General features: G+C 52.0%; 6 protein-coding genes across 6 annotated transcripts in view; 3 read left to right on the top strand and 3 right to left on the bottom strand.

Annotated features, from left to right (window-relative positions):
* The window catches only part of LOC112547170 (mast cell protease 1A-like), a 3,287-nt gene extending 2,326 nt beyond the window's left edge, over window positions 1-961 (bottom strand). The window contains exon 1 of the mRNA XM_075911811.1: window positions 839-961. Coding sequence (XP_075767926.1) covers window positions 839-896 — 58 coding nt within the window. The 5' untranslated portion in view covers window positions 897-961. The remainder of the gene's footprint in view (window positions 1-838) is intronic.
* Window positions 962-9,405: 8,444 nt separating this feature from the next.
* On the top strand, window positions 9,406-13,047 carry LOC102455484 (granzyme H-like). Its single transcript, XM_075911813.1, has 5 exons — window positions 9,406-9,469; window positions 10,700-10,847; window positions 11,244-11,379; window positions 12,075-12,347; window positions 12,851-13,047. Exons 1-5 carry the CDS (start codon window positions 9,412-9,414, stop codon window positions 13,022-13,024), a joined length of 789 nt encoding a protein of 262 aa, XP_075767928.1. The 5' UTR covers window positions 9,406-9,411; the 3' UTR covers window positions 13,025-13,047.
* A 4,256-nt stretch (window positions 13,048-17,303) lies between these two features.
* LOC102450790 (duodenase-1-like) lies at window positions 17,304-27,397 on the bottom strand. The gene is made up of 5 exons (XM_006126700.3): window positions 27,216-27,397; window positions 25,959-26,097; window positions 21,965-22,100; window positions 21,225-21,479; window positions 17,304-18,886 (listed from the first exon to the last, which is right to left on the bottom strand). Exons 1-5 carry the CDS (start codon window positions 27,292-27,294, stop codon window positions 18,740-18,742), a joined length of 756 nt encoding a protein of 251 aa, XP_006126762.2. The 5' UTR covers window positions 27,295-27,397; the 3' UTR covers window positions 17,304-18,739.
* A 12,528-nt stretch (window positions 27,398-39,925) lies between these two features.
* LOC102455240 (duodenase-1-like) lies at window positions 39,926-48,921 on the bottom strand. Its single transcript, XM_075911880.1, has 5 exons — window positions 48,840-48,921; window positions 44,234-44,381; window positions 43,602-43,734; window positions 42,776-43,030; window positions 39,926-40,371 (listed from the first exon to the last, which is right to left on the bottom strand). The coding sequence occupies exons 1-5, from the start codon at window positions 48,919-48,921 to the stop codon at window positions 40,231-40,233; spliced, it is 759 nt and encodes a 252-aa protein (XP_075767995.1). The 3' UTR covers window positions 39,926-40,230.
* Window positions 48,922-51,295: 2,374 nt separating this feature from the next.
* LOC102450564 (duodenase-1-like) lies at window positions 51,296-60,459 on the top strand. Its single transcript, XM_006126699.4, has 5 exons — window positions 51,296-51,482; window positions 53,492-53,636; window positions 55,789-55,924; window positions 56,319-56,573; window positions 58,707-60,459. Exons 1-5 carry the CDS (start codon window positions 51,434-51,436, stop codon window positions 58,851-58,853), a joined length of 732 nt encoding a protein of 243 aa, XP_006126761.2. The 5' UTR covers window positions 51,296-51,433; the 3' UTR covers window positions 58,854-60,459.
* Window positions 60,460-63,587: 3,128 nt separating this feature from the next.
* On the top strand, window positions 63,588-67,158 carry LOC102454985 (mast cell protease 3-like). The gene is made up of 5 exons (XM_075912051.1): window positions 63,588-63,814; window positions 64,733-64,889; window positions 64,997-65,132; window positions 66,056-66,316; window positions 66,957-67,158. Exons 1-5 carry the CDS (start codon window positions 63,760-63,762, stop codon window positions 67,104-67,106), a joined length of 759 nt encoding a protein of 252 aa, XP_075768166.1. The 5' UTR covers window positions 63,588-63,759; the 3' UTR covers window positions 67,107-67,158.
* The last annotated feature ends 811 nt before the right edge of the window (window positions 67,159-67,969 follow it).

Raw genomic sequence — 67,969 nt, 5'->3', positions numbered from 1 at the left:
GGACTGAGCTCCCCATCTCAAAAGGGATTCCCCACAGCCTCCTCCCACCCCCATGATTCTCTCCCCGCGGGATCCCTGTGCCAGGATTGCTGCTCCCTACTCTGCTCTGCCCCACATGGGGCTGGTGGGCAAATCAGAAGATCTCATCTGGCTGGGTGGGGAATTGGTACCAAACGGACCCAGAGTAGGGGCAGTGATTGCTCAGCCTCATGTTCACAGCTCTGTGGGCCAAAGTCACCCCAGTCTAGTCCAGCCCGTCCCCTGCAGGGGCTTCTGTAGCTGCTTCTCCACCCACCCACGGGGACCAGGCGGGGCTGCTCCTCACTGATCTCACCGAAATTCCGGTGCCAGGGGAAGTGGCTTTGACTGAAGGAATCTGACCCCAGGGAGCAATTCTGCCCTTCAGCTTGCCTGGATTTATTTCTTCTGCAACCTGGTTCTTTCCCTCGTGTGTGGGGAATAAGGGAAAATTTTCTGGTTTTGGTGGCTGCGGGGCTTGGTGAACTGAGCCCAGCCACACCCCAGGGTATGAATTCAAGCGATCAGCCTTCTCCAGCCCAGCCCAACGCACAGGGCCCCCTCCCCAGAGCCAAGGCAGCATGGAGAACTGGGGCCCTATGCAGGATCTTGGGGGGCTCACAGTGAACCAGCAGTACCTGCTGGGGCAAAGCTGGCCTGAGAATGGGCTGTAAAAGATGGGGTACAGGAAAAGGAGAGGGCTGGTCAGAGTGACTCAAGGAGCAGGATATGAACATGGGGCTGTTACGGGGTACAGGCCCTGTCATGGGGCATGTCACCCTGTGAGACCAATCCCACAGTTCAGTTTTCCCCCACTCACCAGCCCCAGCCCCGGGGGGCAGGAGAAAAGCCACGAGCAGCAGGATCAGGAGCAGCATGGTCACCGTCTGAGGAAAGCGACAGGGCTGGTGTCTCAGCTCTGGGGGATTTATAGAGCCAGCTGCAAACTGGACATCACGTGGGGAGCTGACACAATGCTGGTTCTCACAGAAACCTCAGTGTCATGTTGCTGTCACTTGCAGGGGGACACAAAAGGGAGAGCTGATGGGTGGAGAACAACCTCTCCCTAGAGGAAGGAGCCCAGGGTAGGTTCCTTTTGTACAGAGCATCCTTCTCCTCCGACCTCTCATTCCTTAGATCCTGCATAACTGGCATCTGGCTCACTTGCAGCTCACCCATCTCCTCCGCTCCAGCAGCACATCTGGTGGAGAACGCGGGCGATGCTGAGTCACCTGCTGGTTTGGCTGGGTTCTCTGCTTCCTCCCCAGTGCCTGTCTCTCAGCAGTGAGCAGAGGACGGGGACTCTTCTGGGAATTCCTGGAGCCCAGCCACAAAGCCCTGATGAAAAATTCTCTCCGTGGGTGGGGAGCACGTAACCCACAATTTGATGCACCTAGGGGAGCACAGATACCATGGTGATGGAAAAAGCTCTAAATAGGGTAGAGCCATGTTCCTCTGAGCCTGCCCCATGGCTGGCAGAGCTAAATACAGAGCAAACATCCCCACGGTACAGGCTGAGTGCTTAGAAACCGGACCCTGGCTGTCCAGATTGTCTCATCGCTCACATAGCTACAATTCTGGCTGCCGTAAAGCCACTTAAAATCACCCCTCGGCCCTGGCCCTATTTCTCCATCCAGTCCCTAGCCCCAGAAATGACTCGGTATTTTTCATAAAGATGCAGTGCTGGGCTCAAGGGACTTTGTGCAAATCTCAGCTTTTCTTGGGGTAAAATGCCATGTTTGGGGCCCCCGAGGCTGTGGGGCAGAAGTTGAAGACCCGAAACCTAAATGCGTAAAGCTCTGTAGCCTTCTCCCTGTCCCATTCCCTTGGGCCGCCCCAGTACCTTGGACAGCAACCACAGAGCATGAGACCCCCCCAACCCCGTCTCTCCCATAGGCTGTGTCTAGACTGACGCGATCTTGCGCCAAAGCGCCCGCTTTTGCACAAAAACATGCTGCCTGTCTACACTGGCCGCGAGGTCTTGCCCAAGAACACTGACGTTCTAATGTGTGAAATCAGTGCTTCTTGAGCAAGAACTATGATGCTCCCGCTCAGGAAGAAGCCCTCTTGCGCAACTGTTCTTGCGCAAGAGGCCGGTGTAGATAGGCAACATGAATTTCTTGCGCAAGAAAGCCTGATAGCTAAAATGGACACCTGAGCTTTCTTGCACAAGAGGTCATCTACACTGGAACAGATGCTCTTGAGCAAAAGCACATCTCTTGCTCAAAGGCACATGCCAGTGTAGACGTGTTCTTGCGCAAATCCTTTAACGCAAGAATTCTTAATTCAAGAGTATTTGAGCAAGATTATGGCAATGTAGATGTAGCCATAGGGTATTCTCCAAGCCCCCTACAAATGGCATCTTCATGTCTCATAGGAGGTGGCCTGGTCCCGGGGGTTGGAGCCCCATCTGTATGGGGACAAGAAACCTCATATAAGTCTGGCATGTATCTTGTCAGTCTTCAGCTTTTAGCAACCATGGAAGAAAACCCCACACTGAACACCTCAGTATTTTCATGTGATGGGTTATTTGTTCCCCTTTCCGGCTCAGCAGTGGGCTGACACTGTTCTGTATCTTTCTCTTGCTCCTAACGCATTTGAAGACCCTCCTCTCGTTTCCTTTTCTGTTCCTTAGTAGGTGAAACTCATGTTGTGCCCTAGTCTGTCTCCCAATGGGAGCGGAGATACCCCATGCCGGTGGAGGCACAAGTAAATAAGGCCATGTTAGCCCCGCCTGCTGGGGCTAACCCTGGCAGACGGAATCCAGCCTACTGCCTGGGATTTCCTCAGCCCTTGGCTAGTGTATCGTAAACATATGTGTCACTGAACATCTACAAAGTACTCATAAATAAGAGACGCTGCTTATTCAGTCTTGTTCTTTGTGGCTCCTTAGGGCATGTTTTTCTTCAGACAGCCGGGGTGTCTGTTTATCTTACAAAAGATGTCTCCTTTTTGTAAATAATCAAGCATGCAGGAGATCTTGGACCTCATCATTGTGTGGGAAGAGCAAACTGTTCTTCCAGAGCTAGAGGGGAGAAGGGGAGGACAAGCATGGAGCGTGCAGGAGATCTTGGACCTCGTCATTGTGTGGGAAGAGGAATCCTTTCTTCCAGAGCTAGAGCTGAGCAAAAGGAATGCCGATCTCTATGCCAAGATAGCGAAGAGCATGGAGGAGAAAGGATATGCCCGGGATGGCGAACAATGCTGCATTAAAACAAATGTGGTGAGGCAGACCTACCGGAAAGCAAAGGAGGCACACGTATGGTCAGGAGCATCATCGCAAATGTGCCACTTCTGTGACCACCTGTGTGGGATCCTAGGGGGGGACCCAATAAGCTTCCAAGGCCAGGCGGCAGATTCTTCCAAGGACTCACTGACAGCCTCGGCAGTCAATAGTCAACCGGGGCAACCTATGTTGCCAAGAGCCAAGAACTTTTCATTCTTCTGAAGACAGTCCTCTCCTCTCAGAATGTCTCTCAGTCGTGCATTTAACCTGGCACAGGCACTTCTGGTGGGCCATGTCTGGACTCTGTCCCCCATCCCACCCACAGGCTCATGCCCCAGCCTGTCCAATAATGTGGCTGCCTAGAAACAAAGTCCAGCTGCTCCCCTGAGAACTCTGGGTTGTTCCTGCTGCATGGTGGTCGCTTAAAAGCATACTGGTAGCTTTGCGCAGAACACATCCCTGTTGTCTGTAGAAAGGCCTTCATTCTCTGTTAGCAGATTCACTTTTACCCACCACGACGTACTTCTTGAAACGTTAGCTCATCACTTTTCAACATAGTGGGAACAGCAGCAAGGTTGACGGGCACTGCCCTGGCTCTGGTTGCTGTCCATCTGGCACAAAACCCACTGGTGACTCTGCCCACTTGAGACTTTCACTGATATGCTTTGTACTCCAGTGTTGCCAGACCACATACTGTTGGCTTGGCATGGCAAGGTGTCGTACGATGGAGGGAGGAGGCAGAAAGGCCTCCCCAGAAACTTTGTGAGAAGGATGAAAGAGTTCCTCTGTGAGAGCTTCATGGAGTTGTGCAGGGAGGATTCTTGCTCCATCTCCAGACACATAAACAAGTAAATTGGGGTCCTCAGCACTGTGGAAGGAAGCATCAAACCCAGTTGATGTCCAGTGTCTGCCCATTGGAGCAATTAGGGAAGAAAGGAACGCATAGCTGGAGGAGACAGTCCCGGAGTCAGGGGACAGGAAAATGATCAGGAACCAGAACTGACGAACCAGGAGATCCTTCCCGGCCAATGGGAGCTGCAAGAGTCCATACCTGCTGCCAGAGTCCACCTCTAGTGCCTGCCTCTGCACTAGCCTAAGCGTTCAACAGGTTTGTAAAGAACAAGCGAGGAGAACATGAAAACTGTCACCACTCAGGAGCTTGCATCTGTGTGTCATTTGAAAAAAATAGCGGTTGGTCTAAAGGGCTGCCAGATTTTACCGAGCAGCATTTAATCATAATGATCTAATTAAAATTAAAGGAGCCACACCTGTTTGCAGATACGTCAGCTCTAAAGGAATCACAGTACTACCCATTAAAAGTTATTTCGTACGGCGTTTCATATAAAATCATTTAAAGGGTTCTTTTACAATTAAGGAGAGAAATTAGATACTAGGTCCTCTTCCCTTTTTTGTTCTTCTACGGAAGGGAAATAGATAAAACTCCCTTCAAACAGTTTGTAAAATAACCAAATAATTAAGAAACAAGATTAACAGCGAATATGACAATACACGTGCTAACCACAAACTGCCTCCTTCCCACGGCAAAACCCTAGCTCTGTTTTTCAACTTTTGCTAAAGGAAAACTTCTGTAGAGCAATTATACGACTTTGATTACCAAAAGCCCCTCTGCTAAGATAAAGCTAAAGACCAACAATCTCAACTTGAACAACACAGACCCTCTAAACTTTGTAAACTGTAAAAGTCCTTTTCCCATCCCTGACAAGTAACATTCACAACAACTTATGGGTATGTCTAGACTACATGCCTCTGGTGAAAGAGGCATGTAGAGTAGGCTACGTGGCATAGGAAAATGAAGCGGCAATTTAAATAATCGCAGCTTCATTTAAATGTAAATGGTTGCTGCGCTGAGCCGATCAGCTGTTTGTTGGCTCAGCACGGTAGTCAGGATGCTCTGTGGTCGACATCAAAGGCATTTGTTGACCTCCCAGGTATGCCTCCTGGGATGAGGAGTTATTTAAATTGCTGCTTCATTTTTCTTTGCCGGGTAGCCTAATCTACATGCCTCTGTCGCCAGAGGCATGTAGCCTAGATGTACCCTATATGAGCATGCTTGTATATTGCATGACACGAAGATGGTGTCTTATTCAACAAATAGCTACTTATTCCAAAAAAATTGAAAGGAAAACATCATAATTTTAAAATAGAAGACATCTGTTCCAAGATGAACACTGCTGTAACACAACAAGTATATTTTGGGGAGCATTTACCAGAAGTTTGAGATAAACATGTTTAAGATACACTCGCCTTAAACAACTGTCCATTAGGAGGAGTAGTCCAGTTTTAAAATTTAGCTGTAAATTGCAATGCCAAATTTTAGTGAACACTCAGAATGTATGAGTAGTATATGCAAGCTGTCAATTGAGGGGAATTTGTATAGGTGTTCCATAAAAAAATATCTGTAATCCTACAGGGCTGCCAAGTTTTACAGAACACACAACAATTTTAATTCAGTGCAGTCACAATTTTACAAGATCAACCCCTGTTCCAGACATGTCAATTGTGAAGAAATAACAGTATTTCCCAGCGTATGTTCACATTTAGTACAAATTTCGTATACAATAAACATTCAATGAGATATTTTACTATAAAAGGGAGAAATTATCTAGCAAGAAATTTACAGACCTAGTAGACAACTGTGCGAAGAAAAAAGATAAAATCAAACCGTTTTGAAGATAAACCCACTTCTTAATTTTTTGGCTAACCATGTACACAAAGACACAGCTGCTAACAACGGACATTGTACTTGCTCAAAAGAGAACTTCTGTAAAGATTTTTTTTTTTTTTAACCAAAGATCCCTCTTTGGAGATAAAGCTATAGCCCAACGAGCCCAGTCCTAAAAACACAACCCTTCTGCAAGGCCGCACACCACAACATGACACTAGCTGTTAACTTTTTCCAGCATGTCCTTTTCCTCATCGTGGACAATAAAAGTTTGAAAGAACCGGCAGGAGCAGTTTTTATATCGGAGGGCATTAAAAATGCAGCTGATACCAAAAATGGGTATTTTTAAAAAAAACATTCAAGGGGAAACTTTATTATTTACAAAACGGAGACACCTCTTCTAAAATAACCCTCCACCCTGATTAGCTGAAGAAACATAGGCCCTGAGGAAGTCATAAAGACCAGTTTTGCATGGGCCGTACGACAACAAAGATTTTTGTTTAGAAATATTTTCTAGAAGTTCAGCGGCATAAATGTTTAGGATATACTAGCCAAGAGCTGAGCAAACATCAGCCCATGGGCTAGATTGGGTCTGGCAGGGTTAGCCCCTGGTGGGTCTCCACATGACCATATTTAACTGTGCCTCTCATTGGTTGCAAATCACCATTCCTGGCCAATGGGAGTTGCAAACCCCCATACCTGCGGAGGTGCAGGGAAATATATTGATAGTGGCCCATCAGGGGAGTACAGAAGCCTAGGGCAAGATCACAGGAACAAAATGAGACCGACGAGGGCACAAAATGAGGCTCATCAACTAAGGGACAGAAAAGGCAATGAGAAGAGGGTCTTGAAATGCGTGAGGAGCAAAAGAAAAGGAAAGTGTCGTCCCACTGCTGACCTGCGAAGGAGAACAAGTAACCCATTGCATGACCATACTGACGTATTTAATGTGGGGTTTGTTTGCATGGTCACCAAAAAGTGAATAATGACCAGATACACTTATATGAGGTTTCTTGCCCCACAAGTAACACCCCTCTACCCCCATCCACCCGGGACCAGATATAAGCCTTATATGAAAAAGGGAATAAGAACAACCCAGGAAACTACAGACCGGTCAGTTTAACGTCTGTCCCAGGGAAGATAATGGAGCAGGTAATTAAGGAAATCATATGCAAACACTTGGAAGGTAATAAAGTGATAGGGAATAGCCAGCATGGGTTTGTGAAGAACAAGTCATGCCAAACTAATCTGATAGCTTTCTTTGATAAGATAACGAGCCTTGTGGATAAGGGAGAAGCGGTGGATGTCATATACCTAGACTTTAGTAAGGCATTTGATACGGTCTCGCATGATATTCTTATTGATAAACTAGGCAAATATAACTTAGATAGGGCCACGATAAGGTGGGTGCATAATTGGCTGGATAACTGTAGTCAGAGAGTTGTTGTTAACGGTGCTAAATCCTGCTGGAAAGGGATAACAAGTGGAGTTCCACAAGGGTCTGTTTTGGGACCCGTACTGTTCAATATCTTCATCAATGATGTAGATATTGGGATAGAGAGTACGCTTATTAAGTTTGCAGATGATACCAAACTGGGTGGGGTTGCAACTTCTTTGGAGGATAGGGACATAATTCAAAATGACCTTAGAAAGTTAGAGAAATGGTCAGAGGTAAACAGGATGAGGTTTAATAAAGAGAAATGCAAAGTGCTCCACTTAGGAAGGAACAATCCGTTCCATACATACAAGATGGGAAGCGACTGTCTAGGAAGGAGCATGGCGGAAAGGGATCTAGGGGTCATAGTGGACCACAAGTTGAATATGAGTCAACAGTGTGATGCTGTTGCCAAAAAAGCAAATATGATTCTAGGTTGTATCAACAGGTGTGTTGTAAGCAAAACTCGTGAAGTCATTCTGCTGCTCTACTCTGCACTAGTTAGGCCTCAGCTGGAGTACTGTGTCCAGTTCTGGGCGCCACATTTCAAGAAAGATGTGGAGAAATTGGAAAGGGTACAGAGAAGAGCGACAAGAATGATTAAAGGTTTAGAGAACATGACCTATGAAGCCAGGCTTCATGAACTGGGCTTGTTTAGTTTGGAAAAAAGAAGATGAAGGGGGGACATGATAGCGGTTTTCAAATATCTAAAAGGGTGTCACAAGGAGGAAGGCGAAAATTTGTTCCTCTTGGTTTCTGAGGACAGGACAAGGAGTAATGGGCTTAAAGTGCAGCAGGGGAGGTTTAGATTGGACATTAGGAAAAAATTCCTAACTGTCAGGGTGGTCAAATATTGGAATAAATTGACAAGGGAGGTGGTGGAATCTCCCTCTCTGGAGATATTTAAGAACAGGTTAGATAGACATCTGTCAGGGATGGTGTAGACGGAGCTTGATCCTGCCTTGAGGGCGGGGGGCTGGACTCGATGACCTCTTGAGGTCCCTTCCAGTCCTATGATTCTATGATTCTATGAGCCATGAAGATGCCACGTGTGGTGGAGTTGGACAATACCCCATGGGAGAGAGTGGAGGTTCTCACGCTCTGTGGTTGCCATTCTAGGGGTACAGAGGCACCCCAAGGGAGTAGGACGGGGGAGGAGAAGGCTATGGTGCTTTATGCAATTAGGCGTCAGATCTTCAACATCTGCCCCACAGCCTGGAGGGAACCAAACACGCTATTTTACCACAAGAAAACCCGAGATTTGCAAGTGACCCCTTGAGTCCTAACACTGCAGATGGATAAAAAACATGCAGCCATGTCAGGGGGCTCAGATCTTGGTGGAGAAATTGGGCCAGGGCTTCACGGTGATTTTAAGCGGTTTTCTGGGGCCCAGAATTGTGGGTATGTGAGAGAGTTGACGATCTGGAGAGGCAGGGTCTGGTTTCCAAGCGCTCAGCCCATTGTGTGTTTGTGCCAGCCATGGGGCAGACGCAGAAGTGCACAGCTCCAGCACTGTCCACATAGGGCCTGCCCCATCACCCAGGCAACTGTGCTCCCCCAGGTGCAGCGCTTTATGGGTGACGTGCTCCCCACCCTCTGGGAGAATTTCTGCCCTGGGCTTCATGGCCGGGATCCAGGAACCCCCAGAAGAGTCCCCGTCCCCTGCTTGCAGCTGTGAGACACGCTCTGGGGAGGAAGTAGGGAGCCCAGCCAAGCCAGCGGGTGACTCAGCATCGCCCGCGTTCTCCACCAGATGTGCTGCTGGAGGAGAGGAGGTGGGTGAGCTGCAGAAGAGTGAATGGGGTCCAGGCAGGCGCCAAGGAATGGAGGATGCTTTGTCCAAAAAGGATCTGCCCTGCTCTACCTCTAGAGAGAGGCTGGTCTCCCGCCTCCAACATGACAGCAAGGCCATGCTGAGCTTTCTAAGAGTCCTTGTGAGGTCTCCCTGCCCAATGTGAGCAGAGCGCACGTGATTTGCGGTTTGCTGCTAGGTCTATAAATCCCCCAGGGCTGAGACACCAGCCCTGTAGCTTTCCACAGACGGTGACGATGCTGCTCCTGATCCTGCTGCCCGTGGCTTTTCTCCTGCCCCCTGGGGTTGGGGCTGGTGAGTGTGGGGGGGGATCAGCGTTTGTGGGGAACAGAGCAAGGAGCTCTCTGGGCTGTCTGCAAATTCTGGCTCCTCCCCAGAGTCAGATGTTTCTGCCAGGGTGATGGGTGGTTCCTGGAATCCAGCTAGGGGAGGGTTTGAAGGTGGGGGTGAGGGAGCCTGGGTGATAGAGCTAGAAACAACGTAGAGCTCCTGAGAGAGAGATGCTGAGAGCAGCAGAGACACACGGAGGATCTCAAGTAGGATTGCGGAAAAGGGTCGGATTCTGAGGGCCCAGGGCTGTTAGATTTTGTGAGGCCCCCTAGGCTCTGGGTGTATCCGGTGCCCACCTCACCCCTCCTTCCGCTCCAGAATGACCAAAAGGAAAACGGTTTTGGTGACCACACATTTTCGGCTGAAAACTGCCCCAAACGAGCACTTTTCAAAATCATTTTCCCAAGCAAAAAGCCAAAACGTGGGAGGTAAAGAGATGCTTTCTGGGAAATGTTTCATGGTGTAGAAAATCCCATTTTCTTTCTTTCTTTCTGGAGTGGGATAGGGCACTTCCCTGGGGAGTGCAGGGTGGTGGATTCAAGTCCCACCAACCCTGGGAGCCAGTGGGACAGCAAGCAGCAGACTGAAGGCAGGCCGCCTTCTACCCTAACCCCTACCCCTGTAAATACCTGGCATACATAGCAGTGGCTCCATGACCTTCCCCACCCCACATCCACAACAGGCCCCAGACCCACCCGCCACACACAGCTCTCCAGTACCGATCAATTGGAGCTGCAGGATCAGTTTCTTTCTTTCGTTCATTAGCTCGAAAAAGTACGGTTGGGTTTGGAGCAGCCCTGATTGTCACTGGGGTTGAAGGAGAAGACAAAAAAACAACAGGGGATGTAATGGTCCCCTTCTGGTGGAAGTTGGTCCCCAAAGATATTAACACAAGTCATTATGATTACTGCCCTGCTCCTGTTGCGTTGGGCACTGATTCTACCCGCAGCCTGGTGAGAGCTGTAAATTTACCCTCTGGCCCCATGTCATGTCCAAGGTGTGGCAGAGCTGATGAGAGAGCAGGTTTCCAGACACAAGTATCCCCCATGGACAGCATTGGAGGGTTAAGGTTATGCTTAAGGATAACAGTTAAGGTGAAGGTTAAGGTTGTACGGACTTTCTTCCAGAATGGGAAACTTGCTCCCATCACAGCAAGAGGATGTGGCTTTTTGTGTGACCCTGGTCTCCCCACAGGTGAGATCATCGGGGGGCATGAAGCCAAACCCCACTCCAGACCTTACATGGCCTATCTGAACATACAACGTGGAATAAAGAACGTGCACTGTGGAGGCTTCCTGGTGACAAGAAACTTCGTGCTGACGGCTGCTCACTGCAAGGGAGAGTAAGTGCCTCTGGGATGGGGATGTGGGGGCAGGTCGGGGGACAGGGAGAACCTGGAGCTCTGGGGCACGGAGCTGGACAGGCTGGGAGAGCAGGGCCAAGGTATCTGATCGGCTTCACGGGTCGATGAGTCTCCAGAGACCTCTGCAAATTACGGCCCAGACTCAGCACTGGGTAAGTCAGTGACCCAACCTGGGGTCTGCCCCATTGTGCAAAGTAAGGTAGGGAGGGGCTCACAGCCCTAGGGCAGCTCTGCAGGGGGTGAGGGGAATGAAGGGATCTGAGTCCCAGACTGCCCTGCCCCCACCCCAACCCCACGATCAGAATGGATGAGCCAAACCAACATGTGTCCAACCCCTGCCCCTAATGCCCCAAGTGCTGCTCTTGGTTTTTACAGCAGCATCACTGTTATCCTGGGAGCCCAGAACGTCAAACAACAAGAATCAAGCCAACAAGTGATCCCCGTGCAATGGCAGATCCGCCACCGGCAACACAATAGTGAGACTGGAAACAATGACATCATGCTGCTGCAGGTACTGCCCCCATCCCATCCCCCGCCCCCAGTGACCTCACACTGCTGCAGGTACCGCCCCATCCCATCCCCCCACCCCCAGTGACCCCTCACTGCTGCAGGTACCGCCCCATCCCATCCCCCACCCCCAGTGACCCCTCACTGCTGCAGGTACCGCCCCCATCCCATCCCCCACCCCCAGTGACCTCACACTGCTGCAGGTACCGCCCCCATCCCATCCCCCCACCCCCAGTGACCCCTCACTGCTGCAGGTACCGCCCCCATCCCATCCCCCCACCCCCAGTGACCCCTCACTGCTGCAGGTACCGCCCCCATCCCATCCCCCCACCCCCAGTGACCTCACACTGCTGCAGGTACCGCCCCATCCCATCCCCCCACCCCCAGTGACCTCACACTGCTGCAGGTACCGCCCCATCCCATCCCCCACCCCCAGTGACCTCACACTGCTGCAGGTACCGCCCCCATCCCATCCCCCCACCCCCAGTGACCTCACACTGCTGCAGGTACCGCCCCCATCCCATCCCCCGCCCCCAGTGACCTCACATGGCTGCAGGTAGCCATAGCCCCATCCCCTCTGATCTCGGACTGCCGCATGGCCGTGCATTAGCTGTAACTTGTCTCTCCTTGGATTCTGTCTCCCGTATTACCTTGAAGCTTCATATTCACTCTGGTGCTTTTGCTCTTGCTTTTCCATAGCTGCAGAAACCCGCACACCTCAACAGCGAAGTCGGACTCCTCCGCTTGCCCCCTGCCAACCAGCAAGTGGAGCCCGGGACCGTGTGCAGCGTCGCTGGCTGGGGCCGGACACGAGCAAATAGAAAAGGGGGCTCAGAGATGCTCCAGGAGGTGAATTTGACGGTGCAGGATGATTCGGAGTGTCAGCGTATTCCTGAAGTGAAAAATCACAAATACAACTCCACCACCATGATGTGTGTGGGGGACCCAAAGAAGCCCCAGGCCTCTTTTAAGGTAAAACTCACCCGCCACCTTGATAGACCCTCACTAGTAATAACAGTGTTTCTGCTGCCATTGGGTCCAAGAGGAAAATCCGGGATCAGTTTCCACTGCGCTAGGTGCTGTACAAATGAATTGACAATAGCTTTCTTCTTGCCAGGGAGGGAGAGACCAGCTGGGGGCTGGCGCACATGACCTACGAGGAGAAGCTGAGGGATCTGGGTTTCCTAGGTGGGGGTGGAATCTCCATCCCTAGAGGTGTTGAAGTCCCTGCTTGACCAAGCCCTGCCTGGAGTAGTTGTTGGGTCCTTCCCCCTCGATGGCCTCCTGAGGTCTCTGCCAACTCTAGGATTGTATGGTTGCATGAAGGGTTGGGATGCTATTGAGACAGACTAGGATGTGGGGGATCCATGTGAAGACAGCAGGGACAGGGGGTGGCATCCCTGAAGTGCTCCTCAGTGCTTGAAGAACACGACTGGCTGATCCATTCTCCATCAGTGGCTTGTTCTGTGTTGCAGGGCGACTCCGGGGGGCCCTTGGTGTGCGATGAAGTAGCCCAGGGCATCGTCTCCTGGGGATCTCGCTCTGGGAAGCCCCCCAGAGTGTACGTCAAAGTCTCCACCTTCATCCCTTGGATTCAGGAAATGATGAGGAGGCTGCAACCCTTAGTCCAATTAGGAATCGCAACCTAGACCCGGAGCTCTGTCTCTTTGGGTACGTCTACACTAGCCCCCTAGCTCGAACTAGAGAGGCTAATGAGGGCGACCGAAATGGCAAACGAAGTGCGGGATTTAAATATCCCATGCTTCAGTCGCATGTTCCCAGGCGGTCGCCATTTTGGAAATTGACTATCCCGGAAGAACTAGGGCAGAGAAGGGCGATTCCGAAATAAATCCCTTACTTGGAATGACCAGTTAAACCTCATTCCATGCGAAGTAAGGGGTTTATTTTGGAATCGCCCTTCTCTGCCACGTGTAGACACGGGCCGTTCTTCCGGGCTAGTCTATTTCCAAAATGGCGACCAGCTGGGAACATGCGAATGAAGCACGGGATATTTAAATCCTGCTCTTCATTTGCAATTTCAGTCACCCTCATTCGCCTCCCTAGTTCAAAGTAGAGGGCTAGTGTAGACGTACCCTTCTGTCCTTAAGTTTGGCCCAGATACATGGACTGCTTTGCAAAGCAGCTGAGGCTACCCCCCCTCCCCAAGCTGAACCCCCCACACTTCAGTGCCCAACCGAGGAGGACAATGCCCGGGAGCCTAGGGGAGTTACGAGCCAGTTTCAATCCCATTACTGTTCGATTCCCTGGCAATCCCATCTCAGACTTTTCCCCAGGGTCAGACATGGGCCCGGGCTGCCAACTCTTCTCACTGGATGGACTGGATGTCATTTGTGGCATCCGGTCCGGGAGAGGAGAACCTCAGTCGAGCCAAACCTTAAGGGGGCCCGGTGGTTTGTAGCTCTCCCCCCATGTCAGCCCGTTGAGCGGTTGTTTAGGGGAAATCCTCGTCATTTCCTGACCTGCTGAGTTGTATGAAACCTTCTGTCTGCCCTGTGCTCACTGGGCCTCTTAGAATCATATCATAGAATCCTAGGACTGGAAGGGACCTCGAGAGGTCATCGAGTCCAGCCCCCCGCCCTCAAGGCAGGACCAAGCTCCGTCTACACCATCCCATCTTCTCCATCTTCATCCCCCCAAGGCAGTCCCGGCCCGGTCTGAACAGAGCCTTGGGAACTAGTTCAAAGGAAGGGAATATAGCAAAGGATCCGCAAGTGATTTCCAATCGAGTAAGTGCTCTGAGGGTCTCCTTCTGCCCTGCCCCGCTGAGCAACCAGCTGCCTGTCGCTCGCTGCTTCAGAGCCAGCAATGAATAAAAACCGAGTTGCCAAACAGCAAATTTGTAGCTTCTTGAACGCTGCCAACCTCGGAACCCCCCCTAGTAAGGAGCTGTAACCAGGAGTGGGTTAGGATCCTGGGGGGAATTCACCCCAGGGCTGGAGCAGTTCACACGGGGTCTGATAAAACCAAAAAGAAACTCATACGTGAGAAGGATAAAACACTTCTGCTCAGCGCTCGTGACTCTGGTTGGCCACTGAGGCGCCCAGCCCACCGCCCTGCCAACAGAACACCCTTTAGGCCAGAAGACTAAAAAGGGGCAAATATAGGTTATGTCTAAACTGTGGGGTTTTCTGGGATCCCAGATGTAGCCCGGAAAAGTCCCCGCCACGTCCAGGAAATGCATTTTCCCTTCTGCTTTTTTTTGCAGAAGAGGAGAGACGCTCTTTCGGGGATCCCTGTCTACCTCGTTCTAGGACGAATAAGGGCTCCTCCAAAAGAGGAGTCTTTTCCATAATTTGGCCCAAATGGTGGGAAAGCCTCTTCCAGAAAAGGAATCAGAAAAAGCGGCTCCAATTGTGGAGAGCAATTGGCGTCGCTTTTTCCAACAAAAGGTTATAGTCTAGACCAAGCCATAAAGACATAAAGCCCATAAAGACAACCCTGGAAGACCATAAGACACAAACGGCCATATTGGGTCAGACTAAAGGTCCAACTTGCCCCCTATAAAGTCCCTCGCCCAACTCTCTGCTTCGCTGCTCCTGTTTGCTAGCTCCTCTGTTTGCTCAGGAGTAGACTTTTTAAAGCCCTCACCTTCCTGAATAGCCCTCTGGTTAAGGCCTGATGGGTGTGAAAATGATGAGATCGCAAAGCCTCCTTAAGAAGCTCTCTGCCGTATGTAGCAGGCTGCTGGCCGGAGCACACGGTCCTCCAAACCCGCTCAGCACACGGTCCTCCAAACCCGCTCAGCACACGGTCCTCCAAACCCGCTCAGCACACGGTCCTCCAAACCCGCTCAGCACACGGACAGCCACAGAAATCCATTTCCACTCCATGCATCTGATGAAGTGGGTCTTTGCCCACGAAAGCTCACGCTCCAATACGTCTGTGAGTCTAGAAGGTGCCACCGGACTCCTCGTTGCTTATGCAGATTCAGATGAACACGGTCTCCCCTCCGTTACTTGTCACACAAATAAACACGCTCAGCGCTCAGCAGCAAGAAAATGGGACCGATGTGGTAAGTCTGAAAGAACTGGGTTTTGTTCGTCTGGAAAGGAGAAGACTGAGAAGGGACAGGAGAGCAGTTTTCAAGTATCTAAAAGGGTGTCACAAGGAGGAGGGAGAAAAATTGTTCTCCTTGGACTCTGAGGGTAGGACAAGAAATAATGGGCTTAAACTGCAGCAAGGGAGGTTGAGGCTGGACGTTTAACACTGGACATTGGACATTAAACACAGTGGTTAAACACTGGAATAAATTACCCAGGGGGATTGTGGACTCTCCATCTCTGGAGATATTTAAGATCAGGTTGGACGGACACCTGTCGGATGGTCTAGATGGTGCTTGGTCCTGCCGTGAGGACAGGAGGCTAGGCTGGATGACCTCTCAAGGTCCGGTCCCGTTCTAGGATCCTAGGATGGGATTCTGGGTCTCTGACAGTCCTGACTAAACACCATGTCTCAGGTGGGACACCCAAACCAGAGTCACTCTGTGACCCAGCTGAAGTTCTCATGAGACCAGCTCCTGGAAGAGTGGAAAATACCGACACCTCTGGGGCTGGTGTGGGGAGCGATCTGGGGTGCTGGGTGAGCTTGGTCCAGCCACACCCTTGCGTGTGAATCCAGCTGATGTAGCCTTCTCCAGCCCAGCCCAACGCATAGCCCCCTCTTCCCCAAACCAGCGTGGTGTCCTAGAGACTTGGGGCCCTACACAGGATATTGTGGAGCTCAGAGTGAAGTAGGCGTCTGCTCACAGTGAGCATGCAGGACTACGATCCCCCCCCCCACACACACACACACACACTTCTGGGGCAAAACTGAGCAGAGGCAGTGCTGTAAAACTAGGGGCACTGGGGCAGGGAGAGGCTGCAGCATTGGTGAACCTGACACCAGCCCTGTAATGGGGGATGCACTGGCTGGAGGCAGGGATGGACATGGGGGTCTTTGCCCTATGAAGGCATCTCTGATCCGGCCCCATGGCAGGGGTCTGCCTGGTTCAGGGATATGGAACGATATGGGGGCCTTTTCCCAGTAGGGCATCTGTGATGTAGTGGGGGTACCTGGCTGGTTTCTATGCTGCTGGCTCTGGGGTAACCCAGCAAAACAGGATGAGTCATTATGCAAAGGGTGTCTCAACCTGTCTGACCAGCCATCCCCCATGGAGAGGAACAAAGGAAGGTGGATGCTGCCCTGGCTGGGGGGCAGGGGTGGAGGAGAGGGAGTTTAGTTTCAGTCTGGAAAGCAGGGGAGAAGGAGCTGGGGAGGGGGCTGGGATTCCCCCATCTCAAGGGGGCACTGAGGCCTCTTAGCCCCAGTTCTTGTAACCTGATGACATCTGTGCTGTGTGGTATGATGGAGAAGCAATCAACTACCTCCATTCTACTGGCTGAGGGAGTCTGTGCCATTTTGGGGGTGCAGGAGACGGGGGACCCCAACACGTCATCACAGCATCTCTGGTCTGTGGTCACTGTCGCTGACACACAGTTGTGGCCTTCCCCAGCTGTTCCTGTCCCCCCAGGGGCATTTGTGTCAGGCCCCTGAAAACCACAGAGGAGAGGAGACAGCAGCTGATGTTAACAAGCAGATTGGGGGGAGGAGCTATGGGGCTGCCTTTCCTGCGACTGCCCTGACCGACGTGCTGTGTGCTGCCGGGGAGCAGTATGGCGTAGTGATGAGCGCCCGGGGCTGCGCCTCCAGCCGGCTAGGTTGTGTTCCCAGCTCTGCGAGTGGGCGACCTTGGAGAAGTTATGGCCCCTCTCTGTGCCTCAGTTTCCCCATTTGAAGCTAATGACCCTACACATGTTGAGATGCCCTAACTGGAGGAGCTAGGGGCTCAGATGCTCATACACATGTAGGCTCGGTCCGGGATCATACACTTCAACAACATCCAATCCAGGAGGGAGACGGTAGAGAGAATTGTTCAAACAAGACAGTTTTTATTAAAAAGTGCTCCCCCCCCCCCCCCCCGTTTCGACTGTTTCTTTTTCGAACAAGTGTCTGTTTTTTCCCCCATAATATTTGGAAACACACAATTCTTTGTTTTGGCCCCAGAATCACTCCGCGATACTTCCAGGGTTCCCATCCTTTGGCTCGGAATCATAAATAATAAAATGACAAGGGGTGATTAGGGATTTGGAGGGTAGAAAACTCCTGAAGAATATAACGGATATAAAAACGGTCAACATTTGTAGAGGGCATATATAATTCAACAGGGAAAATTCCAGTCTAGTTCCATGCCGCTTACAACGTGGCTTTTTGTCCCACAAAAGTTTATGCCCAAATAAATCTGTTAGTCTTTAAGGACCCTAAGGGGACACCCAATGGAATGAAACAAACCAAAGGACGTTTTTCTTCACACAGCACACAGTCAACCTGTGGAACTCCTTGCCAGAGGAGGTTGTGAAGGCCAGGACTTTAAGGGTTCAAGAAAGAACTAGATAAATTCACAGAGGTAAGGTCCATCAATGGCTACTAGCCAGGATGGGTAGGAATGGTGTCCCCAGCCTCTGTTTCTCTGGAGGTGGGTGATAGAGGAGGGATCGCATGAGGATTCCCTCCCTCTGGGTCACCTGGCATTAGTCACTGTCAGCAGACAGGATACTGGGCTAGACGGACCTTTGGTCTGACCCGGTATGGCTGCTCTTATGTTCTTTTGTCCCAGGTCACAGTTGGATACAGTCTCATATGGCTACCCTTTCGATACTTGTCACTCTCGCTCCAGAATCCTCTAGGCTGATGAAAAACCCTGTACCTATGGGGGGAATTCTAATGACTCAGAAGGAAAAGTTGCCACCAAATGTTGTTTTGGGGTAGTGGAGCATGTGGGTCGGGTGCAGGGCGACCTGGGGCTAGAAGAGAGACAGATGCAAAGTAAAAAGCCAGGCCGACCAAGCTGGGACACACAGCACCACGGCCCTGAGAAACAGCTAAGAGCGGTGGCTTTTTGGGCACAGAGTCTTGACGGGAGAGGCGGGCTTCGGACTGTGAACAGAGGCGCTGTCTGCTGCTGTTTGGTTCCAACCGTGGTCAGGGAAACAGGACTTGAGCTATTCCTTGTGAATCAACTGGAGCACAGCAAAGCCAACCCCAGACTCCGTTGTCCAATTCTGCTCCCAACCCGAGTACCCTCATGGTCCCGAATGTTGACCGGTCGCGTGGAAAAACAAGAGAACAGAATAAAGTTTCCGACATTGACGGGGCATTGCTAGGTGCTCAAGGATCTCAGAACTGAGCCCTTTGCTACATTTCTCTCACACTAAAATATAAAATACTGTGATCTAAAGCATCTTGGGTCCCACGTAGACACAAATCCCCCGGGGGCAAAATTTGCCTTGTCAAGGGGAAGGACGCCTTTAACTCAGTTTCTGCAGCATTTCATTGACCCAGGGGATGAAGTGGGAGATTCTCGTGTAGATGCTGGGGGGGTGCCCATTCAGATCGCCACTGGAGACGATGCCACGGACAGTCCCATTGCACACCAGGGGCCCGCCGGAATCACCCTGCCAGGAAGGCGAAAAACATCAGTGATCAACCAACAGAAAAGGCAATTTCTATACAATTGAAATTTTCCATAGAAAACCATCCGTTTTCCCTTTTCCCTTGCAGGAAATCGAAAGGGTGTTTTTTTTCCATTTCAGGATTGTCCCACTCAAATCAGAATGTTTTTCCTAAAAGGACCTAAAGCATTTCATTTGGAATCCGTTCTGCAAAATGTTAAGCTGTTTTTCCCTAGTTGTGCATGGGCCTCCATTGCTGTAGGAGCCACCGACTTTGCCTGGGAGGGTCCTTGGTTCTGCCATCCAGCCTACAGACTACAACTCCCAGGATGCCTTGGGAGAAAAGGAGGGAAACTTTTGCTCTCTCCCAAGCAGTGCAGGGAGAGAGTGGGAGGGGCCATTTCCAGGCCAGGGGCCGGTGGCCATTGTCCCTAGAGGAGAGAGGCCTGCAGAGAAGGTGCTGGAAGTCACCAGGGCTGTTGGCAAAGTGCTTCAGGGTGACTGTGGGGCCGGAGAGTGGCCAAGGGAGCTGCTCAGGGCCCCAGAGCTGCTGGTGTCTGGTGGGGCCTGCTCCAGAGACAGAGGGATTGTGCAGTTGTGTGTGCATCAGTCCAAGCAACACCACCTCCTGCCCAGGGCTGTCTCCTCTCCAGCTGCTGGTCTCCCAGCACATGGATACTAGCCAGTGTTTAGGTGCTGAGATCCAGAGGGATGACAGAATAACTGGGGGCTGGCTTAAATGCCAGGGTGACACATGTTATTTATTCCCGTGCACTTGGTTAATTGACTTAATTCACTTTGGGTATGTCTACACTAGCCACCCTAGTTTGGACTAGGGTAGTTATATAGTCATTTGAACTTGCAAATGAGTCCCGGGATTTAAATATCCCGGGCTTCATTTGCATGTTCCCGGGCGCTGCCATTTTTAAATATCCAGTAGCTTGAACTACCTGCCCGCGGCTACAGGCGGCACAGGCTAGGTAGTTCAAATTAACGTTCTTAATTCGAACTACCGTTACTCCTCATTGCAGAAGGAGTAACGGGAGTTGGAATTAGGAGCTTTAGTTGGAATTATCTAGCCCGTGCTGCATGTAGCCACGGGCAGGTAGTTCGAACTACGGGTCATTTAAAAATGGCGGCACCCGGGAACATGCAAATGAAGCCCTGGATATTTAAATCCCAGGCTTCATTTGCATGTTCGAATGACTACATTAGCCTAGTCGGAACTAGGGTGGCTAGTGTAGACATACCCTTTTAGTCTGTTAAACCCGGTGTCTTTAGGCTGTTAAATGGAGGGAGGTGAATTCTAATGGAATCAATTAGAGGTGTATGATTTATCCTTTATGGAATCACGGAATCATAGGGCAGGCATAGACCTCAGGGGTCACCGAGTCCAGCCCCCTGCCCAAAGCAGGACTGACCCCAACTCAATGATCCCAGCCAGGGCTTAGTCAAGCCAGGACTTTAACACCTTGAGGGATGGAGATTCCACCCCCTCTCTAGGGAACCCATTCCACTGCTTCCCTGCCCATTCCTCCTTTAATTTCTATCTTCATTTCCCTCCGCCGAGTCCTCTCCATTCTGGTGTATTTATAGCCCGATCAGACCCCTCTCAGGATGAATTTTAGGCTAACCTAGCCCAGGTGATTTCTTCCCTCTCCTTAGACCCGTTCTCCAGTCAGTTCCATCCACTCTTCGCCCCTACTACAGCCGAGATCCCTTTTCCTGGAATGGGACTGCCCAGAATTTTACACCAAGTTCCTGCTGAGATCTGTCCAGAGCCTTCTCTCTACTGGAGGCACCTTGCCTGCTCCATCGTAGGAGCACCTCGGCCTTTCTTCTGGGTGTGGACGTGGGCCACAGGTGTCCTGTAGTCATCCTGTGACTCCTTCTCCCCCCGTGGTTACCAACGGATGAGCCCCCAGCTCACATCAGCAACTTTTGCGACATGTTCGTAGGCGCAGGAACCCCACTTAAATTTGAACCCGTTTCCACCCTGAGCAGCTTGGACCTCCTAGGTGCTGGTCTCCCTGGCTGGCTGTATTTCCCATGATGCACCATGGGATGCTTCCTTGGGGAAGTGAATCGTCCCAGGGGCATGGCCACATTGGTTCCCCCCAGCTCTTTTCCCCGGAGAACTTTAGAATCGTAGAACACTAGAACCGGAAGGGACCTCGAGATGTTGAGTCCAGTCCCTTGCCCTCATGGCAGGACCAAATACCGTCTAGACCATCCCTGATAGACATTTCTCTAACCTGCTCTTCAATATGTCCAGTGATGGAGAGTCCACAACCTCCCACAACCTTGCTGCCCCTCCAGTGGTGGGGAGGGGGATATGTACCTGGTATGCTGATTCGTTGGTTTGGGAGTTTCCGGCGCACAGCATTGTGGTGGGGTTGTAATGCCGGTACTGCTTTTGGCACAAATCCCCCAACACCACCTCCTGCTCCGCCTCCTGCAGCCTGTCGGTGCTGGTGTTCACGCCGGTCCGACCCCACCCGGCCACGCTGCACTTGGCGCCTGGGAGGAGGTGGTCGTTGGCCTCCGGCAGGGGAATGGTCCCTACCCATTCGTTCAGATCCGCACCGTGTGTCATCTGCCGGGGACAATAGAGAGTGGACCTGGATCAGGGCAGGTTCCGAAATGCTGTAGGGCAACACCAGCCAGCCGGAGCCTGGCTCTCTGTCCAGGGAATGAGTGTTGGTGGATGGGAGGCAGGGTGAGGGGCTGGGAGCAGTACCCTCGAAGTGGGAGGTCACTCCAGGTGGGGTCATGTGATGAAGGGGGAACCTGCTGTGTGAGGTCACTGGGGGCGGGGGATGGGATGGGGGTGGTACCTGCAGCAGTGTGAGGTCACTGGAGGCAGGAGGATGGGATGGGGGCGGTACCTGCAGCAGTGTGAGGTCACTGGGGGTGGGGGATGGGATGGGGGTGGTACCTGCAGCAGTGTGAGGTCACTGGAGGCAGGAGGATGGGATGGGGGCGGTACCTGCAGCAGTGTGAGGTCACTGGGGTTGGGGGATGGGATGGGATGATGGGATGGGGGTGGTGCCCTAGTAGTGTGAGGTAATGGGGCGGTACCTTCAGCAGCATGATGTCATTGTCATAGTTCTCGTTGTTGAAGTCGGGGTGCTGGACCCAGCGACGAACCCGGATCCGTTGCCAGTCCTGTCCTGGCTTCATAAAGTCTTTAACACCCAGATAGACAAAGATGTGACTGGAAAAGACAAGGGGGAGGGGAACGAAGGGGCATTAGGTCTTGTGGGGAGCAGGATGGGGATGCCACATCCCCTTGTGGAGGGACTCCATCCCTGCTCTTGTCCTGCAGTGTTCCCTCTAAGCTGGTCATTTTATAGCCATTCAGGAGAGAGTGAAATGTTGCCCAGCTGATTAGCAGAGTTCCCACAGCTCCCTTGGTGTTTATCTCGGTGGTGCACATTTACACATGCTTGGGTGCATATATAAAATTATTCCACACATGCATGGAAAAAATAGAGGGAGAACATTGCTGGCTGGTGACAATTTCTACATAAAGCTCTGTGACTGAGTAACACAGAGACCATCTCCTTATGGCTAGACTTTCTCCCTCTCCTTGTTGGCCAAAGAGATGCTAAAAGACTGACCGGTGCCCTGCTCTCCTATTCGGTGTTACCGATCATCCAGCTCTGTTGTCCATGTCTCAAGAAAGTCATTGATATATTGGAGAGAGGTCACTGACGAACCAGGAGTCGGATCGAAAGAGGGAAACCCGCCTTACATGGAGAAACTCAAGCTCAATTCAGTTCAAATTCCAAGGGTCTATCAAGGATTCTGTTTGTTTTCCTTTCTCGATGATTGTTTCATGGTACGAATTTTTAATGGGGACAGTAGCAAACCAGTGGGACAATTTGCCAAAGGTCATGGTGGGTTGTCCATCACTGGCCAGTTTTAATCAAGGTTGGCTTTTTGAAAACATCTGGGCTGTGTCTACACTGGCCACTTATTCCGGAAAATAAGTCGCTTTTCCGGAATAACTTGCCAGCTGTCTACACTGGCCCCTTGAATTTCCGGAAAAGCACTGATGATCCAATGTAAAATCATCAGTGTTTTTCCGGGAAAACTATGCTGCTCCTGTTCGGGCAAAAGTCCTTTTCCGGAAAACTGTTCCGGAAAAGGGCCAGTGTAGACAGCACAGATTGCTTTTCCACAAAAAAGCCCTGATCGTCAACATTGGCATGGACACTTTTCTGGAACACTTTTGCTGTTCTGTTTTAAGCATTTCCGGAAAAGGGTGCCAGTGTAGACGTAGCCCTGGTGTACATCAGTAGGAACTATGAGAAGGAAATTCTCTGGCCTGTTTTGCAGAAGATCATACAACGATCTTGAAATCTAGAAATCTTTGGTTTGATTGCAAGAAAGAAAACCCCTAAGATACTCACTTGAGGGTATCTTTGAAATATTAAATTTTACAATATCAAGTATCTAAAACAGTGCTACAAGGAGGAGGGAGGAAAAATTGCTCTTCTTGGCCTCTGAGGATAGGACAAGAAGCAACGGGCTTCAGTTGCAGCAAGGGACATTTAGGTTGGACATTAGGAAAAACTTCCTACCTGCCAGGGTGGTTCAACACTGGAATAAGTTGCCAAGGGAGGTTGTGGGATCTCCATCCCTGGAAATATTTGAGCTGGTTGGACAGACACCTGTCGGGGATGATTTAGATGGTGCTTGGTCCTTCTATGAGGGCAAGGGACTGGATTTGGTGACTTCTCAAGGACCCTTCTGCTTCTAGTGTTCTGTGGTCCTATGATCATTAAGAGTCAGGGTGAAACCACCTGACAGGTATGAAAAATAGAAGCTGAAGGCTGAGACTCCATCCTTGACTCACTCAGACGTGTCTGCTCTTGGATCAGTGCGAACTGGAAGACAATATGCTTTCGTTGATCTCTGCCGTACCACCATAGCTGGGCCACATATGGAGACATGAGATGAAGATGGTGGATATCCACCGCAAATATCCCGAGAGGCACTGTGCGGAGTTAGTTACAAAGAGGGAGGAGGGTGGAATCCGAGATGACTACGCTGGGCAGAAATATTCAAATAAGAAAAGGCTCAAGGAGTTTTGGTGCACCACTGCCATCTACTGGTGTGCAAGAAAGTAGCAGAAAGTAGCCCTGGCTGAGCCAATGACCCTGGAGGAAAGGTCACGGTGTGGGACAGAAGTGGTTGCTGAGTGCATCACAAAAGATATGGAAGTCCAGAAGGGTCCAGAGAGATTTGGCCCAGCCCCTCTAGATAGACCCTTCCCTCCTCCGGGGTTAGCGGGAGGTGAGAGGAAGTGGTGAAAGTTGACAGCAGAGATTGTATTGTTTTGTCTTCCTTTTATCACGGTCTTGGGTGTTCGCTTCTTAACTCCGTTCTTAGCCTACTGAGACCTGAAAGAACCATACCATGGATTTTTACCTACCCAGGCTCCATGTCTTTTTCTGCTTCCTGTGGCTAAGGATGAGTCTACAACGCGTTATTTTGGAATAATGGACGCTATTCCGAAATAACTGTGCAAGCATCTACACAGCAGTTCCGTTATTTCAAAATAACGTTGAAATAATGGGCGGTTTCCTCCGGATTCTGTGAACCTCATTCCACAAGGAATAACGCCTCTTCTGAAATAGTTATCTCGGAATAGCAGTAGCAGGATCGCTCCACTGCTGTTACTTCAAATAGCTCCTCCCCCAGGCCATTCACAGTAAGTACTCCCCAGAGCTCCCTGGGGTGCTAAATCGAGGTAGTGCGTTCATATTAGACTAATTTCCAGGCTTCCCTGTAGCGTAGACATGCTATTTTGAAATAAGCTATTTCAGAGTATTTCTTCTGGAATAGCTTCTTCCAAAATAAGTGTGTAGTGTAGATGTAACCTAAGGCAATGTCTTCACTACATGCCGGATCAACACAGCAGCAATCGATCCAGGGGTCTAGCATAGATGCAATACATCGGTTGACAATTGCTCTCCTGTTGACTACGTTTCTCCACCTCAACGAAACACAGAAGGGGAGTTTACTGGAGAATATCTCCCATCAGCACACCACAGTGAAGCCCTGTGGGAAAGTAGATTGAAGTCTGTTGGCTTCAGCTATGTTGTCTATGTGGCTGCAGTTGAATAACTTATCAGGGATGATCTAGACAGTGCTTGGTCTTGCCTTGAGGGCAGGGGACTGGACTCGATGACCTCTCGAGGTTCCTTCCAGTTCTAGTGTTCTGATTCTAATTTAGGTCAATCTCCCGTGGTAATGTAGCCCAACCCCATATCGAGGACCCTACGAGAACATCTAATGATAACTCGAGGGGAATGCTCTTGATGGTTGATACCATAGAATCATAGAGCTGGAAGAGACCTCAGGAGACTTTCAAATGAGAACTATCAAGAACCACATTTGTGGAGAACAAGGCAAAGGGTGTCTTTCGTGCTTGGAGAATGAATGACAGGCAGCATGAGAAACGTGCTAGATGCATAAAAGGATAGATGGCTGAGGATCATAAGCGAAGGTAGCAGGAAACCCTGAGGATTGGATCCACCTCTGGTAAAACCATTAAGTTCCATCCCTGATGTATATCAATTGCCTAGAACGTGATTCCGTTTGGAAGATTTCAAATCCCCAAAGTCAACTGGGAGAGTTCTTGATTGGCTAAGAACAACCGAGTGTCGAGAGTTTGAGAAGTAATGGCTGAGGGAAAAGACCTGAGAAGACACTAGGTTGCCACTGAGTGGACTTAGTGACAGGAGTTGTTCTTATACGACTGAAAATAATCATCAGCTGGAATGTTCTCCCGGAAGGGCAGGTAGTGTTTCGTGGGTTTGGGCTCTGACATGGAAAAGGCACCTGGGGAAATTCACAATTTTCATGTTCCATAAATGTCTAGTCTTTGGTCAACATATTGCTCAGGGGATGGAGAATGGGAAACGGGGCTTTCCCCCAGTAGGGGGCGCCATCCCTGATCCGACCCGAGGCTGGGAGTATGATTGGCCCAGCAGGCGGGAAATGGCACTTGGTATGGGTCCTTTTCGGGGGCCACCAGGAGGGGGAAAGGGGCGCGTCTTACCCTAGGTTGCAGTTGCAATGAGCCGCCGTCAACACCACGTCCTCCCGGATCAGGAACCCGCCGCAGCTTCCTGAGGAGCCGATTTGCACGTAGGCCATGTAGGGCCTGGGCGAGGCTTCGTGGCCGCTGATAACTCGAGCTGGGGAGAAACAGGGAGGGGGTCAGAAGAGAGGCTGGACCAGGAGACGAGTGGAACCCAGACCCTCATCCCTCAGTATCTCTGCTGGCTTGGGTCAGCCCCTTGGGCCCACATCCTGGCCTCAACATGGGATCAGCATCTCGGAGTCGTGCTCAGCTTGGACTCCACCAGTCCATTCTGTCTATCCCATCCCCGCTGTAATCTACATGTTTTCGCATGAACCTGTCCATACATGCAGAGCCATCCAGCTATTCGTCGGTCTGTGGGGCCACCCCATGGCCATCTCCCCACCTAATGAACTAGACCAGGGGTTCCCTATCCTCTCCCCAAGCCCGTAGTCCCATCTCCTGGCACCTAATTCTTCTCCACTACCCTGATGTGGGCTGCATCACTCGCGGTCCCCAACTACCCAGGTCTCACCTCTAGAGCGAGGGAAAGGTTTTTAAGCGACTGACAAATTTGCAAAACAATGCAACTTTGGGGCCTCCCCAGATGGGGTTTTTTGGTTGCAAAAATGGGGGGGAACATTTTTTTTTCCTGGGAAAATTCATTAGCTTTTGTTCTGGGCAGTGGGAAACAAAAAAATCACTTTTTAGTTTTGAAACGTTTTGTGTAGAAATGGAGTGAATTATTGCTTGAAAACAAATGTTTACAGCAGTGGTAATAAAGCCTCTAAATCAACCAGGAATCAAATGGAAAAAAAAAACCCTCATTTTGGGGTGGGGATGGAAACAAACCCCGAAAATAAAAATGACAGTTTTTGGGTGATAGATGTAAGCCCCTGAAAGCAAATGAAAATTAAATGAAACGGCCCCGGAACCACATTTTGCATCAAAATAGCTTCAAAATTCAGCTAACGAAGGAAAATAACGGTGACAAAAAACCTGATTGGGACCCCAAATGAAGCCAAAAAGGGGAGAAAAATCAAACTGAAGGATACAATTCAAAAGACACAGGGGAAAAAACGATCAGCGTTGGAACCATGTCTTCTTAGGGTTTTCATGCCAGTGAGAGAGAAATCCATTTGAGGATGAACCTCACTTTGGCCCAAGTTTTTGAACCCACACCTCAACCCCACTAAAGCCCAAGACATGAACCGGTGGCACAGCCGTACTCACCAGTATGAGGTCGTTCAGGCTGGAGAGAGTCCACAGCGAGCGGGAGGACGGCCGTGGAGAAGAGAAGAACCAGCAGCATCCTTGCTTCTAATCCAGACGCCGGGACTGGTGGGTCTGTCCCAGCCTTGGAGTTTATATAGAGCAGGCGGCGGGGAGGGGACCCCGGAAGAGGCGACCTGGGACACGCCAAGTTGCCTCCTCAGCTGCCAAGCAATTCCCAGCAGTGATGTGTCAAGGGGAGGGTTTCCTCTAGAGGAAAACTCTTGCCACATCCCCGCCTGCATCACCGGGTGCTTCCTTCCTGCAGTGGTGTTCTCCTGGCTCTGGTCCAGGATTGGGGCCAGTGCTGAGGCCTCCCAGCTGCAGATGGAGGAATCTGCCCATGTCTCTGTGGATCTTTAGATCCACAGGGGTTCTGGGCCAGCAGGGTACATTCTGCTGATCTGCGTGACCCTGGCTGGAGAGCCTGAAGCCGGTTGCCCAGATGAATCCCTCTCCCTGTCCCACCCAGTGGCCTCCCTTCTCAGTGGATTGGAGGTTCCCCCATGGGGTTTTGCTCGGACTTCCCCTGTGGCACTTCAGAGTCCCCTGCAGCCTCCGCATGACGGCCCTTGCACCCCGAGCTCAGGTGCCTTCCCCGTGTCTTATGGAGAAGCCAAAAACGGCAACCTGCCAGGCGTTTTCTTCAGCCCTCCCGTCATTAACTTGACCCCATCATAGAATATTAGAATCCCAGGGCTGGAAGAGACCTCAGGAGGCACCGAGTCCAGCCCCTGCCCAAAGCAGGACCAACCCAACTCAATCAACCCAGCCAGGGCTTGGTCAAGCAGGGACTTAAAAGCCTCTAGGAATGAAGATTCCACCCCCGCCCTAGGGAACCCAGCCCAGCGCTTCCCCACCTGCCTAGGGAAATCATTTTTCCTAATCTCCAACTGAGATCTCCCCCACTGCTCCTCATTCTGGCACCACTTCGGGTATGTCTACACTTCCAGCCTAGTTCGAACTAGGGTGGTAATGTAGGCAACCGGAGTTGCCAATGAAGCCCGGGATTTGAATTTCCCGGGCTTCATTTGCATAAAGCTGGGCGCTGCTATTTTTAAATTTCCGCTAGTGTTCATTTATGCAAATGAAGCCCGGGAAATTCAAATCCCAGGCTTCATTTGCAACTCCGGTTGCCTACATTACCACCCTAGTTCGAACTCGGGTGGTAGTGTAGACATACCCTGCGACCAGCCTCTCTCCAGCCTCTTGGGAATCCCCTTCAGGGAGTTGAAGGCTGCTCTCAAATCCCCCTCCCTCTTCTCGTCTGCAGACTAAACAAGCTCAAATCCTCCGGCCTCTCCTTGTAGGTCAAGTGCTCCAGCCCCTTTATCATTTTGATTGCCCTCTGCTGGACCCTCTCCAATGCAACCACATCCTTTCTGTTGTGGGGGGCCCAGAACTGGACACAATACTCCAGATGTGGCCTCACCAGTGAAGTAAAATAGGGAATAATCATTTCTCTACATCTGCTGGCAATGCTCCTCCTGATGCACCCTAATATGCCTTTAGCCTTCTTGGCTACAAGGGCACCCTGTTGGCTCATCTCCAGCTTCTCATCCACTGGAATCCCCAGGCCTGTTTATGCTGAACTGCTGTTTAGCCCATCGGTCCCCAGCCTGTACCAGTGCTTGGGATTCTTCCACCCCAAGGACAGGACTCTGCACTTGTCCTTGTTGAACCTCAACAAACCAGAGAAATGGTCTGAAATAAACAGGACACAATGCACTAAGGACAAAGGCAAATCCCTGCCCTTTGGAAGGGGCAGCCTGTTACCCACATATGAAAGAGGAAGTGACTGCCTGGGAAAGAAGACTGCAGATAATTAGTTGGGGATCATAGCCAACAATGTAAGTATGAGCCAACAATATAATTGTGTTGCAAAACCAGCCGACGTCAACCTGGGATGGGTTCCTAGGAGACTTGTCAACAAGGCATGAGAAGAAATTCTTCTGCTTGACTCAGCACTGACTGGGGACTCATCTGGATTGTTGTGTCCAGCTGGGGGCACGACACGACACGCAAGATGTGGAGAAACGGGAGAAAGGCCAGAGGAGAGCAAGAGAAAAGACGAAAGGTCTGGCATGTGTGGTCTGCGAGGAACGTTGGAAAGAACAACTGGGTTTGTTTAGTCTGGAGCAGAGACGGCCGACGGAGAGCAGGGGGGCATGGTAGCCATCTTCAATTCCCAAAAATATTGCTATGAAATATTCTCCTGAATCTCTGAGGCTTTGAGACTGAATCCTTTTCACGCCCATCAAGCCTTAACCAGAGGGCATAGGAATTCAAGAATGCCAGAGCCTTAAAAAGCCTTCTCCTAAGGAAACAGGAGCAGCTACGCAGGAAATTTGACAAGCAAGCTTAGGGGGGGCGAGATGGACCTTTGGTCTGACCCAGTATGGCTGTTGTTATCTTCTGATGGTCTGTACCATCCTAGATTGTCTTTTTCCCCCTTTTTGGGCATTATATTTGCCTTTTTTCCAGTCTTCTGGCCTAAAGTACATTGGCAGGGAGGTAGGCCGGGGGCCAGCTGTGCCAATCCAGAGTCACAGAGCTAACGACAACTGTTTCTTTCTTTCGTGCTTATCATTTTCTTTGGTGTTTTATCAGACCCAGTGGCTGAGTCTAGACTGGCCAGTTTTTCCAGAAAATCAGCCGCTTTTCCGGGAAAACTTGCCAGCTGTCTACACTGGTCGCCTGAATTTCCGCAAAAGCACTGACTTCCTACTGTAAGAAATCAGTGCTTCTTGCGGAAATATTACGCTGCTCCCATTCGGGCAAAAGTCCCTTGGGTGCAAAACTTTTGCGCAAAAGGGCCAGTGTAGACAGCTCAGATTTGTTTTGTGCCAAAAAGCCCCGATCGCAAAAATGGCAATCGGGGCTTTTTTGCACAAACACGCGTCTAGATGGGCCATGGACGCTTTTGCGGAAAAGTGTTCATGCCAATCTAGATGCTCTTTTTCCGAAAATGCTTTTAATGGAAAACTTTTCCGTTAAAAGCATTTCCGAAAAATCATGCCAGTCTAGACGTAGCCAGTGTGAACTACTCCAGCCTTGGCGTGACTTCCCCACGGGACACAAACCAACGCCTGGTTACAACTCCTAGGTACAACAGAGGGCTCGGAGGCTGGTGCTGTTCATTCAGGACCCAAAAAGACACACATTCATCATTTTGCAACTTCATGTTGATTCGTTGCTGGCTCTGAAGCAGCGAGCGACAGGCAGCAGGTCGTGCGGCAGGGCAGGGCAGAAGGAGACCCTCAGAGAGGTCACGGCACCTGAAATAAGTTCTGTGGATCCCCTTGCTCAGTTCTCGTCCTGTGAGCTAACTCCCAGGGCCCCGCTGGGAACAGCTGTGTTTGGAATGGGTACCCGCCCTCGGGAACCAAGAGGTGGAAGAGCCCCAGAGAACACAGGGCGGGGGGCAGGTTTCACACAACTCAGCCATTCAGGAAATGATGAGGATCTCCCCTAAACACCCACATGACTGGCTGACACGAGGGGTGAGTGACCAACCACCAGGCACGCCCTGGGTTTGGCTCATGTAAATTTGCCAACTCTTCCAGACTGCACACCACAAAGGGCGTCCGTTCTATCCTGTCAGGAGAATTGGCAGCCTGAGGCTCATGTCTGTTCCCGGGGGAAACTCTGGCTTGGGATGGCCAAGGAAGCAAACAGGAAAGGGACTTGAAAGTGGCTCCTAACTCCCCTAGGCTCCCTGGTGTAGTGCTTCTCGCATGGGGGCTGAAGCATAAGGGGTTCTGTTTTGTAGAGGGTGGCCTCAGTTGCTTTGCAAAGCAGGCCATATCTCTGGGCCAAACCAAAGGACAGAAGTGATACCGGTCCCGCCTAGGCAGCGATTCTCAGTGGGACTCAAGGCTGCAGCCTCCCCATCGTTTCTTCAAGCCAGGGGATGAAGGTGGAGACTCGGACGAACACTCTGGGTGGGACCCCAGAGGGAGATCCCCAGGAGACGATGCCCTGGGATATTGCCTCGCACACAAAGGGTCCCCCGGAGTCGCCCTGCAACACAGAACAAGCCACCGATGGAGAACGGCTCAGCCAGTCGTGTTCTTCAAACGCTGAGGAGCACTTCTGTGATGTCGTCCCCCAGCCCCTGCTGTGTCTGCTCATCCCCCCAGCACCTAGCCCATCTCAGCAACGCCCCAACCCGACATGGAACCATCGAACCCCAGGGCAAGAAGAGCCCTCAGGAGTCATCAGGTCCAGTCGCTGCCCAAAGAAGGACCAATCCCGGCTCAAGCATCCCAGCCAGGGCTTGGTCAAGCCAGGACTTCAACACCTCTAGGGATGGAGATTCCACCCCGTCCCTAGGGAAACCATCCCAGTGCTTCCCCACCCGCCTAGGGAAATCGTTTTTCCTAGTCTCCAACCTAGACCTCCCCCACTGCAACTTGAGCCCATTGCTCCTTGTTCTGCCCCCTGCCCCCACTGAGAACAGCCTCTCTCCAGCCTCTTTGGAACCCCCCAATAGGAAGTTGAAGGCTGCTCTCAAATCTCCCCTCACTCTTCCCTTCTGCAGAATAAACAAGCCTAAATCCCTCAGCCTCTCCTCGTGGGTCATGTGCGCCAGCCCCCAGCTGGTCTCTGCTAGCCCTGGCAAGAAGAGCATTTATTTTCATTCACCTTAAAAGAGGCTTGATGCTGTTTGGGGTCCCCCACACACATCATGGTGGAGGGGTTACGCTAAAGATGTCTCATACCAGGAATAGTCCGACACACCCAATCATCCTGCACTTTCAGATGCACCTCCTGGAGGATGCTGGAGGTCATGTTAATATTGGCACTTGGCCGGCCCCAGCCAGCGATGCTACACTCGGTCCCGGGTGGCACTTCCTGATGGGCCAGAGGCAAGGGGAGACTGATATTGGCCAACAGGTGTGCGAGCTGCTGCAGCTACAGAAAATGAAGAGCAAAAGTGCCAGGGTCAATTTGAAGCTCAGAGCTGATGGGGGAGACGGAATCTAAAGAGAGACAAGTTGCATGTGGTCATGGGGCCATTCAGGGTGGGAGGAGGGGATGGGGTGGTACCTGCAGCAGTGTGAGGTCACTGGGGGTGGGGGATGGGATGGGGTGGTACCTGCAGCAGTGTGAGGTCACTGGGGGTGGGGGATGGGATGGGGGCGGTACCTGCAGCAGTGTGAGGTCACTGGGGGTGGGGGATGGGATGGGGTGGTACCTGCAGCAGTGTGAGGTCACTGGGGGTGGGCGATGGGATGGGATGGGGCGGTACCTGCAGCAGTGTGAGGTCACTGGGGGTGGGGGATGGGATGGGGGCGGTACCTGCAGCAGTGTGAGGTCACTGGGGGTGGGGGATGGGATGGGGGCGGTACCTGCAGCAGTGTGAAGTCACTGGGGGTGGGGGATGGGATGGGGGCGGTACCTGCAGCAGTGTGAGGTCACTGGGGGTGGGCGATGGGATGGGATGGGGCGGTACCTGCAGCAGTGTGAGGTCACTGGGGGTGGGGGATGGGATGGGGGCGGTACCTGCAGCAGTGTGAAGTCACTGGGGGTGGGCGATGGGATGGGATGGGGCGGTACCTGCAGCAGTGTGAAGTCACTGGGGGCGGGGGATGGGATGGGATGGGGCGGTACCTGCAGCAGTGTGAGGTCACTGGGGGTGGGGGATGGGATGGGGGCGGTACCTGCAGCAGTGTGAGGTCACTGGGGGTGGGCGATGGGATGGGATGGGGCGGTACCTGCAGCAGTGTGAGGTCACTGGGGGTGGGCGATGGGATGGGATGGGGCGGTACCTGCAGCAGTGTGAGGTCACTGGGGGTGGGGGATGGGATGGGGGCGGTACCTGCAGCAGTGTGAAGTCACTGGGGGTGGGGGATGGGATGGGGGCGGTACCTGCAGCAGTGTGAGGTCACTGGGGGTGGGGGATGGGATGGGGGCGGTACCTGCAGCAGTGTGAAGTCACTGGGGGTGGGGGATGGGATGGGGGCGGTACCTGCAGCAGTGTGAGGTCACTGGGGGTGGGGGATGGGATGGGGGCGGTACCTGCAGCAGTGTGAAGTCACTGGGGGTGGGGGATGGGATGGGGTGGTACCTGCAGCAGTGTGAGGTCACTGGGGGTGGGGGATGGGATGGGGGCGGTACCTGCAGCAGTGTGAGGTCACTGGGGGTGGGCGATGGGATGGGATGGGGCGGTACCTGCAGCAGTGTGAGGTCACTGGGGGTGGGGGATGGGATGGGGGCGGTACCTGCAGCAGTGTGAAGTCACTGGGGGTGGGGGATGGGATGGGATGGGGCGGTACCTGCAGCAGTGTGAAGTCACTGGGGGTGGGCGATGGGATGGGATGGGGCGGTACCTGCAGCAGTGTGAAGTCACTGGGGGCGGGGGATGGGATGGGATGGGGCGGTACCTGCAGCAGTGTGAGGTCACTGGGGGCGGGGGATGGGATGGGATGGGGGCGGTACCTGCAGCAGTGTGAGGTCACTGGGGGTGGGCGATGGGATGGGATGGGGCGGTACCTGCAGCAGTGTGAGGTCACTGGGGGTGGGGGATGGGATGGGGGCGGTACCTGCAGCAGTGTGAAGTCACTGGGGGTGGGGGATGGGATGGGGGCGGTACCTGCAGCAGTGTGAAGTCACTGGGGGTGGGGGATGGGATGGGGGCGGTACCTGCAGCAGTGTGAGGTCACTAGGGGTGGGGGATGGGATGGGGGCGGTACCTGCAGCAGTGTGAGGTCACTGGGGATGGGGGATGGGATGGGGGCGGTACCTGCAGCAGTGTGAGGTCACTGGGGGTGGGGGATGGGATGGGGGCGGTACCTGCAGCAGTGTGAGGTCACTGGGGGCGGGGGATGGGATGGGGCGGTACCTGCAGCAGTGTGAGGTCACTGGGGGCGGGGGATGGGATGGGGCGGTACCTGCAGCAGTGTGAGGTCACTGGGGGTGGGGGATGGGATGGGGGCGGTACCTGCAGCAGTGTGAGGTCACTGGGGGTGACCCCTCCAGATTGATCCAGGCCAGAGTCCATGACCAGCCTTCACCCCAGCACCCTGCAGAGCTGCCCCACACTGGGTAGGGGGCCAGACCCCAGCTGGGGTCACTGGCCACTGCCCATCCATTTACCCAGCGCTGGGGCTGGGCCTTGGGTTGAGAGGTCCCTAGAGACTCACTAACGCCCCCTGAGCAGGTCAGACCCCTGGGCTCTTCTCCCCCATCCTGGCCACCCCCTACCCCTTCCTTGCCCCAGAGCTCCTAGCTCCGCACTTGCTCCCGCCCTTCCCCCCTCCCCCCCCATGTCCCAGCCCAGAGGCACTTACTCTCCATCGCAGTGAGCGGCCGTCAGCACAAAGTTTCTCCTCACCAGGAAACCGCCGCAGCCCCATTCATCCTTTCCATGTTGTATTTGCAGACAGGCCATGTAGGGTCTGGAGTGGGGCTGGGCTTCCCTTCGCCTGATGATCTCCCCGGGGGGAAAGTCAGATTCCTAGATCAGACCCTGTTGTTTCCTGGGACCCAGCTCCCCACCCCGAAAGGGGAGCCCTCAGAGACGCATCCCACCCCCGTGATGACACAGGGGTCCCCCATGGAGGTCTGGATCCCTCCCCCTGCTCAGCTCTTCCCCACACTGGACACTGGAGAGTAAATCTGCAGCTGCGACCACGCTGGGTGGAGAGTCGGTGCCAAACACACCGGGAATGGGGCACCAATCACCCTGCCTCATGTTCACAGCTCCGTGGGCCAAAGTCACCCCAGGCTGGTCCAGCCCGTCCCTAGCAGGGTACGGACAGTTCTTCCGTGGCTGCTTCTCCATCCACCCACAGGGAGCAGGCCAGGCTGCTCCTCGCCCGACTCCCCGAAATACCGGTGCCAGGGGATGTGGTTTTTACTGAATGAATCCTACCCCAGGGAGCCCTTTCTGCCCTAGAACAAGGCTGATGTTTCCCCCCTCTGCTCCTGGTTCTTTCCCTCCCATGCTGGGAAATTTTAAGGGACAATTTTCCATTTCTGGGGACTGAAAAATATTAGTTTGGGGGTTGAAGGTGCAATGGGAAAATATCCCAAAGGAAAAAAATGTGTGGGGTGTTCTCCGGAGAAGTCTCCAGGCGGGCGGGCGGGAGTGTAGGAAAATCTCCCCTTTAAGGAATGGCAGTGATTGGCTTTATTGTGGGACCTAGACCCAGGTCATGGACCACTTCCTGTGCTAGTCACTGTGCAGACCCACAATCCCTGTCTCAAACAGTGGCTGGTTCAGACACAGGCAGAAATAAGAGCAAGAGCTGAGGATGCAGCATCTGGGTAGGAGATGCGGTGTGGAAGGGGCTTAGGGCAAGACGTGGGGTGCAGAATGTGGTGGGAGATGGGGTGCAGGAGGGGCTAAGGGTAGGAGGTGAGGTGCAGGGTCTGGGGAGGAGATGGTGCGAGAGGGGGTCATGGCAGGATTTGGAGTGAAGGACCTGAGGGGGAGATGGGGTGTGAGAGGGGCTCACAGCTGGATGTGGGGTGCAGAGTCTGAGTAGAAGACATGGTGTGGGAGAGATTGAGGGCAGGAGTTGGGGTGCAGAGTCTGGGGAGGAGATGGGGTGTGGGAAGGGGTCAGGGCAGGGTGGGTGCAGGGTGGGTGTTTGGGGTGCAGGGTGGGAAGGGGTCAGGGCAGGGTGGGTGCAGGGTGGGTGTTTGGGGTGCAGGGTATCAGGAGAGACAGGGTCTGGGAGGGGCTCAGGGGAGCAGACAGCCCTGGATCCGGGTTCCTCTGCACCTGCCCCGTGGCCAGCATGGCTCAGGAAAGAGCAAACTTCCCCACAGAGCAGCACTGGGTGCTAGGAAACGTCGTCCAGATGTTTGATTCTCTCATGCGCCTACAATTCTGGGCCCCAGAAAGCAGCTTCAAATCTCTTGGTGGCTCCATTTCTCCATCAAGCTCTGAGCACGGGAACCCACCATGTACGGTGCTAGATAGGGAGGGAGGAGATGCTGAACCACATCCTGGACTTTTAAAGCTACCGTTCACACTTCACAGGAGAAGTGGTTTTCGTTTTTCTGGGCAATTTGTTTAGGCAAAAGTTTAAAGAACAAACAAACTAATACTACATTTCAAGAGCCTGCCTAATCATTCAGAAAGCTGCCAGCAGATTTCCCCGGTGTTGCTCAGGCCTTTAAGGCAAGAAATGGGGGGATTTTGTGGTTGTTTTGGAAAATGTGCATCTTGCATGTAAATGATTTGTTGGCTAGAGCCGTTGGGTTGGTCTGCGTTGAGTTTGTCTCCATTCCTTAGTGGCACTTGCATGAGCTATGGAGTGTTGTGTTTTGTCTCTTAGGGTATGTCTAGACTACAGGGTTTTGTCAACAGAAGTTTTGTGGACAGATACTGTCAACAAAGCTTCTGTCAACAAAGAGCGTCTAGACGACATCCAGTTCTGTCGACGAAGCAAGCCGCTTTGTTGACATAACAGTGTGGACGCAAAGGACGGTGCAGATGCAATAATGCCTTCTATCGACAGAACTCTGTCGACAAAAGGCGTTATTCCTCGTAGAATGAGGTTTACATACGTTATGTCAACATAACTCAAAGGCAGTGCGGACGCAGGTATAGTTTTGTCGACAAAGGTCGCTTTTGTCGACAAAACCCTGTAGTCTAGACACACCCTTAGAAGTCGAGATTTTCTGTGTTCCTCACTTTCGTGTGTTTGAGTTGACGTCTTCTATCTCTGCATTTGAAGTTGTCTGTGTTCCTCGGTTTCATTTGATTGTTGTCTTAGGTCTCTATGAAGGTGAGTTTCTCTCTTCGATCTTTATTTTCATGTGTTCGAAGGCTCCCTTGTCTATGTCTCTGGCTTTCCAGGTGACGTTGTCTCTGTGTAGCACTTTCAAGACCCCTTGATTGTGTCCTTCTTTGTGAATGTGATTTATTTGGATCCAAGAGAGATTTTTGTGGAGGCCTTGTGCAAACATTTCTGCAAGTGACTCATACACTGTGTAAGTTGTGTAAGTTCCAGTGGGAACAATACTTATTGTGACAGTTCTGTGGTCTCTCTCTTGTGAAAGGTGTGTTGAAAAGCAATCGTATTGCAGGTGCTTCCTATTGTTGTGGGTCATTGTTATGAACAGGGGGAGTGTTGACCAACACCCGTTGACAGCGGGGTTAACTGAGGTAACTAGCAAAGATGTTGGCCAGTGGGCCGGGAGAAGCAATCGAGATAGAGGGTTGGAATTTGAATTGGAAATAGATTCCCTGCTTGCTTCTTTGTGTGGGAAAGTTACACCAGGAGTTGACACATTTAAATTCGGGCATGACTACCTCTCCTACCCTGTCCACAAACACACATGGAACTCAGAATGGGGGAGCAGACTGAGCAAAGAGAAGATTAGAAGTGAGCATGAGGGAAGTGTGAGTTCAATTGTGTTCAAGGGGATTTTTCTTTCTTTTGTGGTTGGGTGTGAACTCCTGTGTCTGAGTCTCTGCCTCCCCTCCCCATTGACGACCCTCTAAGCTTTGTGCTGAGACTTTTCTCTGCTTTTTTTATTTGTTTTCCCTAGTTGCTCTGTAATATCTCGCCACCCAGTCGGCTCTCTCGAGTGTATCTTTCAGTTCGTAATACAAATCCCTTCTTTTCAGGTGAGGGTTTGATTCCTGTGTCCTGGACGGTGTGTCCCTGGGTATCGGCCGGCATCTGCCTGAGGGGTCAGCTACCAGAGACGGCAGCTTACATAAGAACATAAGAACGGCTGTACTGGGTCAGACCAAAGGTCCATCTAGCCCAGTATCCTGTCTGCCGACAGTGGCCAGCACCAGGTGCCCCAGAGAGGGTGGACCGAAGACAAGGACCAAGCGATTTGTCTCCTGCCATCTCTCTCCAGCCTCTGACAAACAGAGGCCAAGGACACCATTTTATCCCCTGGCTAATAGCCTTTTATGGACCTAACCTCCATGAAATTATTTAGCTTCTCTTTAAACTCTATCATAGTCCTAGCCTTCACAGCCTCCTCTGGCAAGGAGTTCCACAGGTTGACTACGCGCTGTGTGAAGAAGAACTTGCTTTTATTAGTTTTAAACCTGCTCCCCATTCATTTCATTTTGGTGTCCTCTGTTCTAGTTCTAGTTCTAGCTTGTATTTCTCTTTTCTTTGTCAAGCTCTTTTGGGGCAAAAGAGCTTGGGGGACCCCTGGGGGTGGTTTCAAGTGTGCACCCCTGGTTTTTTAGGGATCAAAAAGCACTTGATGGCAGCAGCGATTCCCCAAAATCTGCATATTAGGATTCCTGCAGGGGGGGAATTTTTATAGCCAGTACCTGGAGAGGCAGGGTCTGACGTCTCTTGCAGGCCCTCACCTTCTGCAACTGGGGTGCCAGAATGGGGAACAACCCTGACAGGCATCTGGTACCATCCAAGGGTGAAAGTCAGAGCAGTGTTGGAGAGGCCCTGAGGTAATTCAATTCCCCTCTACCCCGGGGTGTCTATCATGGGTTGTGGAGGTGGGAGGAGAAAGCCATACAGGTAAGAAATATAAGTGTGGGGTCGGGTAAGGGGACGGAGGGAGGGGAGAGCAGAGGGCGGCGGGTGGGTGGAGGACGACTCAGGCCGGGGGTGGCTGGCTGAGGGTGGGGTGCAGGGCTGAGGGTGGGGACGGGGGCTCGGGGCACAAGGTTTGCTGTAGGAGTGGGGGTCAGCGAAGGGAGAGAGCGGTGGGGGGAGTCAGGGGATGAGGGTCGGCTTTAGGAAGTGCAGGGCCTGATTTGAACACTTTCGAGGGGGCCCCAGCAGCCAGGATTTTTTGTTGAGCACCAAAAAAAAAAAAAAAAGCGCCGCACACAAAAAAGTCACCGCCCCTTTAAATCCCCAAATTCCCCCCCACCAGCCATGGCACCAGCACGGGGCCCTCTTAGGCTCAGGGCCCGACACGGGGGAATTGGGTGAATCGGCCTAAAGCCGGGCCTGGTGCAGGGCTGAGGGCAGGGGCACAATGCAGGGGGCACAGCGTGTGGGGGGAGGTGACGGGGGCAAACCAGGGCACTAGGGTGGTGCTGCTGTGCGGTGGCTCCTCCTGGGGGGGGGGGGGCAGGAATTTGCTCTCCTGCCGACGGCTTCTCCCGGTCAGCCAGGTCTGCAGTCCCTGGCTGGTGGCTGTGGGGGGAGCTCGCCCACTCTGGGCTGTTGTGGGGGGGAGGGACGAAGCTCTGGGGACTTGTCCTAGCTTCCAGTGGCACCTCTAGCCTGCTGCCTGCCTGCCTGTCTATCCCCACACTCCCCCCATCTATCTGTCTATCCCCACACGCGCCCTCTGTCTGTCTGTCTGTCTGTCTATCCCCACACGCGCCCTCTGTCTGTCTGTCTATCCCCACACGCGCCCTCTGTCTGTCTCTATTTAGCCATCTTGCCTTCTCGCTCTCCATCTAAATTCTTTCTGTCCATCCAGTCTCTTTCTTCCTCTCTCCCCCAATTGGTTTAGCTGGTTCCATAGGTGCATCTCTGGCATCTTTCAGCACTTGCCTTTTCTGGCTGGATCCAAAGGGGCCGCCTGTGGGTTGAAATGTCGACCGGGGCCAAGGCCTGCCCGCACTGGGGCCTTTCCCCTTCTCCCCACATGTCCCTTTACCTGTTTGTTTCCCCCCTTGTGAGCTCCACACCCAGCCCCTCAATCAAGGGCTGGGTGGGGGGATTGGACAGCCCAGCTGTCACAACCAGCCAGTCTCTCACGAGTCCAGACACCATTTAATGCATCGTGAGCAGGGAACGTTGCACAGTTTCCTCAGCACTGTGCAGGGAGCCCCCAGGACACAAGCAGGAAGGGGAACGGTACATGGGGTTTCTGCTCTAGGGTTTCCGCTCAGGTCCGGCCCCGGGGCAGCGGAGTGGCTGGCTCAGAGGGGTGGGGAATGGGGCCATTGTCACCAACCAATGATGGGTACTGGGCCCAGTTGCAGAGGAAGGTCTGATCCCAGGTGTCGAGGAGCAGGTGGTGTAGCAGGAGCCGGTGGCCGACCATCGGATCTGCGTAGCTAGATTTACGGCAGGTTGGCTTTGATCCAGGGCACAAAGTGGGAAATCCGAGTGAGCCCAACAGGAGGGGCAGTGCTGTTATTGACACCAAAGGAGACGATGCCCTCGGCTACTCCACCGCACACGAGAGGGCCCCCAGAATCGCCCTGTCCCAGAACAAGCCGGGAGAGAAGAGTTAATGCCTCGATCAGACCTGGGTCTCCTGAGCTGTCTGGGCCAGTAAACCCAAAGCATGTGAAAACTGAATTCACACTGAGAAGCCCAAAAGGAAGGACTCGGGGAACTAAGACCAGAAACACCCCTGTCGTGATCTACCCCAACCTCCTATCTGACGCGGTGTACAAAGAAAGATGACTAGCTACACTTAGCTTCAGGGGGTAACCGAGTTAGTCTGCACAGGATCATCATAAAAACCAACTAGTCTTGTAGCACTTTATAGACTAACAGAACATGTCGATGGGCTCATGAGCTGTCGTGTCATCTGAAGTGGGCTCATGATACCCTCTGCGTGTTCTACAAATGCTATCAGACTATTGGTTATTTTTTAAGTTTAGCTGCACGTAGACAGTCCCCATGGTGACACAATGGTAATCAGTCTTACACAAGGCATGTCTTGTACACTATCCTTGGACAGGTGATCATCTCGTAAGTGTCATTGTCCTGTTTAAATCCACGACACGTCGTTGTGTCTGCGGTTGTGAGTATTGGCTGGCTGTGAGCACCTCAACTATGTTTGGCTCTTGAGTGACACCCACAAGGGATTTCCACCTCAAGACTAGCCGACCGTGTCTTGATGGCCAATTAAGGAAAATCCACTCATCAAGGGTCCCTTTCCGAGGTCTCTTGGAAGGCCACATGGACAGTGCAGGCCCAGTGATGTAGCAAGGTGCATAAGGACATGGGACAAACACCTAGGATGTACAATACCACCTTTTTCTAATAATTTTCCATGCACTGGGGCTCAAGTTAATTCGAACTAGGTGTTAGTCCTCGTAGAATGAGGTTTACCTAGTTCAAATTAAGCGCTCCGCTAGTTCAAATTAAGTTTGAACTAGCGGTTTGTATGTGTAGCGCCTATTAAAGTTAATTTGAACTAATGGCTGTTTGTAGTGTAGACATACCCTTAGTCTACAAGGTGCTACAGGACTCCTCATCACAGTTACAGAGAAAGTCTTCAGAACTGGAATTCATCTACCCTCTTACCCTGTGCTTGACTAAAGATATTAACTGACTGGCGAATTACAAAGTCAATTTCTTCTGCCTTTACCATCCATGTTTTCACATTAAATGGTACAAATAGGACCCAGTTAATAAACCTTATTAGGTCCGGCACATCTGATGAAGTGGGTTTTGCCCCCGAAAGCTCACGATTCTCAATATTTGTGTTAGCCCCTCACAAAAATAGGGCGCCACTTGTTATTTTGAAGTGGACAGATGAACAAGGCGCCCTCTGAGACTTGAGAACAGATCAGCTGAAAAAGAAACATCCAGGCTTGATGTAAAAGTCGCCAGTTCACAGTGACTTTCTCATTGCAGCTGATGGAAGAGGGTGACATTTAACAGCTCTGTAGCGCTCTCTGTGGAAGCCCAGACCTTCTGTTCTCCAGGAGTCTCTTTCAATCACACATCGGAGGTGGAGGTTGCATTTGTTAGGCCCTAGAGAATTAGGCCTAGTGCAGTTATGCTAAAGCAAATGTAACAAAGGTTTCTGGGTAGTCCCTGGACAGAACTGGAGACAGGTTCAAGCAGAGATGCACCCTACACGCTTGCTCAAGTTGCAAAATGAGATAAGTAAGAAGCTGCATTTTTGTACCTGCTGTGATGAGGAACAGTTTGTTTTGAGAACTGATAAGGAGACTCCCTGTTTATGTTCTCCTTTGGCCGTAACAAACTGTCTCCTTGCTGCCCAGTACCTGTCTTTTGGGCTGATAAGAAATTGCTGATGTATTAAGAATTGCTTAAGGCCATGATGTATAGTTGGCCAGGTGTGCATGGATACTAAAGTTTCTAACCGATAAAGGAGGGTGGGTTGCTTGGGCGAATAGTCTATGACGCGACGGAACTGTCTATATAAGCCTACCTGTTAATGAAATCGGGGCTGGTTCACTTTGGAGACGGGCCACTCTCTATTGTTGTGTGCACCATTCAATAAAGAGCTTGTGATTGGATCTTGCTGGTGTTGCCTGACTCTTTGCGGTCAGACAACGAACAGAGGCCGTCCGGGTTCAAGTCCCCGACACATTGGAACTTGGGAAGTGGGTGGATATAACCCTCCCAGAGCTAAAAGACCCTTCCCGAGCCTACGGGGTGGATCCACTGAGCCCAGGAACTGAAATGATTACTTGGCATGAATAAATAAAAGGAAACAAAGAGGCAGAGGAAAGGTCCAAGGGCCAAAGCAAGGAACTGGAAGGGGATTCTGAGCAGAGAAACCCCAAAAGCACCCACTGTACCTTGAACATATTGAGAGAGCCAGCAGACGCACACAAAGGAACACTACCTGGATGCACCACCAGACACAGGAAAAGAATAGGCCAGAACATCACTTACCACGTAAAAGGACCCCGGGGAGCCAGGGAGCCCTGCGCACAGCATGCTGGAGGGATAGTAGTAACGGTACCGCTTCTGACAATGGACATCGGCTATCACTGTCAGGTTGACTTCCCGAAGGGTGCGGGTTCCTCTGGTCAAGCTGGTCATACCCCAGCCAGCCACACTGCACACGCTGTTGGGGCTCGCTGTGCCGTTCGCAGTGGTCACGTTGATCAATCCCACCTCCTTGGTCAGTGTTGCGTTGCGACTCAGCTGTCATGCGAAAGGGAACCATGCACCATGTGTGAGGTCGCTAGGGCTGCGGAGATGTGATGGGGCCATACCTGCAGCAGTGTGAGGTCACTGGGGGTGGGGGATGGGATGGGGGTGGTACCTGCAGCAGTGTGAGGTCACTGGGGGTGGGGGATGGGATGGGGGTGGTACCTGCAGCAGTGTGAGGTCACTGGGGGTGGGGGATGGGATGGGGGCGGTACCTGCAGCAGTGTGAGGTCACTGGGGGTGGGGGATGGGATGGGGGCGGTACCTGCAGCAGTGTGAGGTCAATGGGGGTGGGGGGATGGGATGGGGGCGGTACCTGCAGCAGTGTGAGGTCCCTGGGGGCGGGGGATGGGATGGGGGCGGTACCTGCAGCAGTGTGAGGTCCCTGGGGGCGGGGGATGGGATGGGGGCGGTACCTGCAGCAGCGTGAGGTCCCTGGGGGCGGGGGATGGGATGGGGGCGGTACCTGCAGCAGCGTGAGGTCCCTGGGGGTGGGGGATGGGATGGGGGTGGTACCTGCAGCAGTGTGAGGTCCCTGGGGGTGGGGATGGGATGGGGGTGGTACCTGCAGCAGCATGATGTCGTTTTTTGAAGTCTTGCTTTCGTATTGCGGGTGGCGGATCTGCTGTCGTACTCCGATCACTTGCCAGCTCGGTTCCCATTGTCGGATGTTGTGGGCTCCCAGGATCACAGTGATTCTGCTGTTCAATCCGAGCGCAGCACATGGGGTGTTAAAGGCAGGGGACAGACATGTGTCTTTCTGTCTAAATATGTTGTGAGAACAGGGCAGCCTTCGCCTTTCTGGCCATCTCAGACTTGTTTTGACTCCTGAATACTAGCTCCCCTCCAGGCAACTTCCTCCTCCCAGGTGGCTCCAGGCAGGGGTCCATGTCCAGCTGCCCTGGGGCTGGAACCCCTCCCTGCCTTACCCTGGGCAAGAGGCCAGATATGGGATGTGGCTGTGGGTTTCAGAGGCCCATAGATGATTTACCCAGCGCTAGGGCTGGGCTGTGGGTCGCAGAGGCCCCTAGAGACTCATCGACACCCTCTGAGCCAGTCAGACCCCTGGGCTCTGCTCCCCCAGCCTGGCCTGCCCCCTGTCTCTTTCCTGCCCCCCACACCAGCACCAGAGGTCCAGGATCTCCCCTCCCCTACTTACCGCACTTGCCCCCCACCTTCCTGCCCGGCGGCACTTACTCTCCTTTGCAGTGAGCGGCCGTCAGCACGGCATTTGGCTTCACGAGGAACCCTCCACAGATATAAGCCTTGCCTTCATGTTGTCTTAGTAAATAGGCCATGTAGGGTCTGGAGTGGGGCTTGGCTTCCCAGCCCCCGATGATCTCACCTGCGGGGAGACCCAGCCCATACAAAGAATCCCCTCTGTGTCTCTGGGCTGGGATGGCACCAACTTCCCCGTCCTGAAGGGGACCTCATGCCATCCTGTGTAATGCCCTGCCCCTATGCCCGTAACGGTGCTCCTTTTCAACTCTGCCCCACACTGGACACTCATTGGGGCCCGAGCTAAATCTACCGCTCTGATCTTGCTGGGTGGGGAGTTGGCAACAAGCACACCAGGTATGGGACAGTTATTGGCTTTGGGGGCCAAAGTCACCATGACTACCATTGACTCATCCCCTGCTGATGTTTCTCGTTTTTCATCAGCCCGCCGTGACAAGCCAAGGCAGCTCCCAAACTGACCTTCAGCACGGCTTCCCTTCCATCGGGTTTTCAAGACAACTACAGGCTTCCCAGGCAGTGTTTCCTCACCTCCAACACGTCAGCATTTTGCCAGGAAGGCTGATCCTACGTCCCCCCGCCCTCCAGTTTTCTGCATTTTGAGCTGACAATTTGTAGGAGTTTGGTTAAACAATTTGACCTTTGGTCACTCTGGAAACTAAGAAGGAATGGACAGGAATGGATATATAACGTCTCCCGTCTGCTTAGCCCTGCAGACTTTGATACCCTGATGGACTTTTGTCTGGACTACAGGGTTTTGTCAACAAACCTAGACCTGCGTCTAGACGACTGCCGAGTTCTGTCGACAGAACGTCGACAGAACGCAGCAGTTTTGTTGAGGGTGGTAAACCTCATTCTAGGAGGAATAACGACTTTTGTCAACAGAGTTCTGTCGACAGAGGGCGTTATTGCATCTACACTGTCCTTTGCGTCTACACGCTCACGTTGACAAAGTGGCTTGCTTTGTCGACAGAACTGGCTGTCGTCTAGACGCTCTTTGTCGACAGAGGAATTCTGTGATTCTATGATCAGGCATTATGAGCTCTTATGTGCATGTTGCTGTCTAGTTTCTCCTGCTGTCCAAGTGACTTTTAAACAATCCTTAAAGTCACCTGAAAAAAAAAATTCCCTGGGGGGTGGGTTCGACTGAAAATGTTGAAATTTCCCACCGAAAAAAAATAGCTTCACACCAGCTCTGAAAATGACTCGATTTGGGTGAGTGAAAAAGCTCAACAATCGGTGTAAAGGCATCAGTGGGGTCAGACAGGTAATGGACAGCCACGGGGACACATAAGGATTAGCTGGGCAGGGACAGCTGGAGGTGGAAATAGGAAGATCTCTGACCATCAGAGCGATGTTGGACGTTGGGATGGCCAACGTGCTCACTTGGCATTAACCCCGGTGATCCCCCACCAGGAGGCGCCCCAATGGGGGGACCCAACGCTGGTTCTGTGGGGTTCACGGGCCCCTGGGAACAGTCCAGAGCGAGGGGCCAGGTTCCAATCGATATCAGGGCAGCCACGGAGGGAGATGACCCAGCTGAGCTACAGATGTGCTCCAAAATCTGGCTACTTAAAGCCAGACAAGTGGGCACGTGGCTCCCACTGGAGTCTTTCTGGAGATGACTCATGAATATTCATTTGGCATCCTTATCCCAGAGGCTGTTTTCAAAATCTATTGCTGATAGTTGCATATGGGGCACAGACCCCAAGGGTATGTCTAGACTACCAGCCTCTTTTGAAAGAGAGCATCTAGACTGCAACCTCTTCTTTTGAAAAAGTGAGCCGCTTTTTCGCAAGAGAGCGCCCAGGCAGTCGGGATGCCCTCTTTCGGAAAACCCCTGTTTTCCTTTTTTTTCGAAAGAGCACTTTTGAACAAAGGCGTTCTTCCTCGTGAAACGCGGACTCCCGCCGTCAAAAGAAAAGCCGCATTCTTTCGATTTAATTTCGAAAGAACGCGGCTGTCGTCTAGACGCAGGTGAAGTTTTAAAAAAAAAAAAAAAACCCCTGCAGTCTAGACACAGCCCAAGTGAAAAGTGCAACCACCCCCCCCCCCACACACACACACACCCAGACCCTTCCCTGAAGAGCTTCCATTTCCAATAATCACACTGACAAAGGGAGTCCTGGCTCCTCGCACCCTGCCTGCTCTAACCACTAGACCCCACTTCCCAGGTAGGGAGAGACCTCTGGAGGCCTGGCTCTGAACCCCGAATTAAGAGCCCCCTGATCCTCTTTCCTACTGTCAGGGTCTTTATCTCTGTTCCAGCTCTGCAACCCAGGATCTCTCACCCCCACCTCCGAACCTGGACTAGCTGGGTCCTAGGAACCAGCCATCATCCTGGCAGAAGCAGCTGACTCTGGGGAGGAGCTGGGATTTGCAACAAGCCCAGAGAGCTCCCCACAACCCTTGATTTCCCCCCCCCCCACTCACCAGCCCCAGCACCAGGGGGCAGGAGAGAGGCCGTGGACAGCAGGATGAGGATCAGCATCGTCTCCAGCTGGGCAAGGACTTGTACTTCACCCCGGGGGCTTTATAGAGCCAGCAGCAAACGGCCGCTGCCGTGTGCTCAGCTCACATGGGACACTGGCACGAGACAGGTGCCCTCAGAAACCTCAGCATCACGTTGGTGACCCATGGTAGGAGCGGCAGAGGATGGAGGGGGTGGCTAGAAAACAGCCTCTGTCTAGAGGAAGGAGACCAGGGTCAACCCTCTCTGGATAGACCCTCCTCCTCCTCCCACCCCCGTTCCCTGGGGCCTGCCTGGATCCTGCACCCTTGGCTTCTGGCTCATGTTCATCTCCTCCATCTCCTCCGCTCCAGCAGCTCCTCTGGTGGAGAACGCGGGCGATGCTGAGTCACCTGCTGGCTTGGCTGGGCTCCCTACTTCCTCCCCAATGCATGTATCACAGCTGCAAGCAGGGGATGGGGACTCGCCTGGGAGTTGCTGGAGCCCGGCCATGGAGCCCAGGGCAGAAATTCTCCCAGAGGGTGGGGAGCATGTAACCCACGAAGCGGTGCCCGTGGGAGAGCACAGATACCATGGTGATGGGCGACAGAAAAGGCCCTCAGCAGAAAGTGCTGGAGCCATGTTCCTCTGGGCCTGCCCCGTGACTGGCACGGCTAAATACAGAGCAAACAGCCCCACACAACAGGCTGAGTGCTTGGAAACTGGAACTTGGCTGTCCAGATTGACAAATCTCTCCCATACCTACAATTTTGGGCCCCAGAAAGCCACTTAAAATCACCCTGAGGCCCTGGCCTGGTTTCTCCACCAAGACCCGAGCCCTCTGAATTGGCTCCATGTGTTTCATAAAGCTCCAGTGTTGGGAGTCGAGGGACCTCCCTGCAAATCTTGGTAAAATGGCATGTTTGGAGCCCTCGAGGCTGTGGGGCAGAAGTTGAAGACCTGACCTCTACATCCATAAGGCCTTCTCCTCCCCCGTCCCACTCCCTTGGGGTGCCCCAGAACCCCTGAGACATCAGCCACAGAGCATGAGAACCCCCAGTCTCTCCTATTGTGTTTTCTCCAACTCTTCCATGAGTGGCATCTTAATGGCTCATATAAGGAGGCAGCCTGGTCCCAGGGGGGTTCCAGCCCCAGCTGTGTGGGGACAAGGAACCTTATATACATGTGTCATGTATCTGATCAGTATTTACTTTTTGGTGACCATGGAAGTGAATCCCACATCAATCACCTCAGGGCAACTAAAATGATTCGGGGTTTGGAACGGGTCCCATATGAGGAGAGGCTAAAGAGACTGGGACTTTTCAGTTTAGAAAAGAGGAGACTGAGGGGGGACATGATAGAGGTCTATAAAATCATGAGTGGTGTGGAGAGGGCCGATAAAGAAAAGTTATTTATTAGTTCCCATAATAGAAGAACTAGAGGACACGAAATGAAATTAATGTATAGCAGGTTGAAAACTAATAAAAGGAAGTTCTTCTTCACACAGCGTGTAGTCAACCTGTGGAACTCCTTGCCAGAGGAGGCAGTGAAGGCTAGGACTATGATAGAGTTTGAAGAGAAGCTGGATAAATTCATGGAGGTTAGGTCCATAAAAGGCTATTAGTCAGGGGATAAAATGGTGTCCTTGGCCTCTGTTTGACAGAGGCTGGAGAGGGATGGCAGGAGACAAATTGCTTGATCATTGTCTTTGGTCCACCCTCTCTGGGGCACCTGGTGCTGGCCACTGTCGGCAGACGGGCTACTGGGCTATATGGACCTTTGGTCTGATCCAGTACGGCCGTTCTTATGGTCATGTGATGGGTGCTTTGTTCTCCTTCCCAGCTCAGCAGTGGGCCGACACTTTCCTGAATCTTTCTCTTCCTTCTAACGCATTTCAAACCCCTCTTCTCGTTACCTTTTCTGTTCCCTAGTCGGTGAGACCCATTTTGTGCCCTCGTCTGTCTGATTTTGGTCCTGTGAGCTAGCCCCAGGCTTTTGGAATCCCCCGGTGGGGCACTGCCAATATATTTCCCTGCACCTCCACAGGTACGGGCAATTGCAGCTCCCATTGGCTGGGAATGCCGATCTGCAAACAATGGGAGCTGACATACCCCATACCTGCGGAGGTGCTGGTAAATATGGCCGTGTGGGGTCCCTCCAGGGGCTGACCCTGCCTGACCGAATCCAGCCCACGGGTCATGTTGGCTCAGCCCTTGGCTAGCGTATCCTAAACATATTTATGTCACTGAACTTCTACCAATATTCCTAAAAATAGAATCTTTGTTGTCACAGCCCATGCAAAACTGGTCTTTATGGCTCCCTCAGGGCCTGTGTCTCTTCAGCTAATCAGGGTGGGGGGTTATTTTAGAAGAGGTGTAAATAATAAAGTTTCCTCTTTAATGTTTTTTTTTTTTTAAATACCCATTTTTTGTATCAGCTGCTTTCTTAATGCCATCTGATATAAAAACTGCTCCTGCGGGTTCTTTCCAACTTTTATTGTCCATGATGAGGAAAAGGCCTTTCATGCTGTGAAAAGGTAACAGCTAATGTTATGTTAATGGTATGTGGCCTTACAGAAGGATTGTGTTTTAAAGATTGGGTTTGTTGGGCTATAGCTTTATCTTAGAAGAGGGGCTTTTGGTTGAAAAAAAAATGTCTTTACAGAAGTTTTCTTTTGAGCACGTAGAATGTCCGTTGTTACAAGCTGTTTGTGACCACGGTTAGCCAAAAAAATTAAGAAATGTGCTTATCTTCAAAACGGTTCGATTTTATTTTCTTCCTTCGCACAGTTCTCTTCTAGGTCTGTCATTGTCTTGCTAGGTAATTTCTCCCTTTTATAGTAAAATAACTCATTGAATGTTTATTGTATATGAAATCGGTGCTAAACGGGAAAATATGCTGGGAAATACGGTTATTTCTTCACAATCGACCTGTCTGTAAACAGGGGCTGATCTTACAAAATTGTGACGGCCCTGAATTCAAATCTTTGTGTCTTCTGTAAAACTTGGCAGCCCTGTAGACTTAGAAATAATTTTTTTATTGGAACACCTACACAAATTCCCCTCAAGTGAGAGCTTTCCTATTCGACTGAGATGTTGTTCTGTGCATTCAGTAAAATGTACCACTGCCGCTAAAAGCTAAGTTTTTAATTGGAATACATATGTAAACTTCCCTTAACGAACAGTTGTTTTAGGTGGGTGTATCTTAAACACGTTTATATCACTAAACTTCTGCTAAATCCTCCCAAAAAATAGACTGGCTGTGTTATAGCTGTGTTCATCTTGGAAGAGATGGCTCCTATTATAGATTATAAAGTTTTCCTTTCAGTTTTTTAAAAAATAGCTATTTTTTGTATGACACCCTCTTAGTATTATGCAGAATAAAAACCTGCTAATATAGGTGGTTTTGAACATTGCTTGTCAGGGATGGGAAAAGTTCTTTCCCAGTTTACAAAGTTTAGAGAGTCTGTGTTTTTCAACGTGAGATTGTCGGTCTTCGGCTGCATCTTAAGAGGGGCCATTGGTAATAAACGTTGTATTTGAAGTTTGCCTTTGGAAAAAGCTGAAGAAGCGAGTCAAGGTTTTTTGGGGGGGAAGGACGCAGTCTACGGTTGGAAGGTGTATTGTCAAACTCACTATTACTCAAAGAATTAAGAAACAAGATTATCTTAAAAACGGTTAGAAATTAATTTTATCTACTTCCCTCGCCCGGTTGTCTTCAAGTGACAGAAAGGAAAGGGGACTTCTTACTACATAATTTCTCTTCTTAATTGTACAAGACCTCCTTAACTGCTTTTTTTTTATATAAAAGTCATACTAAACGATTTTAAAGGGTAATACTGTGATTTCTTCATAACTGACGTATTTATAAACAGGTGTGGATTTTATTTCACTTCGATTAAATCATAGAATTGTAAAATACTAGAAGAGAAGAAATCTTGAGAAGTCACCAAATCCAGTCTCCTACCCTCACAGCAGGACCAAGCTGTGGTTTAAGCCCGTTGCTTCTTGTCCTGTCCTCAGGGGCCAAGGAGACCAATTTTTCTCCCTCCTCCTTGTACCACCCTTTTAGATACTTGAAAACGGCTATCCTGTCCCCTCAGCCTTCTCCTTTCCAAACTAAACAAATCCAGGATTTTTCTCTTTCCTCACAGGCCACATGTTCTAATCCCTTAATCTTTTTTGTTGCTCTGCTCTGCTCTGGACTTCCTCCGATTTCTCCACAATTTGCTTGACCTGCCAGGCCCTCAGCTGTACACAAGATTCCGGAGGCCTTATCAGCGCTGTGTGAGGCAGAAGAATTTCTCCCCGTGTCTGGCTGACAACTTTCCTGCTAAGAATAAAGTGCTTTGGTTTTGCAAGAGAATTCCACCGTTAGCTCATCGGTAGTTTGCTATCCACCAGCTCCTTATGTGCTGTCCTCCATCCCAGGAAGTCGTCTCCTTTGTATGTGTGTGACTGGTTCTTCCTGCCTCAGGATAGTGATGTGCATGTGTCCTCAGTGAACCGTGTCCTGGTTATTTCAAATATTCTCTCCTTTTGGGGAATCTCCACTCTTGACACATCGGAGCTGGGGAATTCCTCGCCGGCTGGGGACCTGACCCTGCCCTTCCTGGGTCACCTCTCCCCAGCGGCCCCTCCTCACCACCCGCTCTATATAAACCCCTGGACGGGGACAGAACACCAGTCCCGGCCCCTGGATTTGCACCTAGAATGCTGCTGTTACTGCTGCTCTCCACGGCCTTTATCCCGTTGCATTCCGGTGAGTAGAGCCGACGGGCCATCTGATTCCCTGGCCCCTGTGGGGGTGGGGCAGGCACACCCTGGACGTGGGGCAGAGATTTTAGTTAAGGGACCAAACAGTAAAACCCTTAAAAAAAATGAATTCCTCCCCAAATCTTTGTTTTGTTTTCTCTTCCCAAAGAAACTCCCCGATTTGAAATCTAAGGGTATGTCTACACTGGGTAGTTCGAGCTAGGTAGGCAAACGAGGGCAACCGGAGTTACAAATGAAGCCCACGATTTAAATATCCCGGGCTTCATTTGCATTTTCCTAGGTGCTGCCATTTTTAAATCCCCCTTAGTGCAAACTCCATATCCGCAGCTACACGCGGCACAGAGTAGGTAGTTAGAATTAGGATCTCTAATTTGAACTACCGGTACACCTCATTCCACAGGCACGGAGTTCAGACTAAGGGGGATTTAAATATGGCGGCGCCCGGGAAGATGCAAATGAAGCCTGGGATATTTAAATCCTGGGCTTCATTTGCAACTCCGGTTGCCCTCGTTTGCCTACCTAGCTCGAACTACAGAGCTAGTGTAGACATACCCTAATTTGGGGGTCTCATTTGATTTGGGGCATTTCCATCAATCAGAAACAATTTTTGGTGCAATTTTGGGTCCAAATTTGTGCTTCTTTAACCCTTATTCTTTTAATGTGTTGCATTTTGAACCGAACATGCGAGTTTAATGCAAAACTTGATAGAAAACCAATTTTTTCTTCTTTTTTTCTGGTCCCACTTTCCAAGTAAAAGAATTTTTAGGCAATGTTTCTTGCTTTGATTTCAGTTCAGACGATAGGAGTAATTGCTCTGTAACATATTTTTAGGGGGTGTTTTTTTACTTTGATTTTCAGTTCATTTAATAGAATTAATTTCACTGTAAAATATTTCATGAGAGTTGTTTGCTTTCATTTCAGTTTAGTTGATAAGGATTAATTTCACTGAAAAATGTTTTAGGGGTTGTGTTTAATTTTGATTTCAGTTCCTTTGATAGCATTAGGAGGTTCAGGTTGGACATTAGAAAAAAGTTCCTAGCTGTCAGGAGGTCAAACATTGGAATAAATTGCCCAGGGAGGTTGTGGAATCCCCATCTCTGGAGATATTGAAGAGTAAGTTAGAGAAATGTCTGTCAGGGATGGTCTAGACAGTATTTGGTCCTGCCATGGGGTCAGAGGACTGGACTCGATGACGTCTTGAGGTCTCTTCCAGTCCTAGTATTCTATGATTCTATGATTAATTTTACTGTAAAAATATTTTAGGATTTTTTTCTTTGATTTCAGTTCATTTAATAGGATTAATTTCACTGCATCAATATTGTAAAAATTTCACTCCGTTGCTAAATGGCACATTGCAAACCAGAAAGGGGCGACATTTCATTTCCCAATGGCAGGAAAGAAATTTCTCTACTTCAAAAAAAAATCCTATTTTATTGTATGTATGTATTTATTTGCGATCTAAATAGTTTCATGAGTTTCATTGGAATTTGCAGGTAGTTTTGAGACACCAAAATTATTCTATTGTTAAAGGCCAATTTGCCAATGGCTTATATTTTTTTGCCTGGCTCGGGAGGTGAACTAGGGGAGATCTGGAGTGGTGGGCCACCCGCCCACCCCAGGAGCATGGGGTAGGATTAGCCATGAGGCTCAGGTGATGGGGCAATAGGACAAGCGGAGGTGATAGGGAATTGGTGGCTAGTTCTCTGAGTGCCTGGGGGGTGGCCCCACAGCAGAGAGATGGGTGGGTGTGAATGGGGTATGGGATGGATGGATGGATGCAGAGGTATGTGTGGGACTAGGTAGATGTACAAAGGGCACATGCATGGGATGGAAAGCGCTGACGGGGGGTGGGGTTGATCAGAGGGGAGGTTGGGGAGGGGTGGGGCGAGGAGTTAACGCAGGCGAGATGGGGACAGGGCTGAGGGAGGCGGGTCTGAGTTCCCCTGGGATATTGATTCTACCCTCCCGTTTTCCCCCCTCCCTGTCTCTCCCCAGCTCGGGTCATCGGGGGTAAGGAGGCCTCGCTCACCTCCAGACCCTACATGGCCCATGTGGAAATCGGCTCCGTGGGGAGCTGCGGGGGCATCCTGATCCGGGAGGACGTGGTGCTGACGGCGGCTCATTGCAACTGCAACCTGGGGTAAGACACCCCTTAGCCCCTCCTGGTGCCCCCCGAAAGGACCTGCACCAAGTCCCATCCCCTCACCCCTGCCCCGAGCCAACCGTGCCCCCAGGCTTCGGGCTGGCCCAAAGTTGGTGCCTTGGGAGGGATCCATTTCCCACCCCCCAGAGGCCAGCCAAGCCCTGACTTGGAGGCGGGATCAGAGCTGCCCCACATACGATACGTTTCTGGGACATGACAATTGCACGTTTCTCTAGGTGCCTGTTAGACTCCAAATCCCAACCCACCTAGCTAGACTCCCCTGCCGGGATGAACATTCCAGCCGACACTGCTCCTCCATCCAATACGGACAACCCCGGCGCCGAGTGACTTCCCCCAACGGCAACCTAGCGTCTCCTCGCATCTATTTCCGCAGCCGCAGCCTCCCAAACCTGGATGTGACGTGGTTCTGTCTAGAATCATAGATTCCCAGGGCTGGCAGAGGTCTCAGGAGTCACTGAGTCCAGCTCCCTGCCCAAAGCAGGACCAACCCAACTCAATCATCCCAGCCAGGGCTTGGTCAAGCCAGAACTAGGGATGGAGTTTCCACCCCCTTCCTAGGGAACCCATCCCAGCGCTTCCCCACCCGCCTAGGAAAATCGTTTTGCCTAATATCCAACCTACACGTCCCCCACTGCAATGTGAGCCCATTGCTCCTTGTTCTGCCACCTGCCCCCACTGAGAACAGCCTCTCTCCACCCTCTTTGGAACCCCCTTTTAGGGAGTTACAGGCTGCTCTCAAATCCCCCCTCACTCTTCTCTTCTGCAGACTAAACAATCCCAAATCCCTCAGCCTCTCCTCATAGCTCATGTGCTCCAGCCCCCGAATCATTTTTATTGCCCTCCGCTGGACTCTCTCCAATGTGTCCACAAGAATTCTTGCCCATCAAGAAGTCTCGTCGTTGTCTTTGGGGCCTGACGAGAACAACATGGTTGGGAATTCACATAGATCGGGGTTGAGGATCAATAGTTGTACTCGAGTATTTCTGACCCCCTTCAGTCATGATCATCGGCTGTCAGTACTTTTGTGGCTTTACCATGTTACTCGGGGTGTGAAGGGGAACACCCAGATGCAGGGGTGAAAGAGACGAGGCGATACATTTTCTGGCCTTATCTCTCTTCTCGTGACCTGCTAACCGTGGGGGAGGGAACAGTCTGTCCAGGGCAGCTGGGCCAAGTGTCAGGGTTGATTTCTGGTCTTCAACATCTTCTCTGATGAACCCAGTGAACTATATGAGGAGGCGTCTCCAAAGATCCTTTGAATTGGCAGATCAGGGCTTCCTGTTGTTGCTCTCCGTTGTCAAGAGATGGCAGCAGTGCACTAAAAAACTCTGGTTGACTTATTTGTATGTTTCACTCATTGAAACACCCTAATTTCTGTCTCCGCCCAGCCTAGTCATCTGAGATTCCCTGGTTTGAACCAAATTCTTACAGATAACACACCAGTTATGGCTTCCGACTTGTCCATGGACGTTTTCTTCCTTCTGCCATATGCACGTCAATGATTTACAGATTCCAATATTATTTTGATCACCTTGCACAACGCAGACCTGAGATTATCTCCCAAATAATCTCATTTTTATCTACAGCAGACCTTGAACAATCCAATCTGGGTTCAAAATTGCCAGAGATGAAGAATCAAGCAGGATCACTGGTAAATTGTTCCCATGGTTCGTTTCTATCCCGGTGAAAAATTTGTACAGGAAAACAGCATTGAGGCAGAAAAACCAACGGATTCCGTAGTAGTCGCACTGGTTGTGAAGCCATCTGCTGTAGAGTTTCTCGGCAGTAGGCGGGTTTTTCAGTCTTTTGATGGTTCTCATCGCTTGTCCCTGACACCTCTCCAATTTATCAGCATCTCTTTTGAACCATCAATAACAGAAATGGACAACAGGTCACCCCACATAGGAAAGCATTCTATCAGTATTTTCAGGTCTTTTTGGCCAACCAGAGAAGAGGAGAAGTCTACGCACAAGGGTGAATCAGATGGTCTTTGCGTTATTCAGTTGCCTAAAGGGAGGTAGAAATTTTCACAGGGAAATTTTCAGTCCATTTCTAAGGAACTATGATAGCTCCACCCCTCTGTCCAATCGGCTGTATCACCCCCATATTCTCCCCTTGGATTTTCCAGCAACATCTTTGTCTACCTGGGAGTCCAAGACTTCATGAAACCAGGACAGAGCTGGCAACGGATCCGGGTCCGTCGCTGGGTCCAGCACCCCGACTTCAACAACGAGAACTATGACAATGACATTATGCTAATGAAGGTACCCCCCATCCCATCCTCCACCCCCAGTGACCTCACACTGGTGCAGGTACCGCCCCATCCCATCCTCCACCCCCAGTGACCTCACACTGCTGCAGGTACCGCCCCGTCCCATCCCCCACCCCCAGTGACCTCACAGTGCTGCAGGTACCGCCCCCGTCCCATCCCCCACCCCCAGTGACCTCACACTGCTGCAGGTACCGCCCCATCCCATCCCCCACCCCCAGTGACCTCACACTGCTGCAGGTACTGCCCCATCCCATCCCCCACCCCCAGTGACCTCTCACTCATTCCCTGGTCATACAGGCCTATGATCTAGCTGGCTGTTGCTACCCCTTGCCAGATCCGACCCCTGCCCTGCTCCAGGTCCATTCTCTCTCTCTCACCCACGGCAGATGACACACGCTGCAGAGCTGAACGAATGGGTCGGGACCATCCCTCTGCCAGAGGCCGATGTCCCTGTCACCCCAGGTGCCGAGTGCAGCGTCGCCGGGTGGGGTCGGATGGGCGCGAACACCAGAACCGACAGGCTGCAGGAGGCGGAGCAGGAGGTGATGTCGGATGACATGTGCCAGGACCGGTACTGGCATTACGACCCCTCCCGCATGCTGTGCGCTGGCAGCCCCTACGTCAAGAAGGCAGCTTTCCAGGTATATATCCCTCCACCCAGCACCACTAGAGGTTCAGGACAGGGAGACCAATATGTCCCTCCCATGCTCCAAATGCCCAAAAAGGGAGCCCCTGGAGCATCCTGGGAGATACAGCCCAGCCCAGCAGCCTAGCTTAGTGAGTATCTCCAGGGAGGCATCTCCAGAGTTAGCACTCTGGTAGAAATAGGATGAAATTTCATCCTGAGCTCAGGCCCGTAGTGACCCATAAACCATTGCTGCTCTGAGCCAGGGCCCATCCGCCAGCAGCCACAGAGGAAGAGAGACCCCTGAGGGTGTCACTACACCGGACAAGGACCAACAGGGTGTGTTTAAACGACATGGCTCCATCGATGGAGCCATGTAGATTAGGCTGATCGGCAAAGGGTAATGAAGCAGCAATTTAAATAATCGCAGCTTCATTTAAATTTAAATGGCTGCCACGCAGAGCCGACAAACAGCTGATTGGCTGTTGGTTGGCTCAGCACACTAGTCTGGATGCTCCCGCGCTGACCTGAAAGCCCTTTATCGACCTCCCCATTATGCCTTGTAGGATGAGGTTTACTGGGGAGGTCGATAAAGGGCTTTCATGTCAGCAGGTTTTGAGACAAACTATTCCTGGGAAGGTGTTGAGGAAAAAGGAGACCCGCCTCCTCCGCCACTTTCAGAACAACAGTTTGCAAACTTTTCTACTCTTCCCCACCACTGGAAAGGTCTACTGGGGGGTTCAGCCTTGGGGCTACCCAATAGACAAGACCTGGGGTGAAAGCCTAGTCCCATAAGTGTGGAGGGGCTTTTACTGTAGGGCCAGGATGCAATTGGAGCTGAGAAAACTCAGTGTTCCTGTCCAATGAGAAATGGAGACATTTCAGTGTTTGTTTTTGGAGAAAAGTTGCTGGCGACATTTTGGTCAGACTGGAAATTCCCAAGAAAAAACAGGTTTGACTCAGAAATGTCGAAATGTGTCTTTCAATATTTTCATTGAATATTGAAAGGGACCAGGCTAAGAGATGAAGGAGATCTTTTCTTCCATGTGAAAAAACTATAAGAAACAAGGAGAAAAATAAAGATCAGCGGTTTAGAAACTTAGACCTGGAGAGGAGGGGGGCACGGAAGTTGTGTCATTCCTAAACTAATGAAAAGGAGACAGACGGAGGGGCATATTATGTATTTTCAGATACTTTAACAGCTCTTCTAAAGAGGTCAGGGAGCAAATATTCTCCATGTCCACTGACGTTAGAACTAAAGATAATGGTCTTGATCTACAACCCAGGAGCTGTAGTTTGGATATTATGAAAACCTTTTTAAGGACAGTTAAGTTCTGGGAAAGGTTTTCTAGGGAGGCGGTGGAATCTCCATCTATGGAGGTTTTTTAAGACCAGGTTGGGCAAATACCCATCAAGGATGGTCTATGCTCAATTTCATCTGTTCTCCAAGTAGAGGGAGAGAGGAATTCTGAAGGTTCCTTCCAGCCTGGCATTTCTATGAATCTAGGAATTCGGTTGTTGAGTTTATCCAAAATGCTTCATTTCAAGCCATGTCAACATTCAGTAGCACTTTCTTATTGTCACAATGCCTTCTGGGAGTTGTCACTGAGACCTCTCATTTCTCTTAATTAGCCAGAGAAATCTCCCATAATGCTTTGAGTCATGCCATTCCCATGAGGCCCCAAACAGCTCAGTCAGAGGCAAATCTGCGTGGCAGGATGGGAGAGGAAGTCCCTGAATGTGCCAAGTGCTTAGGGGGGAATGAAGACCTGAACTACAACACCCATAAGCCACAGCGCCGATAGGAAAAAGCAGTTTGATATTTTGTTCAGCTGATTCCAAACTATGGAAAATTCTGAATTGGGTGGAAGTGACACAATATCATGGAAGCAGAGAGCACTAGAACTGGAAGGGACCTCGAGAGAACACCAAATCCAGTCCCCTACCCTCGTGGCAGGACCAAGCACCGTCTAGACCATCCCTGACAGGTGTCTATCCAACCTGCCCTTAAATATCTCCAGGGATAGACACTCCACAACCTCCCAAAGCAACTTATTTCAGTGTTTCACCACCTGGGCAGGTAGGAAGTTTTTCCTCATGTCCAACCTCAACCTTCCTTGCTGATGACCGATATTATTCTTCTTGGCAGGGCGATTCCGGCGGGCCCCTGGTGTGTGACGGCGTGGTGCAGGGCATCGTCTCCAACGGAGATCCGGACGGGCGCCCCCCCAGCATCTACACAAGGATCTCCAAATTCATCCCTTGGATCAATGCAACTTTGGAGAAGTTGAGTTGAAGGAGACACTCCACGTTCAAGGGCCCAATTGCCCAGATGGGTCTCCATACCTGTGGGGAACCCTGAGGGAGTTTGTTAGAATATTTATAATAGCGTTAGAGATGTCATGAATGGGTCCGTCATGAAACACTTTTGGGGCTGGAAAGGCCTTTTGATATTAGAAAATTTGTTCTGTTGTATTGTCACCGCAAACGGCTGGTCAATATTTGGGTCCTACCAATGGCCAGGCTGGGAGCAGAAATTGACAATAATTTTAGTATTTCCTTTGGTGCAATCTGGTTTATTGACGAGGAATATCGGAAGAATTCCCTAAACACAGCGGGATTCAAACAGCCACAGAGAGGTCCCGTTTGCTGTCCCGAGCCTGACTCTGTGCCCCAAAAGCTGCCTCTGACAGCCACAATCATATACTTCTGCATTGTGTTTGCCTGGCTGTTTCCCTGCATTTCCCTTCCTTCTTTCCTCAGGTCTCTCCGTCTGTGCTGTGACTGGCCGATGCAAATGCCCCACGGCCCCAGACCAATAATCAGTGAATTTTTTTCTCTCCTGAGTTGATAGAATTCCCGTGTTTGTATAAAAGCTTTGGACGGGGAGCCGAGTTAGCCTGCAACTGGAAAAACTTAAAACAACAAATAGTCTAGCAGCACTTTAAAGATGAACAAAACACGTCGATGGGATGTTGTGAACATAGCCCGCTTCTTCAGATGTATTGAGGCTTCAGAGGGGGAGCCGTGTTAGTCTGTAACTGGAAAACCTTAAAAAACAACTTATCAGCTTGTTGTAACTTGAACAATCTAATCCACTATCTCTTTCTCTTTCTTTTCTCCCCTCCTTCCCTTATTTCTTCTTGGGTCTGGACTTTTAATACTCCAGTCATCTGAAGAAGTGGGCGTTGCCCACGAAAACTCATGATCTCATCTACATTTTTTGTTAGTCTTTACGACTACTTGTTGTTTTTTTCAGATTTTCACGTGTATAGGATATGACATCGGCTGAGAGGATTCTGCAGTGGGGTAGAGTTTTCTCAGTTGAATTCTGTAGCCCGTGGACCAATGTGTCTCCTCTCTATACCTGATCCTTTCTCCAAAGGTTTTCCACCATTAAACTCCCTACCTGGCTTAAAAACTTTCTTTCACCCAGCCAGAGAGGAGCACAGCAGCCTTGTGGCTTAGAAGGCCAACCTGCCATCGCAAAGCGCGGACAGTCAGACTTAACAGCACATCTACACTGGGTACTCAAATGGCCACGTGAAAAAAAAAAAACCTGTGAAATTTCAAAACTTTGTTTCACACATTTTGAGCTGGACCCAACTTCTACTTTTTTTCAAGTTTTTTTTTTTTTTTTTTTTTTTTTACTGTTTCCTCTCCTACGCCTATGTCTATTTAATTATTTATTATTGTGATTCTGACGGGAGATTGGAAACTCCACAAAGGACGGGAACCCAGAAAGTGTGGCTGGGAGACATGGGGACAAGAGAAAGAAGTGGGTGTTGCCAGCTATTTGGAACATGTCCGAAACAGATGCTGGTTTGGAAAACCAATGACACTTGAAAGGGCGAATAAAAGTCCTTTGTTTTTATGAATAAAAACGTTTTCTTTGAACGGTTTCACTGCCTTTTCTGTCACTGGTCTGCAGCCTGGATGCTGATGGTGTGAATGAGCCAGGGTTGTGCGGGACCAGGGGGCCGTGGGAAGGACGGAGGGAAGTACTGTTGAGCCACAAACAAAAATTAGAGCGAAATGAGGCAAACCAGGCTCGGATCCTGAGAGGTGTTTTGACACCTAACTCCCATTGCAATGACCAAGAGCCTGAATAACGGCAAGGCTGTTGAACCCAAGCTGGCCTCAAAGCATTTTAAGCACCATTGGGTCCACATGGGGAAACTGAGGCACAACGACTTGTCCAAGATCACCCACCAGCGGATCCAGGCACCGAAACCATCAGCTTGAAGGCCAGGCCTCTGCCGTGGCCACTAGGCCACGCTGCTACCTCACTTCCAGACGCTTTGCCCCCCTCGGCTCCCTCCACCCCACTGCTTGTTAATTTCACTCCGTCTTGGCTCTGCTGCCATGGGCACAGATCTGACCCAAACATCTCCGGCACTGTGATCTCCTTTGACCCAGAACTTCTGGGGCTGGCTCTGATGGAGAGTGTGCGTGTGAAACCTCCACAGGGCTGGAATTACACCCACCCCCCAATCCAGCAGCTGTGGGGCAGATACTGACAGAACCAATTTGGGTGACTCCATACACCCCTCCCTCCAGTAATGGGGGCAGGGCTGGCCGGCCGTGTGGCTGACCCCGGTGTGGGTATAGGCCAGATGTGTATGAGCCTGGGACAGGGGAGAGATTCCCAGAGCTGCCCCCAGATGCCCTGAATTCCCCCCCCCCCCCCACTTTGAACACGTTGAAACAGACATTATGGTGAAGGATGTCGAACCTTCAAGCTCAAGTGAGGGCCAATTAAGGGTCAGTTATCCCTCATCTCCAGTAAGACTTGATTTCAAAATAACCCCCTTCAAGGTTGAATTTATAAGCGGAGCGTCCACACTACCAGGCAAAGGGAGTTTACATTTTTGTTTAAAAAACACAACAGCATGCAGGGAGGACAATTTGAAGCAGCGTGTGTGTGGTTTTTTTTAAGCTCTTCCCGTTTTTCGAAAAAACTCAGGCTTAAAATGAAATAATGTGAGAAGATGCTATGCTTACTCAATTCCCAGGGCTAAATCATGAGTCTATGGGCCACGAAGATTTTAGTCTGACTTACCTCAAAAGATCACCCTCCCCCCCATAAAAACAGATTACACAATTATGTAAATTGTGAAGAAATACGGACCTGAGGAATAGAAGTGTTATTCACCATGCACACCCGAAGAAGGGTTTTACAACAGCTTATTGTTGGCACGTTATAGCTTTCCAAACGATGAGGCGGGGTCTATAAAATGGAGTGTATTTCTTTTAAAATGTTTGCAAATTGCCCCGACAACTAAAACCACTTCCCTTGTAAAGTGTGAAAGATAGCTTTAAATACCCAGGTTGGGGTTCAACATCTCCTCCCTCCCTGACCAACACCCTATACACCGATGATGGATTCTCATGCTCAGAGCTTGATGGAGAAACAAGACTTCTTGGAGATTTTTTTTTAATATGGAGGTGGTTGTTGTTGTTGTTGTTCGTCCATCGTATTCGAGAGGACCTTGACATCTAACGGGTTATGGACTGTCCATGGTGTGTCCGCAAATGGCTGATAAAGCCGATACGGGCATGGAATGTTCTGCCCAATTTTGTAGGGCTGGAAGGGACCTTGAAAGATAGCAAGTCCAGCCCCCGCCTTCATGACAGGACCAAGTACCACCCCGGAGAGATTTGCCCCACATCCCTAAACGGTTCCCTGAGGGATTGAACTCGCAAACCTCAGTTTAGTAGGCCAGTGCTCAAAACACCAAGCTATCCGTCCCCTTGCTGCCTTGGAGGTGGGTGAGCGCAGCATGGCCATGCCCACTACCCCCACTGGATGGTAGAGGGGCTGCCATTGGTGGCTCCCCTTTTCCACCCTCCCTGAGCATCTGGGGAGGGGAAGAGTGCCCGCAGAGATATGAGTGGTCTCACATTGCAGTGGGGGAGGTCTAGGTTGGAGATTAGGAAAAACGATTTCCCGAGGTGGGTGGGGAAGCGCTGGGATGGGTTCCTCTAGGGGACACCAGTTCCTCTCCCATATTGGCCGGCTGAGGATCTGATTCACCATTTCGGTGCCCCCGCAAGCCAGGGGTCCAGCCAGGCACCTCTGCTCCTGGTGGTGGAGCTATGTCGCCTGGCGCGGCAGGGCACTGCTCCAGGGGTGAGCGCAGCACGGCTGGGCCCGGGGCCCTACCAGGGTGGACCCAGGGGCTGAGAGACCCCAGAGGGAGACGCTTCTGTCCTACCCTCCACCCCTGGCTGATGTGCAGTGTCCGGGGGGGGCCAAGGGCCGATGCTCCCTCCCCGCTTGTGCCATGACATTCCCGCTCGTAGTCCTGCTCCCCAGGACTGCTGGGCGGGGGGGAGTGGCCCCAATGTGCACCCCCCCATCACATCAGTTTCCCAAATGTGCATGGTGCCAAGGAGTACAGGGCCACCCCCCAGGGACACAAGGTACCAGATGTGCCCAGCTCTCACGGATACAGGGCCCCAGATGTGCCCAGCTCCCAGGGGTACAAGATCCCAGATGTGCCCAGACCTGGCCCCCAGAGGTACAGGGTCCCAGATGTGCCCAGCTCCCAGGGGTACCAGGCCCCAGATATGCCCAGCCCTGGCCCCCAGGTTTAGAGGACCCCAGATGTGCCTAGCCCCCCGGGGTACAGAGCCCCAGACGTGCCCAGCCCCCCGGGGTACAGAGCCCCAGACATGCCCAGCTCCCACAAGTACAGAGCCCCAGATGTGCCCAACTCCCAGGGATACAGAGCTCCAGATGTGCCCAGTCCCCAGGGGTACAGGGTCCCAGATGTGCCCAGCTCTGGCCCCCAGGGGTAAAGGGACTCAGACGTGTCCAGCCCCCAGGGGTAGAGGACCCCAGATGTGCCCAGCCCCCCGGGGTACAGAGCCCCAGACATGCCCAGCCCCCAGGGACACTGAGCCCCAGACATGCCCAGCCCTTCAGGGTACAGAGCCCCAGACATGCCCAGCCCCCAGGGACACCGAGCCCCAGACGTACATTTCTGAAAGCCTTGCTGGGTCTCCGGGCAGCTGGCGAGTGCCTGCCCCTAGGTGTGAACTCCTCCCTGGCAGGATGCTGTGTGGTTAGCAGGGGGGCGGGCATGGCCCATGGTGGGGCTGGGGGAGGGACAGCCTCTCCTCTCCCTTCTCCTCTGCCAGTTCTCTAGGCCACCCCAGAGGCAGGTGCATCATCCTCCCCGGGGCCTCGGCTGACCATGCTGCTGCTGCTGCTCTGTGTGATCTGCCTCCTGCCCCCCGGGGCTCAGGCCGGTGAGTACAGCTCCTCCCCAGAGCCAGACGCATCTGACGGGGGGTACCCAGCACCCATCTGTGGTGTCATTGGGCCTGGGGGGACCAGGTTTGCCCAGATCTCAATGAACAAGTCTCCAGGTCGGAGGCTGCGGGGAAGGGGGGCACCCCCAAAAAATTGAGGCACCCCAGAAGGGTGAGATGTGGGGCAAGGGAGTGGGTCCCAACTGGGGGGCTGGGGTGGTCAAGGAATAAAAGGGCAGGGGACTATTCACATAGATCCCCCGAGACGGAGGCATCATGCATGCTCAGGAACGGCTGATGTGGTACGCTAGCTCCCGGACAGGAAGTGCAGCTCCATTCAGCCGCTGTGGTTTGAGCAGGGTGGGGACCGAGGGGGGGGAGCAGGACTCCTGGGTTCGCTCTCCGGATCTGGGAGAGTGCGGGGGAGGGGCTGCACCTGGGGCAGCGCGTCCTGGGTTGTGTCTACATCGGCGGGAGGGAAGCAGGGGCTAATGGTGAGAGGGGACGGCAAGGATCCCTAGAAGCAGGCGGGGATTCTGATGCCATCTTGCTGATGAACAGGGCGCCCACCGCTGGTTTTTGTTTCTGCGGGTGGTGCACATCCACGAGCACCTTGGCGCATGTAAAATTATTCCGCACATGAATAAAAAAGTTGCGTGTGGCTGGAAAAGAGCAATGAGCATGTTGGTGGATAATTGGGGATCAGAACACCTGGGTTCTTTTCCTTTCGACCCCACCTCACGGCTCGGGAAGGAGTCTTCTTCCCACTTCTGCCTCGATTTCCTCATCTGTGTAACAAGGATCGGTCCTTCGTTGGCACTGACCCTGGATACAAAGGGGTCCCGGCTATTAGCTGGGAACTCAATTAGCGTTAGGACTGGCTGGATTAACTCCTTCTCTGGGCATCTCTGCCAGGAGGCATCGTCGGGGGCCGGGAAGCCCGGCCCCACTCGAGACCCTACATGGCCTTGGTGAACCTAGTGAGAGAAAGAAAAGCACAAGGCATCTGCGGAGGGTTCCTGATTCGGGAGGACGTGGTGCTGACGGCCGCCCATTGTAACTGCAACGTGGGGTAAGGCAGGGCCCAGTCCAAGGGAGTGTCCAGACCCACCCGCTGTAGGGAGGGACCCCGGCGTGTGACCCCCATCCACACTGCCGGCTTCCCCTTGTGTGTCGCAGCAACCTCACCGTGCTGCTGGGGGCCCACAACGTTTCCAGGAAGGAACAGGGGACGCAGGAGATCGGGGTGAGGCGTCGAATCCCCCACCCCAAATTCAATGATGCCACGCTGGAAAATGACCTCATGCTGCTGCAGGTACCGCCCCCCAGCCGGTAGCCCCGCCCATGACCTCACACTGCTGCAGGTACCGCCCCCATCCCATCCCCCGCCCCCAGTGACCTCACACTGCTGCAGGTACCGCCCCCATCCCATCCCCCACCCCCAGTGACCTCACACTGCTGCAGGTACCGCCCCCATCCCATCCCCCGCCCCCAGTGACCTCACACTGCTGCAGGTACCGCCCCCATCCCATCCTCCCACCCCCAGTGACCTTACACTGCTGCAGGTACCACCCCCATCCCATAGCCCTACCCCCAGTGACCTCACACTGCTGCAGGTACTGCCCCCATCCCATCCCCCGCCCCCAGTGACCTCACACTGCTGCAGGTACCGCCCGCATCCCATCCCCCGCCCCCAGTGACCTCACACTGCTGCAGGTACCACCCCATCCCATCCCCCACCTCCAGTGACCTCACACTGCTGCAGGTACCACCCCCATCCCATCCCCCGCCCCCAGTGACCTCACACTGCTGCAGGTACCGCCCCCATCCCATCCCCCGCCCCCAGTGACCTCACACTGCTGCAGGTACCGCCCCATCCCATCCCCCGCCCCCAGTGACCTCACACTGCTGCAGGTACCGCCCCCATCCCATCCCCCGCCCCCAGTGACCTCACACTGCTGCAGGTACCGCCCCATCCCATCCCCCGCCCCCAGTGACCTCACACTGCTGCAGGTACCGCCCCCAGCCTGTAGCCCCACCCCCAGTGACCTCACATTGTTGCAGGTACCGCTCCATCCCATCCCACCCCAGTTGACACATGGCCCACATCAGACACTGGGACACCTTTCACCACCTAAACTGATCATGTCAGGCAAGAACCCGGCGTAAGAACGTCTGCCCTGTGCAGGAACCACCTCCAAGAGGAGTTAGATTTCCTTTCTCCCTCGCCCCTCGCAGCTCCAGAGACAGGCCGAGCTGACCACGGCCGTGGGCACCATCGCCCTGTCTGGGAATAAGGTGAAGCGTGGAGCCGTGTGCACCGTGGCCGGCTGGGGCCAGATGAATTTCAAGATAAACGGCTCCACCTCCCCAACACTGCAGGAAGTGGACCTGACGGTCATGAACAGGAACATGTGCCTGTCTTGTAACTATCTGCCCTTCGTGCCATCCAGGATGCTGTGCGTGGGGGATCCCGAGGGGAGGAAAACCCCTTTCTTGGTGAGCATGAGTCTGGATCCATGGGGTGTGAGGTCATCGGGGGCGGAGCCTAGTAGGTGATTGACAGGGCTGCACAGAAGTGGGACAGGCAGAATCAATAGTGGAGCAAGAAGATCCCTGGAACCGGGAACCAGACTGGGCCAGGTCCTTGGAGGCTTGAATCCAGGGACAAGAACTAGGCTGTTCTTTCAAAGGCAGAATGGATCCTAATATTTTGGGGACCGATTTGGGCTGGAATATGGGCACCAGGGGGCAGGAGTCAGCTGGATGGTCAACAGGGTCTAGAAATCACGGAGAAGGATCGGTCACGACCTGGAAATCAGGGGATGGGTTTTAAGAGTCAGTGAGGAAGCCTGAAATGAGGTTTGGTAATGAGCTGGAACCTAGTGGAATTACTGAATGAACCCCCCCCCCCATCCTCCCCGGCATGGATGTGAGAAATCGGCAGGACATCCTAGAAATCAGGATCAGGGGTTAACCAGGAGTCAGAACCAGAGAGGAGAGTGAAACATGGATGCTAGAAATGCAACACTGGGTCCGTGAGTCCACACAAGGTGGGAGACACTGGGGGTAGGACTGAGGCTACAGAAAGCAGGTTCCTGGGAGACCAGTAACCCCGTACCTGGTGTTTACTTCTCAGGGTGACTCCGGGGGCCCCCTGGTGTGTGACGGGAAGGCCCAGGGCATCGTCTCCTATGGCAGCGCTAATGGGTCAACTCCCAGTGTGTTCACCAAGCTCTCCAAATATCTCTGCTGGATCCAGAAAACTCTGCACCATCTGGCACCTTAGAGAGCAGCGTCCATCTCCTGTAGCATGGCAGGAGAGAGAGATGGGTGGCGCAGGAGATGGGTGGGTGGGTGGGTGGGCAGACGGATGGATGGATGGATGGGGTGGGCAGACGGATGGATGGATGGACAGGCGGATGGCTGGATGGATGGGTGGGTGGGTGGATTGGCTGGCACATGGATGGGTGGGCGGGTGGATGGGTGGGTGGATTGGCTGGCACATGGATGGATGGGCGGGCAGGTGAATGGATGGATGGATTGGCTGGCACATGGATGGATGGATTGGCTGGCACGTGGATGGATGGATGGGCAGGTGGATGGATGGATTGGCTGGCAGATGGATGGATGGATTGGCTGGCACATGGATGGATGGATGGGCAAGTGGATGGATGGATGGATGGATTGGCTGGCACATGGATGGATGGATGGATGGATGAGCGGGCAGGTGAATTGATGGTTGGATGGATAGATTGGCTGGCGGATGGATGGATTGATTGGCTGGCGGATGGATGGATGGATGGATGGATGGATGGATGGATAGATTGGCTGGCGGATGGATGGATTGATTGGCTGGCGGATGGATGGATGGATGGTGGTATGGGAAGGTGGATGGATGGAGGGAGGGAGGGAGGTATGGGAAGGGGATTGATGGAGGGAGGGAGGGAGGGAGAGACCTAGAGAGGGAGGCGAGAAGCGGGAGGGAGGCATTGCTAATCATTGTAGGTTATTGCTCATGTGCTGTGCTCTGTTACAATTAAATAACAAGCTATGTCTCACATGAAGTCATCCTCCGCATCGGATGGTTTGGGGTTCTCATGGCTGTTCTGTTCCCCCCTCTATCACTTCGAGTGCAGAAGGTGGGGGCCT

This window comes from Pelodiscus sinensis, chromosome 30 (assembly GCF_049634645.1).
Source record: "Pelodiscus sinensis isolate JC-2024 chromosome 30, ASM4963464v1, whole genome shotgun sequence".
Taxonomy (NCBI): Eukaryota; Metazoa; Chordata; order Testudines; family Trionychidae; genus Pelodiscus; species Pelodiscus sinensis.
Note: the sequence above shows the minus strand (reverse complement) of the source record. Positions and strands in the feature narration are given on the sequence as shown.

Excerpts from the sequence above, each read along its gene's own strand:
- LOC102454985 (XM_075912051.1), top strand. The coding sequence starts at position 63,760 with ATGCTGCTGCTGCTGCTCTGTGTGATCTGCCTCCTGCCCCCCGGGGCT. Across the intron at positions 64,890-64,996 it reads CATTGTAACTGCAACGTGGG|CAACCTCACCGTGCTGCTGG; the intron begins GTAAGGCAGGGC and ends TGTGTGTCGCAG. Across the intron at positions 66,317-66,956 it reads GGAGGAAAACCCCTTTCTTG|GGTGACTCCGGGGGCCCCCT; the intron begins GTGAGCATGAGT and ends TTTACTTCTCAG.
- LOC102450790 (XM_006126700.3), bottom strand. The coding sequence starts at position 27,294 with ATGCTGCTGGTTCTTCTCTTCTCCACGGCCGTCCTCCCGCTCGCTGTG. Across the intron at positions 26,098-27,215 it reads GCCTGAACGACCTCATACTG|CTCGAGTTATCAGCGGCCAC; the intron begins GTGAGTACGGCT and ends GTTTCTCCCCAG. Across the intron at positions 18,887-21,224 it reads CCAACGAATCAGCATACCAG|GGTGATTCCGGCGGGCCCCT; the intron begins GTACATATCCCC and ends CCTTCCTGGCAG.
- LOC102455484 (XM_075911813.1), top strand. The coding sequence starts at position 9,412 with ATGCTGCTCCTGATCCTGCTGCCCGTGGCTTTTCTCCTGCCCCCTGGG. Across the intron at positions 9,470-10,699 it reads GCCCCCTGGGGTTGGGGCTG|GTGAGATCATCGGGGGGCAT; the intron begins GTGAGTGTGGGG and ends GTCTCCCCACAG. Across the intron at positions 10,848-11,243 it reads GCTGCTCACTGCAAGGGAGA|CAGCATCACTGTTATCCTGG; the intron begins GTAAGTGCCTCT and ends TGGTTTTTACAG.
- LOC102455240 (XM_075911880.1), bottom strand. The coding sequence starts at position 48,921 with ATGACCCGTGGGCTGGATTCGGTCAGGCAGGGTCAGCCCCTGGAGGGA. Across the intron at positions 44,382-48,839 it reads ATTTACCAGCACCTCCGCAG|GTGAGATCATCGGGGGCTGG; the intron begins GTATGGGGTATG and ends GTCTCCCCGCAG. Across the intron at positions 43,735-44,233 it reads GCCGCTCACTGCAAAGGAGA|AATCACTGTGATCCTGGGAG; the intron begins GTAAGTGCCGCC and ends ATTGAACAGCAG.
- LOC102450564 (XM_006126699.4), top strand. The coding sequence starts at position 51,434 with ATGCTGCTGTTACTGCTGCTCTCCACGGCCTTTATCCCGTTGCATTCC. Across the intron at positions 51,483-53,491 it reads CTTTATCCCGTTGCATTCCG|CTCGGGTCATCGGGGGTAAG; the intron begins GTGAGTAGAGCC and ends GTCTCTCCCCAG. Across the intron at positions 56,574-58,706 it reads TCAAGAAGGCAGCTTTCCAG|GGCGATTCCGGCGGGCCCCT; the intron begins GTATATATCCCT and ends TCTTCTTGGCAG.